This window comes from Rhinatrema bivittatum, chromosome 5 (assembly GCF_901001135.1).
Source record: "Rhinatrema bivittatum chromosome 5, aRhiBiv1.1, whole genome shotgun sequence".
NCBI classification, from domain to species: Eukaryota; Metazoa; Chordata; class Amphibia; order Gymnophiona; family Rhinatrematidae; genus Rhinatrema; species Rhinatrema bivittatum.
The window spans coordinates 308,356,939-308,423,901 of record NC_042619.1 but is presented as its reverse complement, the minus strand read 5'-3'; the positions used below and the strand labels follow the sequence as shown (position 1 = coordinate 308,423,901).

The window sequence follows — 66,963 nt, the reverse complement described above, 5'->3', positions numbered from 1 at the left end:
TAGGGATATGCGTGGCCCTGGCCTCTGCTTGTCTTTGACGGATGTATATGTCTGTTTCTCTCAATGGGCCCAGACAGCCCATGTTTGCAAAGCGAACTTCAGGGCGATGGAAGTGGGGAGCTACCTGTAAGCTCTGGGTAACGCGTGTGCTTGCGCACCCACAGGTCGAGCAACAAGCACACGCAGGAAAACATGGCATGCACAAGACAAGGAAAACAAAACCGTGCTTCAAAGAACAGTGCGCACGAATTTGTATACCATAAAGGTGGAATTTAAAACCCGCACGGGGGCGTCCATGTGCGAGCGGTTCCCGGCGCACGCACATGGATGTGCCGATTTTATATCGGCACGCGCATGTGCACACGGGTGCCGGATCCTGCGCGTGGGGGGAGGGGGCGGAGGGGAATTTCAGTAGATGCGTGCAGTGACTACAATAAAGGAGCAGGCTGGGAGGGAACTTCCTAAAGCCCCTAGCTAACCTGCTTCCCATTTCCCCTATCCACCCCAACCCCTAAAACCCCGCTAACTACCCTTTCTTTTGTCGTCCAACGTACCTGTGCTCCGGCGCAGCAGCCACTTGTGCGGGCCGGTCGGTCCTTTTTCCTCGAGCTGTTCTTCGGCGCGTACCAGGAGATAAGCATGTGGCTGTGGGAATTTGAGAAGCCCTCCCGCTTTTCACACAGACCAGGTTTTTTAAAATCTGGCCTTATGCTGCTCACGGGAACATTTTTTTGCATGGACAGCTCACAAAAAAAAGGTTTGAGGGCATATTGGTAGGGAGTCCAGCCCGAGCTATATGAGATGAGATTTAAGGACCTAAATGTGTACACCTGAGAGGATGGGAGAGACGGGAGCAACCTGATAACGGTACTTAAATACCTTTCAGGTATAAATGAGGCAGAAGAAGCAAACCTTTTTCAGAGGAAAGAATGCTTGAGAACAAGAAGTAAACCAATGAGAAGCACCAGAAAATATTTATTTACTGAAAGGGTGGTGGATGGATGCATGGAAGGGAGGTGACGGAGTCCAAAATGGTAACAGAATTTTAAAATAGATAATCCCTAGTGGCGAAGAAGTGAGAGGAAAGCCAGGGATCAGCTGGGCCCAGGGATGAGGTTAAGCAGTCTAGCTGAGACTAGTGCTCCTTATCTACCATCTTTCTTTTTTTTTAACTTAACATTTTTATTGAAGTAAAGCATAGCACTTACAGTAGTTATTCTTTATCCCTTTGTCAAAAGGGATAAAGAATAACTACTTTATAAATAAATAAATAAATAAAAAAAAAAAATAAATAAAATAAAGTTTTATTGTAACTGCATCTACAGTATGTTTAGTACATATTATCTCGTTCTCTGTTCCGGTTATCACCCCATTGTTTATTGTAAACCGGCTTGATGTGATATTTTCACGAATGCCGGTATAGAAAAAATCTAAATAAATAAATAAATAAATAAAAGCAGCCGTCTCATAGTTAGTTCTAAATAGCAGCGAATAAAAGATTCTATGATGGTGGTGAAGGAGTTCAATTTCGTGAATCTCTGAAGACTGAGCAACTGAAAAGCCTCTCGTCTAACCCTGCCAGCAGTGAAACGCACAGCCATTTTTAATGTACTAATATTTGCAACGCAAACAGCACATAATGCGTAGTGACGCAGTTACGCACTAACATTTAGTGTAACGTGACTCCATTTTGGAATAATAATTTGTATTGTATTAATACGAACGCCGCTGTAAAATGTCTAACACGTCAATTAAATGACGAAACAATAGTCTGATCATAAGCTACACCTACTAGAGGACCACGCTAGCTAATGCTTGTTCAGCAGTTTGTAAATTGTTTGTTCAGCAAAAACCAGAACGCATGTGTGAAAGATAAGAGTTGTAAAGTGCATAAAAGTTTGCTCCTAAGGGGGCGTGGCATGCAGTTGTACTGAGCCTTTGTCTTAGCTGCATCTTGCTGGCAATAAAAGTCTATCTTTACGGATCAGTTGTCTGGGCCTCCTTACTGACTAAAAAGAGACGGTTACATTTGGCGAGCCAGCCAGGAGGTACCGGGGACGCTATTTTAGCCCCCCAGTGGGTCCGGTAGTTTGGTGGCGGAGCGATCCCCCAGACGTACCTGGTGAGTGGCCACCGCTGAGTTCAGTGATCAGGTTTCTGAGGGGACCGTTCCACAGAAATTCTTCTGAGACCTCTGGGCTGGTGATCCGGGAAGAAGGCTTTCCTGACGATCGGAAGACCCCTGCAGGCGAGTATTATTGGAACAGTGGAAGGAGATAAGAGTAGATAGGAAATAACCGGTCCATCCCCGAGCGGACCGAGGGGGCTTTGATCACACCCCGCGCAGTGTTTTAGTAGGAATTCTGTTCCGAAGACCACGCGCATAAGAGAAAAATTATAAGTGAAGTATATAATAGCGGGAATAGGTTTCTTGTTGTGTGAAAGAGAGTGAATGGCCTCGCAGTTCTAGACCGGGCGACCGCGTTCTAGTCGGGGCAATTGTGACCCTTTTGTGTCTGACAGATACGGACCCCTTACCTATCCGTCTTCCCTTCCCTCCTTTGTCTGTGATTCTATCCTAATGGGAGGGGGCTATTCAACTCCACTAAAAGTCATGACGAAGCACTATAGTGAAGTGTTCGACAGACGAAAATGTACGAAACCCGGAATGATTCAGCGATGTACCCATAGGTGGCCCAGTTTGTGTGTAAATTGGCCTCCGGCAGGAACTTTCAATTTCCAAACAGCCACAAGGGTCCTGAATATAGCTCTGAAAGAAGGGAATCCGGGTTGCCCTGAGGATATACCGTATATAACTGCTTGGCTTGCAGTCATTGAGAATCCTCCGTCATGGGCAAAGAAGTTAGTGGAGGGAGCCGCCCTCGTAATGGTAGCTCAGGTGCACAAAATGGGTGACCGGAAGTCCCCAAACCGGAAGAGAAAGGGACAGGCGGCCATATTGGGAATCAAAGATCAGGCGTCATCTGCGGCGGCCATATTTGTAGTGCAAGGGAATTCACAGACTCAAGAAAAAAAAGTTAAACCCCTGCCGCCCGCAGTACTGTCCGATGTGGAACATCTCTTGCCGCCACCATATGCCCCTAGTTGTCCTCAATTGTATCCTGCGCCACCTGGTCCCTCAGCCCCCGCCAATGCACAAGCTGATCCTAGAATAGCACCGATTCCCGAAGTGCGGCTTGAAGCGGCGGCAGCAAAAGCTGAAGACGGCGGCGAGTCGTCCGTGTCAGACGGCACTCGCAGTAAAACCCAAGCCGCAAGTTTGCAACTACCAATCAGGGAAACATCCACTGTAGTTCCCGTGGTTCCGACTGAAGAAAATGAATATCGCACTACGCAAACAATAAAGTTATTTACCTACATACCTTTTACATCCAGTGATCTCTTTAACTGGAAACAACTTGGCCCTTCTTACGCTGATAAACCAGATCAGATGATAGATTTTTTACGAGGAATTTTTGCGGCCCATAACCCCAACTGGGCAGATATTCGGCATCTAGCCTCCATTCTTTTCACCACTGAAGAACGTCGGCAAATACAATTAAATCTGGAAGAGGCAGCTCGATTAGGAGCTGGGGCAGATGGTAATCCTGATGAAGCAGTGAAAGCACAAGCCCCAGTTGCCGATCCCAACTGGGATTTCCAGACCGCAGCAGGGCGTGAGCGCATCGCTGCTTATCAAACCGCGTTTCTTGAAGCTTTAAAGAAAGGGAAGAAGAAAGTTGTGAACATGGGAAAAATCCAAGACGTGGTGCAAAGGAGAGACAAGACCCCCGGAAACTTTCTGGAGCGGTTGATGGACGCATACCGGCAATACAGTCCATTTGATCCAGAGGACTCCAAAAATCAATCCATCATAGTGATGAGCTTCGTCGGACAATCCTGTCCAGACATTCGCCGGAAGTTACAAAAATCGGAAGGATTTGAGGGAATGTCTATCAGCCAATTAAAAGCCATGGCCGATAAAGTATATGTAAACCGAGAACCGGACGGAGACAAGAAGGAAAAGAAGGAAAGTAGAAAGTTAAGAGAAAGTGTCAGTCTGTTAGCCGCAGCGTTGGAAGAAACTAATTTCGGGAATTCATCCAGGCACTATACTGGACCCCGAGGAAAAGGCAGGGCGCCCTCTAGAGGGCCGCCAAGAGGACGAGCAAATAGAGGAGGATCGTTTAGAGGTGGAAGAATGCCGTTAGGAACCAATCAATGTGCATTTTGTAGACAAGAAGGACACTGGAAGTCTGAGTGCCCGGAGGCCCTGCAAGCGAAACAGGAAGGATATACTCCGTCCAAAACTAAGGAAGTGGAATGGCAAATGGCCGTAGGTGAAACTTCCGGCGAGGACAGTGAAGCATGACTAGACAAGGGAAACCTTCCCCTTGATCCTTTGGTGGAAATAAAAGTAGGGAGTGAAACATTCAAAGGATTGCTAGACACGGGGGCGCAAAGATCTGTAATGACCACCGCTATCACCACGCCCACTTCAAAGAACATCTCTATAGTTGGGGCCTCTGGAAAGCCACTAATTGCTCCCTTTCTCCAGAAACGGCAGGTTCGAGTAGGAGGACAATTAGTGTCCCACCAATTCCTTTATGTCCCGGGATGCCCAGTACCACTCATAGGGAGAGACCTTCTTTGTAAATTAAGAGCTAATTTACAGTTCGAGTCCACTGGTGAAATCAAGGCATCTTTCGCTGATAATCCAGTCTCTCTCATTTGTCCACTCCAGGAGGAATGGAGACTACATCTTCCTATAGTTGAGCAAATTACTGAACATCGATATGAAGACAACACCCTTCTCAATGAAAAACGAAGACAGCTAATGGATAGCGTGCCTAAAGTGTGGTCCGAACAGAACCCGGGGGGAATAGCCGTCAATGCTACCCCTATTTGGATCGAGATGAAACAGAATGCACAGGTGATTAATCAACCTCAATACCCCATTCCATATATGGCCAGGCAAGGAATCCAGATACACTTGCAGAGACTGTATGATTTGGGCATTCTCCGGCGAATCCGATCTGCTTGGAACACCCCTTTGTTGCCCGTAAAGAAACCTGGTTCTACTGATTACCGACCGGTACAGGATTTACGGAAGGTGAATAATCAAGTAGCAGATCTAGTAGCCCTCGTACCAAATCCATATTCAATCTTGGCTCAAGTTTCCCCTGCATCAAAGTGGTACAGTGTCATTGATCTCAAGGATGCTTTCTTCTCCGTCCCAGTAGGAATGTCAGAAGATTTTTGCCTTCACATGGGAAAATGCACACACTGGAATAAAGCAGCAGTACACATGGACTCGCTTGCCTCAAGGGTTCAAGCACTCACCTACGTTGTTTGGTGAGCAACTGGCAAAAGACTTGAAGATGTACCAAGTCATGTATGGGCCAGTGATACAGTATGTGGATGACCTTCTGTTGTTTCGAGAAACGTACCTTGAATGTGCAGTAGCCACCCTCCACTTGCTAAAGACGTTGTACTCCAAAGGATACCGTGCAAGTAAAAAGAAGGCGCAAATTTGTGAATTGGAAGTGGAATATTTGGGCTTCCAAATCCGTGAAGGCACTCGTTGTCTTGGAATCTCTCGTACTAGTTCAATACGAGGTCAACCTGTACCCACTTGCAAGAAAGAGCTCCGAGCGTTCCTTGGAGCTGCAGGATACTGTAGACTGTGGATTGCTAACTATGCAGTTATTGCCCAACCCCTGTACGACAAGTTGCGGGGTAAAGAATCAGAGTCTCAAACTTTTCAATGGGAAGGACACGAGCTAGCAAGCTTACATCAACTGAAAGACGCCTTGATTGAACCCCCTGCTCTAGGGTTGCCTGATGTAATGAAACCATTTCATCTATTCGTCGATGAAAAGAAAGGAATGGCCATAGGGGTATTGACTCAAACTCTAGGCTCGTGGGAACAACCTGTTGCATATCTGTCAAAAGGAATGGACAATGTTGCAAAAGGATGGCCAGGTAGTCTTCGAAGCATTGCAGCCGCATGCTTACTAATTCCAGAGGCAGTCAAATTAACTTTTGGTCAAACTCTGAATGTAACAACTCCCCACACCATTCAAGGACTGCTAGAAACCCATGGACCAAAATCTTTTCTGGTATCGTTTTGATAATAATACCCAGACGGGCATAAAGCTGAAACATCAGTATCAGTAAAGCAAGTTTCAGAAATACCCAACAAATCCAAGTTACTAGCCATCACCACATCGAAAATAGTCGATGTTTTCTTTTTAGGTAGAATATACGTTCATCAGTAACCGCTTTAAAACCAAAGACGGATTTTCGGGATTACAAAAACCAACCTTCTACAAAAGAACCACCACCAAGTTCTCACTCCTCCCCACATAACTATTTTGCAACTCTCTAACAGCTTTAACCCTTTTATTCCTTCTCCTAGCTATCACAGTAGGAATAGCCTGGACAGCCCCAACATTCAGCCCCCTCAACCACCCCTTTCCTATAAAATCACTCCCACCCATTTCTGAAAATAATACTAATTCTCAAACTTAGCAAACCAAACTAGCAATGACAACAACTATAATCCTATTTTCTTCTGACACTCTCATGGGACACTCAAAGGAGCACTCCCTTTTGGTATGCCCCTTCGGGACGACCTGCTGCTGGCAGGCTTCGTGTACCTCAGGATAAAGGCAGCAAAACCGGAAGTGATGTCACAGGGTAGGCCCAACAGCCTGGCAGCAGCAAGGTGAAATTACTGCATAGTCCTGACCAATTTCACAGTCGATAAGGCGAGCCCACACTCCCCTCAATCTCCCAGCCACATAGCTTGATTAACTGAAAAAGCTGGCGACGTGTCCCTCAGGATAACAGCAGTGAAATCAGAAGTTATGTAACAGCGCAGCCCCAACGGCCCAATAGCAGTAAAGTGAAATTATTACACTGTCCCAACAAATTTCACAGTTGGTAGGGTGAATTTTTCTCCACCCTTCCACCCCCCACCAGTCTCTCTCTTCCCTCCCTCTTTCTCCCCATCAGTCCTGCAGTCCTCCCCTCCCTATCGTCCACATTCCATCCCCACCAGTCTCTCTCTCACTCTCTCTCGGGTGTGCATATTGAGCCAGATATTTATAGAAACATAGAAACATAGAAATGACGGCAGAAGAAGACCAAACGGCCCATCCAGTCTGCCCAGCAAGCTACACAGTTTATCCATTTTTTTTTATCTCCCCCCCCCCTTTTTTTTCTCCCCCTCCCCCGTCACTATTGGCTTCCTGCACCCTCCGGCCCCAATTCCCTTCCACCCCACCACCAATGCAGAGAGCAGCGCCGTATCCGCATCCCAATGAACATCCAGCTCAATCAGGGGTAGCAACTGCTGCAACAAACGGCCACACCCCTGCCCCATACTCTTACCCACCTCTGTTTTGTTTGTTTGTTTTTTTGTTTTTGTTTTTTTGTTTTTTGTTTTTTGTTTTTTTTTGGAGATGGCAGCCCTCCAACCTTCCGCTCCGTGAATAATAATAATAATAATAATAATAATAATCACTGAACTTCAGTTAACTGGATAAGCACAGACTTATCTGGTGCCTGCTGAATATATGGCTGTGTTTAGCGGCCTGCACTTATCTGAATAATAAGTGGCTTATCCGGCTAAGTAGTTAGCCAAGTAAGCTGTGGTAGGCTATGGACGGATCAGGCGCAGCGTTCGTTATCCAGCTAATTTAGCCTAAGTAGTGATATTCGGACTTTTCCAGTTAAGTTAATTGGATACCGGATACTGAGCAGCATAGCCATGCTACTGAATATCCCAGGTAAATTAGCCAGATTAGCTTACCCTGCCATCTTACACAGACTGCTTTCAATATTGACCTCTGTATTATTTGTTTTACATCAGTAACTTTTCCATACATGACATACAGCTATATGTCAAAGTTAAAGAGAAGAATGTGGGAAACCATTAAACCTTTGGAGGCTGAAGAGGGATCCATGCTTCCAAAAAGGTTGGGAACCCCTGTTCTAGATGATAGCAACAGTGTGGATGGATGGGACATAAAAATACCCCATGACACAAACTGTTATGTAATTTCCCGAGCCCCATTGAGGGTTAACAGTTCTGTACAGTGCTGCAACTTTAAGCCAAGCAACGAGCTGATCTGACGTGTGTGACCCGCGAGTTTAGTGATTCGAGATTCGGTTTCATTCGCACACTCTGAGCCGCCGATCCCAATTTACATCAAATATCTTCATTCGGACTTTGCAAGGGGGAAGAGCGACGTTTTTTTGATCCTAGCAAAGGGTTTAGACAGACAGCTAGAACTAAAAACTTACTCCTCGTACAAGAGACATGCAAAAGTGAAAAAAAAATTGGATCTAGCCACCCTTTGCAAGAGCCACAGGCTGGGACAGTAGCACAGAAACAACTTAAAAATGTTTGATACTTTCAAATGAACCGCTGGACTCTCAGCAGCAGCTCCCCAGCCCCCGTGCAGGAAGGGACAGGAGGAGAAAAGCTCAGTTAGCAGAAATGCATCAGTTCAGCAGAAACATACACGTTTCCAAACCATTATCTCTGCCATGCATACAGCCTGCAAGGTCACACAGAGAAGCATGATGAAATATCCATTTTACTTGGTGCTGGGGAAAGCTACACCAGCATCTCGTTGGACAGGAGGGCTGGTTGGGTGGTGGTGGGAAGGGGGAGCAGAGGAGGGGATAGCTCCCCTGCTGGGATGTGGGTCTCAGCCCCGCCTGAGCTGTTCAAGTGGCGAGACTGAGGTCACACAAGGCAAAGTCACCTTTCTTAACCTTTCCAAGGCAAAGGGAAACTACTAACGCCTTCTGGAAATGTAAGGGGATATTTCTCACACGGTTGCATAGCCCATTAAAATCCTTCACTCTTTCCCTTGTTGGTACAGGACCCTTGCCAGTGAGAAGCAACGGACTGACATTTGGACAGTGTTCATGGAGGAAGGTTAGGAAATTCTCTGTTCCATGTGCCCACCTTAAAATGGGTGAGCAGCTCGTGGCTTTTAGGGGGCACCATCCCTCTAAAAAGCAAAGCTGGTGTTTGGTCTGGACTGGTAGAGCTTAAGCTTCTCAGGAGTGGCATCAGACAAGTCTGGCCATGGCACCCAAAAAAAAGAGATTTGGCTACTGTTACTCATCACCTCCAGGGCATAGAAACCAGTGCAGGCCTCACACACATGCCGACTCAGTACGGTGCACTCAGGCCGAGCGCACCGTTAGCCCCCGTTTGGACACAAGTTTTCGATGTGCTATTTTTACCCCTTATACAGTAAGGGGTAATAGCACATAGAAAATGCGCGTCCAACCTCCCCCGAAACTAATAGCGCCCACAACATGCAAATGCATGTTGATGATCCTAGTAGTTAGTCCCGCGCAATTCAGAAAGTAAAATGTGCAGCCAAGCCGCACATTTTACTCTCAGAAATTAACGCCTACCCAAAGGCAGGCGTTAATTTCGGCTGGAACTAGGAAAGTGTACAGAAAAGCAGAAAAAACTGCTTTTCTGTACATCCTCCGACTTAATATAGCAATATTAAGTCGGAGGCCCCAAAAATAAAAAAAAATAAAAAAATCTAAAAAATAAAAAATAAAAAAAATCTGCCCACGGGTTGGAAAACGGACGCTCAATTTTGCCTGAGTCCGTTTTCCGAAGTGTTGGCTGTCAGCAGGTTCGACAACCGACGCCGGTAAAATTGAGCGTCGGCTGACAAACCCACTGACAGCCGCCGCTTCTGCCAATAAGGAGGCGCTAGGGTCGTGCTGGTGTCCCTAGCGCCTCCTTATTAGCGCGGGCCCTCATTTGCATACAGAATCATGCGCCCAGGAGAGTGGCCTGGGCGCGCGTTGGGAGAGCGGGCGCTCGCCTCGGAATCCCGTTTCAGAAATAGTCCTCTGCCTTGCTTAAGCTACAGCACGATGCAGAGCTTCATTTATTTACTTATCAGCAGTTAGTGTGGGGTAAACGGGAGTCACACCGGATAGTACATGCAAAAACAAAAAGGTGTGTAACCAGAACGTTATGCTGCTCCACATAATCATAAGTACATATAATTAAATCTTTGAAAAGCAATGTTTACGTTAAGCACCAATATTTCAAGAAAATGCAGTCCCCCGCCATGGCCTTGTTTCGCCATAGGGGCTGCCTCGGGAGAAACCAAAGGGAGTTAATTCCCACACAAGTGTTGAAATCAAAGGTGCAAAGAGTGTTTTAATTCAAGATACATTTTGTACTCCTGGGGGAATTCTGCGCACAAAAACTTAAAATTCTCAAAATTCTGCAAACTTTATATTGGTCAAAATAACACAATTTACATGACGGTTCTTAAATAATTACATTTTACTTTAATACAGAAAAAAGTTATTGCTTAGAGATGCAGAATTTTAAATATTTTGAGCAGAAATTTCCCTAGAAATTCACTGTAAGAGTGTCCCTTCCATTCTCCCTACTCCCCTGGCCACTTTGCCCTCTCAGGCCCCAGCTCCTCCACCTCTAGGCTCAACCCCTTCCTCTCTATTGCCAGTCCCAGAGTTTGACCCCATTCTCAATACTGCCCCTCACACAGGCTCCCTCTGTCCCTCCCTCTCTCACACACATGCTCCCTCTCTCTAGTACACATACACACACCCTCATACAGGCTCCCTCACTCTCTCGCACACATCCCCTCATACAGGGCCCTTTCTCTTGCATACACACTCACATAAGCTTCCTTTCTCTTTCACACATACATCCTCACACAGGCTACCTATGTCTCTCTCTCATGCACCCCTTCACTCAGGCTCTCTCTCACACATACACAATCCCGTCACACAGGCTAGCACCCTCACATACACACAATCCCTTTTTCATATACACACGAGCTCCCAATCTCTCACACACATACACACTCCTTCACAATCTCCTCATATAGGTTCCCTCTCTGGCACCCACACTCAAGCATCTCCCCCCCCCCCCCCCCCCCAGTTCTCTCATCTCCCATGCTCTCTCTCACACCCTCCTGCTCACCCCCCTGCTCTCTCTTACCCCCCTGCTCTTTCACCCTCCCCTCTCCGCTCTCTTTCCATCCCCTCTCTTCCCCTACCCCTCCCCTCTCTCCCCTCCCCCTGCTCTCTCACTCTCCCCTCCCCTCTCTCACACACACATTCATTCTCACCGGGGGCCTTCATCTTTGCCGCGAGCGGAGCGCATCCCGCGGCAATGGGGGGCCTTCATCTTCTCCACGAATGGTGCACCGGGGCCTTCATTTCGCGCGCAGTTTGCGGCATGCTGGGGTCTCCTCTGCCATTTTCTGCGCACATTCTGTGCTCCGCAGTAGCGCAGAATTCCCCCAGGACTAAAGTTTTTGTAAGAACGTACAAGGCAGCAAGGCATCCGCAGTAGTAGCAGAATAAGAGGAGATATCTTGACAAAAATCGGGAAACAGTCACTTTAAACTATTTAAATATCCTGAAAATATACAGTCCCGCTGCCTTGTTTATGGTATATTTTCAGGATATTTAAATCGTTTAAAGTGACTGTATCCAGATCTGCCAACTACACAACTACTCTGACCAGCATAACCTAGCCTCTGTAATTCATGCACGGATCACCAGTCTGACTAACTACTGCAACTCCCTTCTGAATGGCATGAAACACCTCCAACTACTGCAAAATACTGCAGGGTAGAGGCCAAAGCAACAGACCTCATCAAGCCCATTCTATTCAATCCAGGATAAAATTCAAAACCCTCTGCTTTGTCTTTAAATGTGTGAAGAAACAGGCCCCAGAGTGTATGTCCCTTCTTCTTACCACCTACAGCCCCACAAGAAATCTTCATTCCTCCCAAAAGGCCCTTCTTCTCCTTGCCCCACCAGCCATCTAACATCTGCAAAACTGCTCTGCAGCAGACTGTGCGCTTTCAGCCGCTACACACCCAAAATCTGGAACGCGCTACCCATTGCACCTTCAGCGTGAGCCATCCTCACCTTCTGGAAGAAAGCAAAGCCATGGCTGTTCAATCAGGCCCTCCCCCCCAGCCTGCTCACACATAAGAGCCAACAGCCGCTATGTCTAGACATGGATCCTATGATGTTATTGCTATTGAACCTATCAACCTAGTCTAATTCAATTGTAATCTGCAATTTCGGGAAAAAAGCAGAATATCTAATGTTGGTAAATAAATATTGTAAAGAGAAATTGAACTAAATATAATCCGATGCACATGGGCAGATCTGGAATTTTAAAAGGCGGGAGGAGGGGATGCAGATTCATCGTCTTTCTTCCCCTTGCCCTGACGCCTTTCTCCTCGCACCTATTTTCCTTTCTGCTTCTCCCAGCTTCCTCCCCCCCCCATCCAGCCCCTGCCATTTCTGTCAGGCCCTGGTTCTTTTCAGGCTGCCCCTCCTCTTCCTCAGATACCTGTTCCATCTCCTCCTTCCATGTCTATAACCTCCTTTCCAGCCCCTCCTCCCCTACCAGGAATCCAAAGTTCATCTCCCCTATACTTTGGATTCCTCTTCCCATCTTCAGGCTCTCAGTTTCCTGGGGCATAGTACCACAGCCCTGGCCCCCTCGGCTGCTGTTCCTCTAGGGTGCAGCTTCCTCTGTAATCAGGACACAGAGGAAGGGGGGTGGGGGAGGAGGCATAGACTCGAGTGCACACTTACTGCATCCCCACGTAGCCGCCCTGCTCTCACCACCGCTCACCTGACAGCCGAGGACGAGGGCAGGCAGAAATGGTCAGCATTTTAAACACGGTAATGGTTTAATACTGCTTTTACCAAGGGGAGACCCTGTAATTTGGGAATGCACGACTGGCCACCCACCCAGAGCATCATCCAACTGCCACACTCTCTCCTTTGTGTCTCCACCATTCTCTCTCAATCTCTGCCCTCTCTACCAGACCTTTCCCCCCCCCCCTCCCCTTCTCTCACCCTGCCTTTCATCTATTGCCAATGGCACCGCATGGGACAGTGAGCTGCTCACAACCACCCAGACCCAAGCAGAGCTGCCACTGTGGGCAGTCCAGGCCAAAAGTAACGGCTGGGGCCTGGTACTCCCTGCCCGTCCAGAAACAAAAACGTCTGGAAGGGAAGGAGGCCGGCCACGAGGCTAGAGAGAGCAAGGCAACACCCTCCCCCTAAAACACACCAAAAGAGCAAAAAAAAGTCACAAAGAAAAACATCTATCCCCAGCTCCTAGAAGTTTTGGCTGGTATCCAAGGTTTCTCAATATTTTTGTTCACATTCTGGGCCCCTTTCACGTTTCTCCTTCACTGCCCTGCTTAGTGCAGAGACAGAGGATATTTCAGTGAACCTGGTGCCACAGCAGGCCACAACTCCCCAGCCAACCCCTGGCTCAGTGCCAGCTGGGGCCCGTCTGGCAAGGCCTGCGGATGTTCAGGAAGTGGCTCCACTGGTTTTGGTGGCTACCTGAACTGTTTTGGGCCGATGCATGTGGAAACATACACTCAAATGCTTGGAATGATGGAGAACTAAAGAGGAAGAGGGGCAATGAAGCCAGACACGGAGAAGGAGCCATATCCTACCAGCAATCAAGCTAGGATAGCTCTTCAGCAACGTGGACCAGCATAAACCGGGCAGGCTGGATGGGCCACTGGCCTTTTTCCTTTGTTATAATTTATATTTTTTTTATTGAACCGTGATAGCAGCAAGTGTACATCAAATGCATATGTAAAACAAAAAAAACAAACCAAAAACCCAGTAGTACAGACAATAAAGAGGTATATAAAACACAGCATCTGTCCGTTCTCTTTTAACAAGCTAACACCAAAGCACCTCCCCCATCAGCATACAGCAGGGATACCCATAAGACGAAGAATATTGCAAGAGAAAGCGCACAGAGTTAGAAGTCTCTTGCAATAGACCAAGCAAGGACTGGTGACCCGAGCACATTAAATTTCTCAGTTCCTTCATTCTTAGCAGCAGTCAGCTTGTTCATATAATCCCCTCTCCAAATCCCTTGCGGAAGGATGTTAAGAGGTGGTAAATGAAGTAGTTTTCCAGTGACATGCGATTTCACAACCAGCAGCCACAACCAGTGGCTGAATCAACGTCAGTTTAGCAGGCACTCCCGGGCGAGGGCTACCGGGCCAGCGTTCCTTTGGACCCCCACATATGATAAAATGGGCCCTCCACATTACCACCTCACCAGCATTTTGCTAGGCACTCATGGGTATATCTTATGTAATTTAAGAGGTGTGAAGTACCAGTGGAAAAGAACTTTATAACCATTCTCTACGAAATGCACCAAAAGAGATGATTTCGTAACAAGAAAGCAGTTTTCCCACTGTACATCCAAGCTCCTCCGCTGGCCTTTTTCTGCCTTCACCTACCTTGCTCAGGAATAGCAGAGCACGCTGTTATTGGTTCCCTTTTTGCCCTCTTACTCATCCACACTGACAAAGTTCACCAGAAAACCTCGTTCCCTCTCACCTGCACTTCTGCCTCTGTATCTGCAGCGAGATTAGAAAGCTTCAGAAGCTCACGGGTAGTTTTAGGTTGGAGGCATAGTGCACTCGTAAACTCCGCACAACCTTACGCCAACAAGGTCCAGCACTCCAGGGAAGGTGGGTTTACTGGTCTCAGGTGTGAAGAATAAATCCCTTCTGTTATTTAAGTGTTGCACCAAAGATCAGCATGGGGCAGGGCAAGCACATGGCGTGTGAGCTCTAGAGCAGATCCCTGTGGAAGTCTCAAGGTTGTGGGCGATGGAGCTCCTAGTTCAGCATTGCCCTTTTCTCTCTCTCTCTCTTTCATTCAAGTGCTCCTGCAGGAAGCCCTGGGGTGGAGGGGCTCCAGGCCAGGATCAGGCATTTCTGTCAGACGGCGGCACGAACTCCAGACCCAGGTGGGCAAAGATGTCTTCCTCACGCGAAGCAACCAGAAACGTTTGCTGAGAACACAGAACGGCAGAGAAAATAAGTGCCCTGCCCTGGACAGCTTTTCCCCCTGTTTCTGAAGAATCTGAAGAGGACAAAATGAATGAAGAAACTTGGCAGAACATTTCCATGGGACCCGAGGAATTACACCGCATGCAATCTGCAGACTAGCAAGGGCTTACACTGCTCGCCCTCCCTGTTAGATCAGGCTGTAGTGCCTGCACCAAACCACAAATTAACAACTTTCCCACAGAGCAGGACTGAGCCTTGGGTCCCTGCCCCCCCCCCCCCCCCCCCAAGACGGGAATCCTCCAGGTAGCCACACTGCTAGCCAGGGACTCAAAGCCTTAAAAAATTGCTGAAAAGGGTAAGCAAACACACATGGGCAGAGAGGGGAAGACACCCCACACACCCAGAGAGAAAAACACAGCTAGAGGCAGAGAGCAAGGGTAAGAACTGGATGATTAAAAAAAAAAAGAATCCACACTATGTGCTAGGCCAAAAAAACCATCGCACCTTGCCCAACTTTTTATTTTTAATACTAATTTTTCATGTCTCCTTCCTCTACTTTTGTATTTCTTAAGTTTGTCTGTCCTTATTTTCTCATGATTTGGTTTATTTATTTTCTTTCGTATATACGCACTTTTTACCTTTTGTTCTCTCTTCCCCCACCTCCTCATTCTCTCTGGCCTCTTTACCCCTTCCCCTCCCTCACTACTTTTCCCCTGGGCAGGCAACAGCTGTGATCCCTCTCCCTGGGTAGGGACCCGGTGACAGCAGCAACTCCTCCCGGGCTGAGGGCTAAGAGTGGCAGCTCCTCCCGGGTTGTGCAACAGCACGGTGGCTCCTCCCATGTCCACTTTTGCCGCAGTTCTCTCCACCCAGCCTGCCTCAGGAGAAGCAGCTCCTCTCCCCAGTCCAATCGAAAAAAAAAAAAAAAAAAGAGATGGATGGCTAATCCGTGGCCTGCTCACAGTCAGGCTGATACAGTAAAGTCCGCGGGAGAGCGGGCGAACGCCCGCTCTCCTGTGCGCGCAATTCAGTATTCAAATTAGGGCCGGCGGTAAAAAGAGGCGCTAGGGACACTAGCGCGTCCCTAGCGCCTCTTTTTGGACAGGAGCGGTGGCTGTCAGCGGGTTTGACAGGGGACGCTCAATTTTGCCAGCGTCGGTTCTCAAACCTGCTGACAGCCACGGGTTCGGAAACCGGATGCCGGCAAAATTGAGCGTCCGGTTTTCAACCCGTGAGCCACGGGCCGACTTCAAATTTTTTTTTATTTTTTTTTAACTTTTTGTAACTTTCAAGACCTCCGACTTAATATCGCCATAATATTAAGTTGGAGGGTGCACAGAAAAGCAGTTTTTACTGCTTTTCTGTGCACTTTCCCGGTGCCCGGAGAAATTAGCGCCTACCTTTGGGTAGGCGCTAATTTCTGAAAGTAAAATGTGCGGCTTGGCTGCACATTTTCCTTTCTGAATCGCGTGGGAATACCTAATAGGGTCATCAACATGCATTTGCATGTTGCGGGCGCTATTAGTTTCGGGGGGGTTGGACGCGCGTTTTCGACCCCTTACTGAATAAGGGGTAATGCTAGCACATGTCGAAAACATGTGTCCAATCACGGGTTAACAGTGCGCTCTGCCGGAGCGCACTGTACTGTATCGGCCTGAATGTTATCACTACATTCTGGCAGCTCCCTTGCTCCTGAGCTTGCAGTGCCTCCATGACACCAAGACTTGACAGCATGACCATATTTTCTTCACCAACTGGGCAGCCAGCATGCTCCCTTTTTGGAGCTGTTCATGCCCCCCCAGTTTGATCCTTCCTGACAGAGAGAGAAGTAGCTCCTCTACAAACACTACGAGGTAAATTTTAAAAGCTCGGCGTGTGCCACAAAGCTGGGAGATACGCATGTCTCTTGGGCTGGCGCGCACCGTGTGGATTTTAAAAAGTGCACGAGTATGGGAGTACCTCCCGGTACGTGCACAAACATTTTTGGGGCAATAGCATTAAAACGCAAAACTATTGCATGCACAAACGCGCGCTGGGTTCCCTATCCGCGTATCTTTACTTCTGCTATGGATGGCATGTAACTAGTATAAAAAAAACACTAGGCTAGTTAGTGACGTTTGAAGGGTAGAGCTAAAAGGGTAAATGGGAGGCAGGTTAATTAGGAGGGTTAAGAAGTCCTAGCCTTTACCTGGGTGAACTGGAAATGGACTGGGGAAACTGGTAATTGCAGTGGCACACTATCCAATAAAATGCCCCCAACTTACATAGCAGAGCCAGCATTTGCGCGCACATGCCTACTTAAAACTGTGCATACATGTACCCGCGTTATATATTAGTAAGATGCTCTAAACCTGCTCTAATAATGCCCTTGTGTTGGGGCACAGTGCAAAGAGAAATGTCCTCACTGGTTGATCAGAACTGCTCCATTCCAGCAGAGTCTACAGGAGACAAGGAAGGGATGGAGACCCTACTTATGGTGAACTTACTCAGCTTCAGAACTAGTCCTACTATTTGTTTTCCAAATTCATCGCTCTTAAAACAAGATGCTTGACATTTATCTTTCATAGTTCAAGTATAAGACCCTCGCAGTGGGATTCTACCAGGGCGACTGCTGCAGGGGTAAGGACCGGACATCAGTGGTGTAGCCACAGGTGGGCCTGAGTGGGCAGTTGCCCACTCAATTTGGCTCCAGGCCCACCCAACCAGAAGAGATCTGTTAAGAGCAATGCCATCGTGGGATCCCATTCCCGCAATGGTGAAGAGGAGAGCCAGAGCTGCAAGGCCGTTGTGGGATCCCATCCCCGTAATGGCGAAGAGGAACGCCAGAACTGCAAGGCTATGGCAGGATCCCATTCCCACGACAGTGAAGAGGAGGGCCAGAGCTACAAGGCCAGGCCCAGCGTGACCAGGTGCGCATGGCATACCCGGGGAGGCGGCAGGTCATGTGTAGAGAGGCTGCGGGCTGCCAGCGAAGCCTAACCAGTCCGTGGCCTGTGGTCTTGCCTGCTGCCATACGACCCACCAGTCTTCCAGCTTGGGGGTGGGGAGGAAGCAGAAGCTGCTCACGCACAGCTTCCACCCCCTCCCGCCTGCCAAGCAGGAGGATCAGTGGGCCGTATGGCGTGAAGACAGCAGGAGACCTTCGGAGCTGTGGCAGAGCTCATCTCACCTTGGATGGATGATAACAAGAGGCTATTATGTGTGTCAGCTTGTATGTATGTGTGAACAAGTGAGAGCCTGTATGTGTGTGTGCGCATAAGTGTATGTGTGGGTGAGAATGGGAGCTTGAATTTGTGTATGTATGGGTGAGCTGGGTGCGAGAATGTGTGTATGTGTGGGTGAGATTGGGTGTGCATAAGAATGGGAGCCTGGGGGGGGGGGGTGATAGAGTGAGAGCTTTGTGTATGTAGAGAATGTAGCTTGTGTGTGTGGTTGGGGGAGAGCATATGAGAGTGGGAGCCTTTGTGTATGAGGGAGTCTGTGAGAGAAAGCGTGTATGTGTGTGTGTGGAAGGGAAGAAGACAATACAAGAAGAGAGACACTGAAAAGGAATTATGAAATGAGCAACAAGGGAAAAATAGGAAAAAGAGACTAGGACCAGCTGATTAGAAAAATACAAAGATCAGACAACAAAGGTAAAGAATATATATTTTGAGATTTTAGCAATTGGAATATGCCATCTTAGGAATGTGCATTTCTTATATTTTTTTATTTTGCTCTTTCTTCAGTATTCCACTGTTCAGAGACGTTAATTTCTCAGGCTTTCTATTTTGGTTTTATCTGCATGTTTCTGTTTCTAATTTGTGGTCTCTTATTTCTATATTAGATAAGGGTCGGTCTCTGTTTTGCCTGTGTGTGTGTGACTGAAGTGCAGTATTTCTGGTCGCGTGTAGTTTCTCTGTAGTAGTAGTCCAGCTTGTTCTGTTTTTCCAGTAGGTGATGTATTAATGTTCTAGGGCCTGATGAGGTATTTGCATTGCTGCTTTTTCATAAGGTTGCTGTTATTTGAGTCCTGAGAGTCAGTGCTGTGTCTGTATGGTATGGCAAGGTTCTAGATGCCTCTTTCTTGCAGGAGTTTGTGTTACTTCACATAATAGCAGTGGAGGGATATTTTTTGCTGAGGTGACACCAGAATTTGAATAGTTTTTTTCATGTTGATTGTAATGTGAATTGTCCTAGCTCTGCTCTGCACCTGTTCTGATTATTAATGATATTTTATCGTAGTTATGATGAATTCTGGTTTTCTGCAAAAAGGATTCATGGAAGAATACATTAATTTTTGTTTTATTACATGATTGGATACAATTGTTTTCTTTGCTTTTTACATGATATACTTGGGCATTTATAAACTGCAATAAATATAAAATAAATACATACAGATTAATAAGGAATTTTTAATGCTGGTAAGTGCTTGAAATCGAGGTAAAATGTTTTAAAGTTTCTTGCATGATGTATAATGGCTGTTGCAAACTACTTAGAAAGCCATTGTAGGGTGCAGTATATGGCATTATTTATCAATAAAAATACATCTAGTAGGTCTTAGACCTGCAAGCCTACAGCCCACACATGTTAACCTTATGCCCACCTAAAAAATCAGTTCTGGGTACGCCACTGCCGGACATGCCACTGCAAAAGCCAAAAACCCTGGATGAAAGACAGATTTGCAGTTTGTGTTTTTATTTACCTAATGACTACCATATTTTCTCATATATATCCCTCACCCATGTATACTCAAATAACAGTAGACCTAGTGGATGTAAATTGATGTATAACCTGCACCCATCCTTGTAAACCCCACATCTATACCGCATTCTAACAAAGCTGCATTTGCTTGATTTAGGCCACTTACATGTTATAACTGCTGTCTTAGGGAATTAGCGATGTGCATTTTTTTCTTCCGTTTTGGCAGAAAACACAGAATGAATGTATTTTTTTTTAGATGTGCATACTATCTGGTATTTCCACATGTACTACAGGGTCTGAGTAACACGTGTAATACCGAAATCAAAAACGAGTATAGCCCGCACCCTTGTTTACCCCACATCAGAGACTACTTGAATGCAAAAACGTTTATACCCCACTAGTTATATGCGTGAAAAAATGGTAAGTGATTACCCAAAAGCCTTCAGAGAAGCCTGGTGCTGAAAAACACACCGAAAAACTGTTTTGATTATTGGATTCCAAAAATTCATAGCACACCTCTACAAAAACCTAAACTAAGCCTTCACTGGCATACACACACACACAGCTGAGGACAGTCCCTGCAGAGACTGGGAAAGAGAGCTGGATATGAAATGGGGAGAGGAGTCCTAGGGTACTTGTGGATGAAGGCTTATGTGGCTGTAAGCCCAAAACAGGATGGTTCTGATTGAGCTAGAAGCCCACAAGAAATAGGAAAAAACTGCTGGGTCAAAAAACAAAAAAAAGATCAGATCCTTGAATCCTCAGGAAGAGATGCAGCAATCAAGTTCTCAAAGGCTGTCAAAAAAACCCCAGGACCAGTCACTGTAGACCCAATGACCAAAGCACAGTACCCATGAGAATCTGTACCTAGGAGACATGGGATTACCCAATACTGAAGCCATTTTGCTGGTTAATGCCTCACTGGCTATTACCCTTGGGCATAGCACTGATACACAAAGCCAGTGCAGTCACATTCTCCCCTTTATATCCTCTCACTGCCTTTCCTCCATTCTCCCACTTCGTCCCCTTGCCAGCAACCCTTCCTCCTCGTAGTAATCCGTGCCCATCGCCAGTAAGTCACTACCACAGGCCTGTTAATCAGTGGAACAGCAAACTTGTACCTGCACTGTGTCATACAGAGCATGGCTGTTCAGCACCATCTTCTTCTCATGAAAACTGAATCGCCGCAGCTCCCGTTCAAAGTGCTGCCAAGAGAGAGAGGGGGAGAAGTGAAGTGGAGAGACGGAGAGCAGGAAAGAGAACAAAAGTGTGCAGCAAAATGTCACAAAAGAATTTCTTCTGCATTGTCACCTTGTTTCATTTTTTTTTGTGTCTAAACACAGGCTCAAACATAGGCTACAAGCAATCAATTTACCTCAAGCAAAACCCCCTGCCCACATAAAACAATAACCATCTCCAATAAAGAGGCAAATGGCTGCAAATAGTAATCTGTACTATAGAAAACAGACATTTCTAATTAATATTAAAATATCATACATGGTACGCCATTGTCCGCATGAACAATAAATATAAATGTAATATCCTACGAAGCATCACAAATCCGCTTTCTCAAAGCTCAGTCTCTGGCGATCTGTCGGTGGTAACATTCTGAGAAAAGGATCCCAAATACCAAAGAGAGATTTTTTTATTGTTAGTTAGCAAAAGTAATAGTAGCAGTATGAAATTCTGTGCATAACATTTCCCATAACTGAATCCTCCATAGAGAGCAGAGTCAGCCATTTTATAAGACTGCAACGCTTCGCAGCATAAAAATATTGGTCAATAAATGGCCTAATATAAAAAAAAAAATCCGGTGATGGGTGAAGGATGCTATAAAGCAAACATTCAGGAAACAACTGAAGGCTCGCTTGTTTTAAGAGGATCACTACAAAATGTGACTGTTTTGTTTGCTTCGTACCAGGTAGTATTCTCATTATTTCATGTCTATTTATTCTTCACTACTGAATCCTAGTGAATGTCTGAATCTGCTTTGCATTGAGTTCACTTGTTGTTATTATGCATGTTTTTAGTGTATGCCACATAGGACTTTGGATATAGCGGGCTCTAGACTTAAAATAAATAAGACTTCTTTCTTAGTCACAGTCAACATTAACCTCCTATGACTAAATGCCAAAGCTGTCTGATCAGCAAACATTCCCATAAACAAATGCAGCAGGGTGGCATTATCTCAATGACATTTTAAACAAACATGGGAATTAGTTCAACCTACCTTATAGACCTGCAAAAATGTCATAATCCTATGAATAAAAAAAAGGGGCGGAGTATACGGCTCACACATATAGAGAAATTACAATAGGCAATAATGTGTGGCAAACAATATACTGATCAACATGTGTTAATGAAGAATTTTTATTTGTGAGTGCATAAACATAGAGTGGTAAGTAGTTTCAAATATAAACAACTGAGCCAAAGTGGCTGCGGCAGGGCCCCGGCATTTAATCTTTTAATCACCTCGGTCCCATCCCTATGATTATTATCTCTTTCAAGGATACTACAACTTATTTTATTACAACTTGTAGGTCTATAACTTGTCCCAGCCCGCAGTGGGATCCTCCGGAGCTCCTATAACTACGGCTCCACAGTAATCTTATGATAACATTATCTACACCTTATACACGCTGTTCCGGTGCTGTGTATAATACTTCAGGTACCCTGCTTTCATTCTCATTATTGTTTAATTTTCAAAATAAACACCACTTCGCCTGGATGCCTCTCTATCCACCGTAACACTTTGCCTGCCAGAGGCCAAGAGGGAAACACATAAAGCAGAACCTCCCAAGGCCAGGCTAGCACCAGAGCATCAACCCCCTAAGTCCTGTGCTCTCTTCTCTGACTGAAAAACTTCTCTGACTGAAAAACGTAGGACACAGCTGTGTCCTACGTTGCTGAGCCACCTTTGCATTGAGTTGATTAACTATTAGATCCACATGGGCACAGTCTCACCTCTAATGGATCAGCTGCATCGCTATCTTGGACAGCTCCCACTCCCCTGGATCTAATAATCTGCAACTTAGAAAATCCGCTTGGACATTTTCGACCTCTGTGATGTGTGACATCGCTATCCGCTCCAATTGTTGCTCCACCCAAAGAATTAGCTCCTGAGCCTCTTGAGTCACTGCTTGACTCTTGGCTCCTCCTTGCCGATTGATTTAGGCTATGGCTGTTGCATTATTACCAACAGGACCCTCTCCGATCAACCTCATCTCAACGGCAGAAATGCAAGTAAAGCCAACCGCACTGCTGTGGTCTCTAACAGACCAAGAAGCTTCCTTCGCAGACCAACTGCCCTGAGCAGACTGCTGCTGATGTACTGATCCCCATCCAGAGAAACGGGCATCGGTGGTAAGAATTACCCAATCCAGAACCTCAAGATCAACACCACAAACCAGATTGGAAGTCCGCAGTCACCAAGACAGACTGTCTCATGCAGTAACCTCAAGCAGTAAGAGAAGATGGAATTCCTCCGAGAGTGGGTTCCACCGAGCCAACAGAGCTCTCTGCAGTGGTCTCATATGCGCAAAGGCACATGGCACTAACTCCAGAATTGAAGTTATCGAACCCAGAACCTGCAAATAATTCTAGACTCTGGGCATCGGTAACCCCAACAAGTGCTGAATTTGACCCTGCAACTTCAAAACACGCTCCTCCATAAGAAACACCTTGCCCTTCTGAGTGTTGGACCTAGCACCCAGATATTCAAAGGTCTGTGATGGTACCAGGTGACTCTTTGCTAAATTCTCCACCCAGCCAAGAGATTCCAGAGTACTGACCACCTTCTGCACTGACTGGCAACAAACATCCTCAGATTTTGTCCTGATAAGCCAGTCGTCCAGGTAAGGATGCACCAGCACTCTTGTGACATAACGTCGCTGCTTCAACCACCATAACCTTGCTGAATGTGTGAGGTGCCATGGCCAACCCAAAGGGAAAAGCCTGAAATTGAAATTGTTTACCCAGCACCATGAACCACAGAAACCATTGATGATCCAGCCAAATGGGAAAACACAGGTACGCCTCCATCAAATCCAGAAACCTTTCCTTGTGCACTGCTGCTACTACCGACCTCAGGCTCTCCATCCAGAACATTGGGACCTTTAGTGTTACATTTGCCTGCTTCAAGTCCAGAATTGGGCAGAAAGTGCCTTCCTTCTTTGGAACGATGAAGTAAATGGAATACCTTCCCTCGCCTCATTTGTCCTGAGGGACTGGAATCACTGCCCCTGACATCCGCATCCAGTCTAGCGTCTCTCACATTACTTGTCTAACCACTTGCTGGGGGAGACTAGAAACAAATTCTGGATGGGCCATGCAAATTCTAATGCATAACCCATTGATCTTGAGTAATTTTGGCCCATTCCCCATAAAACCATGCTGTGACCCCCTATAAAGGGAATGGCGGAGTGGACCAGCCTCACCTCATTGCAAGCCCCCGTAGCTCCACCCCCTGTGGAAACTCTGAAGGGCCTCAGCAAAAGCGATGACCCCAGGACTGACCTAGGGAGAGAACTGTTTCTGCGAACCTGGGGCTCCTCTCGCTGGGCGAGAACTCCTACTGTCTCGAAAACAAGACAGAGTCTGAAAAAACCACTTGCTCTTAGGCTTATCCACTGGCAACCTATGTACCTTATTCTCACCCAGATCTTTCATCAACTGCTCCGGGTCCTCTCCAAACAAAAGGCACCCCCTTGAAGGGCAGAGAACCCAACTGGGACTTAGACAACACATCCGCCGAACAGTTACGCAGCCATAACAACCACCCAGCTGTCACAGCAGACCCCATAATACGAGATGAAATTCTCACCATGTCATACAAAGCATCTGCAATGTACGCCACCGTCGCCTCTAAGTGCTCAGCTTTAACTGCCTCATCACCAGACCTCACCTGCCTGTCCTGAAGCTGCTGCACCCAATGCAGACAAGCTCTCTGCATAAAATTGGAACAGATGGCCGCCCACAAGTTCAGGGCCACACCTGAAATATTCTTTTGAGGCACACCTCCAGTTTTTGGTCCTGCACATCCTTCAAAGCCGCAGAACCCACAACCGGGATAGTAGTCTGTTGCTGCCAACACCGCAGCATCCACCTTTGGAAAGGAAAACAGCTCCAATGTCTGCTCAGGCAAAGGATAAAACTTCACCATCGCCCTCCCCACTCTCAAGCCAACATCAGGAGCACCCCACTCCCGATCCACCAACTTCTTCACTGACTTATGATATGGGAAGACCCTCATGGGACCCCTAAGCCCATCCAGGACCGGGTCCGCCTCTTCTATGTCAGAGTCTTCTTGTGGAACCTTCAGCCCAAGCTCCTCCAGCACCTGAGGAATCAAAGGCCCCAATTCCTCTTTACGAAACAAACGGACCACCTTAGGGTCAACCCCCTCGGAAACTGGGTTCTCCTCCGAATCATCTCCTGGAACCGTGCCGGCCTCATCTGGATCAACTCCCTGATCCTGCGACAGTAATGATCCCATATCCCTGGGATCACCCTCTGACTCAGTCTCATCGCCGGATGGATTAGGACCGAGCAAACGCTGAACCAGCAAAGGCCACTTATTCCGGGACTGTCCTGGTCTGGAACCTAACTCCAACCCTTGGAAGGTCAGGACCTGGTCCCCTAGCTTGCCTGCCGAGCTAAATAAACCTCATGTAGCAGTAAAACAAAATCTTCAAAAAAAGGCCAAGAAGCAGCAGACAACTGAGAGGACCTAGCTACAGCCACAGGCAGATTGGAAGCCTCTACCCCATCTGCCCTCCCCTGGTCCTCTACAAGGCTCGAGCGGACTGGGGAAAGCCGCGAGGGAAAAATCCCTCCTCTCCTCTGTTGGTGCAGCTAGCGCTGCATGATCATCTAAAATGGCCACCGTTCCTGTGCGAACGGAGACAGAGGCCCCATCCCACTCCGAACCCCAGTGCAAAGGGGCAGTCGCCACGGGAGACCTCCTACTCCTCTTTGCGGCCATCAGGCCATCGGATGGCCCTTCTCCACCGGAAATGTAAGCCGCAGACAAACCAACATGGCTCAGATGCGCTGGAGCCACACCGAACGTGCAGCACACCATAACCTACTCAGCAAGAAAACCCCTAACTGAGCCCACCGACGCACCAACACCACGGGAGAGGTAGGAAAAGCACCCCTTCTCAAAGGCAGACAGCTGTACCTCAACTTACCAAGGTCTTCTGTGCCTTACCTTTGTCTCGCTAGACCTTCTTCTTGTATTTTCCTTTTTTTTTTTAAACTTTAACAAAAACCTCCCTCAGCATGGAACACAGAGCTGTCCAGCACCACAGCATGGAACACAGAGCTATCCAGCCCCACCTCTGCCAAATTAAAAAAAAACGGGCAGACTGAGCAAATCAGTTGCCCTGAGTCCACAGCCATCTTAGCAGCCTCGTGAAGGGGCGTGATCTGGACCACCAGATTTACACCCCACGGGTGTAAATCTGGTGGCAAGGATGCAAAACAAAGGAGTCTAGACTGATCTGGGTATGTACAGGGAATACCACTCATCATTCGGGGGGGGGGGGGGGGGGGGGCGCAATATAGCATTATATCTGAATTACCATGAGGCCTTTTGGATTTATACATTGAACTCAGTGGCTCCTTTGGGAATGAATGAAGAATTCAATTGGACATCTTTGTTATAAAAATGTTTTTAGTTATTTCATGTGTGTTAATGTAATTGCACCAGCTTATTACTGCTTCGGTGATTGGATGTTTCTGCTTCTATTCATTATGATTGGATCATGAAGTATTTTAAATTTTATTGGCTTATTCCAGGTCATATGAGTGATACATAAGAACTGGACACCATTTAAAGCTTATCCAGTGCACGATTTTCTCATGCAGTGGAGACAAGTTATTCATCGGCATAGCTGGAGAAGAGAAACATTGTCTGAAACGTGGCCTCATTGGGAGTGCATTAAGATTTTGTGTTATTATCATTTGATGCTGTGGATTTATAAAGATCCTTGGTCTTGGAGATCCCACTTAAAAGCCTGGATGCTTAAATATACCATACATATGGACTTATTTTAGTAGTGAGTTTAATATGCACGCATTTTTAAGTTCTTAACATTTTTTCCAATAAAATGTTTTTTCTAAAGAAGATTATATGTTAGAAGGGGATTGGCGGTTAATGATTAGAGATTATTATTCTTAATAATATCTCCAACCCTTTTTAATATCTCCAACCCTTTTTAATATTTACCTCCTCCCCCTCTGCCAATTGCTAACTGATCTTAATTTAATCCATGATCTGTACGCAGACGACGTGCAGATTCTAATCCCTATTACAGAATCTATCTCAAAAGCGCTCACCCACTGGAATAACTGCCTTCTATCTATCACCAGCCTCCTCAATAGATTAAACTTAGTCCTTAATGCCTCGAAGACGGAGCTCCTCCTCATCTCGTCAAACGAAGAAAATATTCCCCCATCATCCCCACACAACTCCTACATCACCCATAAGCATGTGAGAGACCTTGGGGTACTTCTAGATAATCGACTAAACCTAAAGAAAATGGTCAACACCACATCCAAAGACTGCTTCTATAGACTTCAGGTTCTAAAATGACTCAAACCACTATTATTTTTCCAAGACTTCAGGACAGTCCTCCAAGCGTTGCTATTTGCCAAGATAGACTACTGCAGTGCCCTTCTCCTTGGCCTCCCGAAATCGACCACCAAACCACTGCAGATGATACAAAATGCCGCAGCGAGATTACTGACCAACACCAGCCGCGGAGATCACATTTCACCCATCCTCAGAAACCTACATTGGTTACCAGTGAATTTTAGAATCCTTTACAAATCAATCACCCTAATACACAAATCCATCCATCATCAACTCCAACTCGACCTCGAAATCCCCTTCAAACTACACTCCTCCAACAGACCAATAAGAGATATTCACAAAGGTACTCTGAATTTCCCCCCAACTAAAGCCACACGCCTTTCCTCGACCAAAGTCCGAGCTTTTTCAATAGCAGGACCATCTATTTGGAATAACATCCCTTCAAGCCTCAGATTAGAACCCTGCTTCATAACGTTCAGGAAAAAACTCAAGACGTGGCTCTTTCACCAAGCCTTCGATGATCCTCCAGACAATCACTAATCGTCATTATTCTCACCTGGACGCATGGTCATCTTTCCTCTCGAACGATGGACTCTGGCACTTCTAGGTTAAAGCACCTTAAGCTTTAACCCATATTCTTTATTGTATTATGTTATAATTACCTCCTGCCTTTACCTTTCTTCCAGCTATTTAAGCTTCCAAGTTTTTACTCCTTGTTAAATGTAACTTTGCCTTATTCACCTCTATTGTTAATTACTTTATTTATTGCTTCAGTTATACCCTTGTTCTATGTAAACCGATCCGATATGGTTATTACTATGAAGGTCGGTATAAAAAAGTGTTAAATAAATAAATAAATAAATGAATAAATAAATAAATATTATGGTACTGATTGTCAGGTGGCAATAGTGTTAACTTTGTATGAAACCACCAATCCTTCCCATAAATTAAAAAAAAAAATAAAAATTTTTCCTGTTAAGAAAAATCTTTAAAAAAAAAAAAACATACACAGGGCTTTGTCCATTTCTAGTACTAGGTAGGAGGGAGTGATTTTTGTATTGTTAAAAAGTTTATAATCAGTTTGAGCTCAGAGAGGATAAACACCATACCCAATATCACACTGAGTGTTGGACAAAGGATCTTAACCAGGATCTTTAACTATCACTATTCTGTGCTCTAACTCCTACACCATCTCAGTTGACTCCATTGTTAATATCTATTGGTTTAATCAAGGCTTTGCATTTAGTAAAAAATAAGACTTCTCTTGAATGTAGTGGCAGGGAGAGCCAAATCACCTGCAGACGCAGACCCACTACAGCCACTGTGCGACCTCTCCCTGTCTCACTGCACCCTTTGGTTCACTTTCACCCTGCAACCCTGCTCTCCCCTCTTGTGATATACACGACCTTTTTCTATAACCTTCAAGGCCTATCTGAAGATACACATCTCTAGAGAAGCATCCAAGTAGCCCAGGGTCTCCTTCATAAGATACCAAATCTCTTATCCTGCAACTGCCCCTTGCCCATATCCTTCACATCTTCCTTCCTTTCTGCCCATTATGATGAAGATCCCTGAGTCCCTGTGCAACCCTATGTCAGTATTAATTGGTGCTCAAGGAGCACCAACAGTGATTTCCATAGAGATACCAAGTCTTAAAATATCCCAGGTAACCCACCTTGGACCCCGTCCATCCCAACAAGGCATATGGATACTGGCTCATGGGAGCGACGATCAGGTCCACCCTGACAGCTTTCCAGTCCCTGAAAGCTCCAGGGTCTCTGGCCAAGTCAGTGCTGTGGGTTCCTGCTCCTCCATCCCCCTTGCTCCAGCTTTGACCTTTCAATCTGAAGATGGAGAAGCACCTCTCAAAGTGATCCATGGCGCTGGTGCTCACACTCCTTTGTGAGGGGTGGTCTTGGTAAGAATTCTTCTTCAAGTCATGATACAGAATCAGACCCTGTGCAGAAAGACAACATCCGCGTGTTGGAAAATGTGCAGAGCTGAGACCTAGCAAAAATCTACCAAGAAAAGCTAGTGCTAGAGACGAACCACAGAGCATGGAGGGAATAGACATTAACAAGTATTCAGACTTGATTCAATGCTGTCTTGCTAGTCAGGCATAATCCCTAGATACTAGGGATGTGAATCGTTTATCTGACTATTGAAAATATCGGACAATATTTCAATCTTGTCAGATATCGGGAGGTCCCCGATAGCGATAGAAAACCCAATGATTAATTTAGTGGGTTCTCTTATCATTATGGGGGGGGGGGGCGGGAAGAAAGGCCACTTACAAAAGCACAGCCCGACCCTTTAAAATTAGTTCTTTAGTATCCCCCAACCCTCCCCCCAAAAATGTTTAAGTACCTGGTGGTCCAGTGGGGGTCCCGGGAGCGTTCTCCCGCTCTCGGGCCGTCGGCTGCCAGTAAACAAAATGGCGCCGATGGCCCTTTGCCCTTAGTATGTGACAGAGTATCCATGCCATTGGCCGGCCCCTGTCACTTGGTAGGAGCAATGGATGGCTGGAGCCAGGCCCAGCACAGCTGATAAAAAAAAACAAAAAACGATTGGACCGTGGGAAAAATAATTTCCCGACAGTCCTCGAATCCGTTCCGATTCACATCTCTACTAGATACTAGAAGAACTGAGACCATCTATTGGTCTGCCATAACTAGATCAGCAAATTGGCAGAGGGATACAGAGCCTGTTCCCTCTGGGACTGGATGGTTCAGAGAACTGCACCAAGGATATACAGCCTGTCACCTCAGGAACTGGATGGCTCAGGGGATGATCACAGGGATACACAGCCCGTCACCTTGAGAACTCGATGGCTCAGGGGACAGCTCTTCCTTACCTGGCTTTGCAACCAGCTGATGAGTTTAATGAGCAGGCCCTCCTCACTTCCTTCCTGGGGATGGGTAATAAGGATGTCCACGTCGTGGCCAAAAGGCTTCCCTCTGCAGGTGGAACGCAGTCTCGTTATTATCCAAAGGAGATCCTCAGACAGGCACAGTTTGTAAGCCTTACACACAATCCCAAAATCCTTCCATTGACAAGCAACATTTCTTCCCCCATGAAAGAGACACCCCAAATTAATAAGGAGAACCAAAGAGAGGGCTTCCCCTTCAAAACAATTACATGTAGATGTAAAAAGAAAAGGAAAACTCAGTCATATTTCCTGCAGCAGCATTACAAGGGAAGGGATCCTGAAATACAAGGAAGGCAGCAGAGCTTTGGTACATTCTTAGATATAATCAGGAGAAGGTAGCAAGTTTCCTAGTATGGATTTTACTCCCCCTCCCCACCTCCCCCCAAGGGTAAAAAGGAACAAATCCTTCAGGCAGTCAAGTCTGTATAGCTAACAGCTGGGATATATCCGTAGTCCTGTGGCAGGAACCAACGAGAGAGGGAGCTATTTTAGATCCAATTCTTAGTGGAAGGCAGAATTTGGTGCGAGAGGTAACGGTGGTGGGGCTGCTTGACAACAGTGATCATAACATGATCAAATTTGAACTGACTTGAAGGGGGGGCAATAAATAAATCTACAGCTCTAACACTAAACTTTCAAAAGGGAAACTTTGATAAAATGAGGAAAATAGGAAAAAACTGAAAGGTACAGCTGAAAGGGTTAAGAGTGTACAAAAGGTATAGACATTGTTTAAAAATCTGAACTTAATATAATGGCACAACAAGGCGACCCACACTACCAATGAAAAAAAGAAAAAAATCGCCTTGAACAACAGTTTAAGCACTTCATATATTTATACTGTATTTAGAAAATACCTTTATTAAGTTCGCTCAACAGGGTTCGTAACTGGGTCAGTTTTGATCTCGTTTTCGGTGTCAGGATGACCTTGTCTTTTTTGGTGTCGAACCGGACTCTCAAGTATTCTAGAGAATGGGAGGGCTGCAGACAGCTCTTGTTTGTATTGACCACCCACCCGAGGCTCTCTAGTAGAGTTTTTGACTCTGTTGGTTGCCTGGTGGCTTTCCTCTGGGGATTTCGCCCTGATCAGCCAATCGTCTAGATAAGGGTGCATGCGGATTCCTTCCTTCCTTAGTGTTGCTGCCACCACCACTATGATCTTGGTGAATGTCCGGGGTGCAGTGGCTAACCCGAAAGGTAGTGCCCGGAACTGGTAGTGACAGTCCAGGATCGAGAAGCGTAGAAAATGCTGATGCTCTTGATGGATCGGAATGTGTAGATAGGCTTCCGACAGATTCAGGGATGTAAGGAACGCTCCCGGTTGTATTGCCCTTATTACCGAACGTAGGGTTTCCATGTGGAAGCAAGGAATTTCAGGTGACTGTTGACCGCCTTGAGGTCCAGGATGGGTCCGAACGTTCCTTCTTTCTTGGGGACGATAAAATAGATGGAATAATGCCAGTATTTATTTGTTGTGCAGGCACTGGTGTTATAGCCTCTAAGTCTAGCAATCTGGTCAGTGTAGCTTCCACTGCCATCCTCTTGGAGGGGTCGTGGCAGGGAGATTCCACAAACTTGTCTGGAGGGAAGTGGTGGAAATCCAGGTAATATCCCTCTCGAATGATGGATAGGACCCACTTGTCCGAAGTTATCTCGACCCATCTTTGGTAGAATAGGGCAAGTCTGCCCACTATGGCTTCTTCCTTTGGACGGGTCAGCTGATTTTCATTGTGGGGTGCGGCAGGGGCCTGAGCCCGAGCTGGCTCCCCTTTTGTTGTGCTTGTTCCGAAAAGACTGGCTTCGGCCTGCGGGGCGGGCCACTTGATATGTATTTCTATATGGGTTGAGGCGCTGTGATTCTCTGCCCCTGGAGGTTCGGGGGAAGAATCGCTGGTTTCTCTTATTCCTGTCTTCTGGTAGCCGCAGCAGTGGGGACTCGCCCCATTTCTTGGCTAGCTTCTCTAGTTTGCTTCCGAACAGAAGTGTTCCCTTGAAAGGCATCCTTGAGTCTCGTTTTGGAGGATGCGTCAGCCGACCAGTTTCGGAGCCAGATTTGTCTTCTGGCTGCCACTGCAGATGACACTCCTCTAGCTGCGGTGCATACCAGATCAGAAGCGGCGTCCGCAAGGAATGATACTGCTGGTTCCAGGGCCTCCCCAGGAATGTTGTTCCTGGTCTGTGATAAGCAGGCGCATGTCACCACGGCACAGCAGGCCGCGATCTGTAAAGACAATAGCAGAGATGTCAAAGGACTGTTTGAGGATAGATTCCAGACATCTGTCATGAGCATCCTTGAGTGCTACTCCTCCCTCCACCGGGATAGTAGGGCGCTTCGAGACCGCGCAGACCATGGCATCCACTTTCGGACATGCCAGGAGATCTTTGGCGGCTGGGTCCAGAGGGTACATGGCTGCCAGAGCATGACCCCATTTGAACGTAGTTTCTGGGGCATCCCATTCCAGGTCAATTAGTTGCTGGACGGCTTGTAATAGTGGGAAATGGCGGGAGGTCTGACAGAGTCCCTCTAGTAGGGGGTTCGTCTTAGGTTCCCCCGAGGCACTTGTGCCCGGGATAGCAAGCTCGTTTAAGCTGTGCGTGACCAGGTCTGGAAGCTCGTCCTTGGTGAATAAGCATCTCATGGTTCGGTGGGGCTCTGTCCCCAGAGGAGTTCCCCTTCCTCCAGGGGTTCTGAATCCTCATCCGAGTTGTCCATGTCCCCGAAGGTGGAGCTTCTGGGCAGTGGGATCACTTCCCTGGGCATAGAGGGTCCCGGGATGTTGAGGTCCTCTGGTGGAGCCTGTGGCCGTATTATAGTAGGCCCCAGTTGCATGTGGACGAAGGTATCAGACCTTTGAAGAATTCCACCCAGGAGATAGATACTGGGTCTAGACTAAGGGGCGCCATGTCCCTAGGGAGACCCGTTTGAGGGGGGGTCCCGCTGTGCAATGCTAGGTCCTGTGTACTGCTCAAGAGGCTGGAACCCGGTACCAGCTGGGGAGGGCCATAAGTTGGATCTCCTAGGGCCTCATCGCACTGTATACACAGGGCAGTGGCCTCCTCATGCTGTGCAGCTCTAATGTGGCATGCTGGGCAAAGGCCCCTCGCCTTGAGTTTCATTTCCGGTGGTGCCATGGCTTGTGCACATAAAAGACAGTTGTGCGCTCTGGTGTGTCGAAGTTATGCAATCCAGGTGGTGGCCTGGATTGCAAACTGGTTGAAGGACAGAAAACAATGTGTGTTGGTAAATGGAACTCTCTCCGAAGAGAGAGCAGTCTTAAGCGGGGTACCACAAGGATCGGTATTGGGACTAGTCCTGTTCAATATCTTTGTGAGCGACATTGCGGACGGGATAGAAGGTAAGGTTTGTCTTTTTGCAGATGACACTAAGATCTGCAACAGAGTGGACACGCCGGAAGGAGTGGAGAGAATGAGACGGGATTTAAGGAAGCTGGAAGAGTGGTCGAAGATATGGCAGCTGAGATTCAATGCCAAGACATGCAGAGTGATGCATATGGGGAGTGGAAATCCAAATGAACTGTATTCGATGGGGGGGAGAAAGGCTGATGTGCACGGAGCAGGAGAGAGACCTTGGGGGTGATAATGTCTAACGATCTGAAGTCGGCAAAACAATGTGACAAGGTGATAGCTAAAGCCAGAAGAATGCTGGGCTGCATAGAGAGAGGAATATCGAGTAGGAAAAGGGAAGTGATTATCCCCTTCTACAGGTCCTTGGTGAGGCCTCATCTGGAGTACTGTGTTCAGTTCTGGAGACCGTATCTCCGAAAAGACAGAGACAAGATGGAGGCGGTCCAGAGAAGGGTGACCAAAAAGGTAGAAGGTCTTCATCGAATGACTTATGAGGAGAGATTGAAGAATCTAAATATGTACACCCTGGAGGAAAGGAGGAGCAGAGGCGATAGGATACAGACTTTCAGATACTTGAAAGGTTTTAATGATCCAAAGACAACGACAAACCTTTTCTGTTGGAAAAAAATCAGCAGAACCAGGGGTCACTATTTGAAGCTCCAGGGAGGAAGACTCAGAACCAATGTCAGGAAGTATTTCTTCACAGAGAGGGTGGTGGATGCTTGGAATGCCCTTCCAGAGGAAGTGGTGAAGACCAGAACTGTGAAGGACTTCAAAGGGATGCGGGATAAACACTGTGGATCCATAAAGTCTAGAGGACGTGAATGAATGTGGAAAAAAGGATTTGCATTCACAAAAAAGCAGGGAGTTGCTTGCTTGTTACAGCGGTTACTACCCCAAACCAAATAAGCCTGATACTTCACTTTCAATGCATATCCAGCATAGCTCTCTGCTTCAACGGCAAGGGAGAAAGACTGATACTTTACTCATAACCAGCATGGCTCTCTGCTTCAACGGCAGGGGAGAAAGTCTGATGCTTCACTTTCAATGCATGTACAGCATAACTGCTTCAACCGCAGGGGGAATGAAGAAAAGAGGATCTATATACAGACAACAACCAAAAAAGACTGAATTATATAGTCTGGGAAAACAAATAAGCATGGGTGTAGCTTGCTTATTGCGGCGCTTACTACCCCTAACTAATTAAGCTAAATATTTCACATAGATGCAGTTCCAACACTGCTCTCTGCATTAATGGTGGGGGTGGAAGGGAAAAAGAACCAAAAGGTTACTAAGAGCCAAGAGTAACAGATAAGTACGAGAAAAAATGTGCATAGCTTGCTGGGCAGACTGGATGGGCCGTTTGGTCTTCGTCTGCCGTCATTTCTATGTTTCTATGTGCGCGTAGGTTTGGTGCGAGCTCAGGGAGATGTGTGCGCTGTTATGCGCACAGATCGAAGTTATGCGCCCGGCACAGTAAGCGTGTCGCGCCCAAGTGCGAATGGCACTTGGGTGCGACATTGTGCGCACAAGGTATTTGTGCGCACAGCTCGCCTCTGTGTGCACGGATCGGAACAGCGGACAGGGCGGCGAACAGATCAAAATGATGACGGCGACCATGCGGACAATATGGCGACCACCTCGGAGGGTCACATGGGAGGACCCTCTGATCTGACCGGGGTCTAGCCCTGCTAGGGCAGATCAACCCGGTGGCACTGGTGCCAGCTGGCGACCTGTGCGACTCCTCGAGCTTCGAAGGCCGGAAACTTTTAAATAGATTTCTACCTTACCTTGTCTCGTCGCTTCCCAGTCTCGTTCCAGGTGGTCTCCGGCTGCGGGGGGAGGGGAAAAATACCTTCACCGCCGTGCTCGAAGTTGCACCCGCTGCCTCTCAGCCTCACCCGATGTCGGGGGCTAGGTCCCCGCCGAGGGTCGGCCGCCGGACCGAGGCTTATCTCTGAGGGATCGCGGAAATCACCTCGGGAATTCTCAACTGGGGGAGGGACCCAATGGGTGTCACCGCAGGAGAGTGGGGCTCGTCTGTAGAGGTAAGATTTTCTTCTTATTTTGGTTTTCTTTGGTAAAATTACTCTTAACGCTGTGTGAGCGTGCATAGAGTCCCTAACTACTAAGGAGATGGAAAATACTGAAGAGCTGCACTTCCTGCAGGGGTATATGTACTAGGACTGACGTCAGATTGAAATCTGATCCGTCTCCAACTGCTATCAGGAGTACACTATACCCATTGGTCCTGAGTCCATCTGCTACACGTTAGGAAATAAAATTTAAAATACTATCTTTAATACATACCTTATTAAATAATCAGGACAATATCTGGCTGTGCACATCTTTACGGCTTTATAAACCCACAAGACAATTAAGATCCACCAATATGAATCTTTTAGAAATTCCTTCAGTTCGGTTAGCCAGACTTCATACAACAAGACAGAGGGCTTTTTCAGTAGCGGGTCCCATTATGTGGAACTCACTGCCAAATGCCTTATTAATATCAAATCATAATTTTAAAAATCATTAAACACATACCTCTTTATAGAGGCATTTGGATCGACAGGCCAATAGGTATTTGCGAATCAGATTGGAGTAGGCCTCTTTGCTTTGTTTCTTTTTTAGAATTTTTTTTTCAGCTCCTCTTGTAGTCTTCATTTTATTTTTTATTCCTTCACTTGAGTTAAGTAAAGAGTGTTAGGTTTTTAGTCTATAAAGAAAGCAAATAAAACTAGAATAGGGATTTGAAATGAATTGTATTTTTCTCTAACTTTTACTATCTTTTGTTTTATCTTTTACTTTATTTTAACTACTTGATTTTTTACTATTTAATTTATGTTTAAACAAAGATGGAAAATAATTAGCGCATTTCTTATGTGCAACTATTTGATTTTTATTTATTTTTATTTTTATTTTTATTTGATTATGTAAACCGCTTCGATCAATTATGTAATTGCTAAAACGGTATAGAAATAATTTAAATAAATAAACAATACGTTAAATGATCAGAATGGTTCAGTTATCCGTTGACTAAACTCTCTCAGAATGCTCCATGCACGTTCCGGTTTGCTTTCAAGGAAGAACAACCCCTGAGGCAAAAAGAAGTCTGAAACGTGGCCTCGTTGGAAGAATTTTTCTTCACATTTTTTTATTTGCAGATTTAGAGATTGGACATCTTGTTAACAAAGACATTTTCTAAATACATTATAATTATATGAAGTGCTTAAACTGTTGTTCAAGGAGATTTTTTTCTTTTTTTCAGTGGCATTGTTTAAAAATACCATTTTAGAAGCACAGTCCAGATGTATTCCACACATTAAGAAAGGTGAAAGTAAGGCCAAACAATTACCAGCATGGTTAAAAGGTAAGGTGAAAGAGGCTATTTTAGCCAAAAAACACTTCCTTTAAAATATAGAAGAATCCAATTGGAGAAGATAGGAAAAAGCATAAGCATTGTCAAATTAAATGTAAAAGGTTAAGAGATAATTTGAAATGAAGTTAGCCACAGAGGCAAAAACTCATAATAAAAACTTTTTAAATATATCCGAAGCAGGAAACCTGCAAGGGAGTCAGTTGGACCATTAGATGATCAAGGAGTTAAAGGGGCATTTAGGGAACATAAGGCCATTGCAGAAAGACTAAATGAATTCTTTGCTTCGGTGTTTACTAATGAGGATGTTGGGGAGATACCTGTTCCGGAGACAGTTTTCAAAAGTGATGATTCGGATGAACTGAACCAAATCACAGTGCACCTGGAAGATGTAGTAGGCCAGACTGACAAACAGAAAAGTAGCAAATCCCCTGGACCGGATGATATGCACCCCAGGGTTCTGAAAGAACTAAAAAATGAAATTTCAGATATATTTCAATTAATTTGTAACCTATCATTAAAATCATCCATTAAACCTGGAGAGTGGTCAATGTAACTCCGATATTTAAAAAGGGTTCCAGCGATGATTCAGAAAGCTATATACCAGTGATCCTGACTTTAGTGTAGAGAAAAATAATGGAAATTATTCTAAAAACCAAAATCATAGAACGTATAGATAGACATGGTTTAATGGGACACAGCCAGGATGGATTTACCAAAGGGAAGTTTTGCCTCACAAATCTGCACATTTTTTTTGAAGGGGTCAATAAACGTATGGATAAAGGTGAACTGGTAGATGGTGTGAATTTTGATTTTCAGAAGTTGTTTGATTTTCAGAAGTTCTAAGAAAACTAAAAAGTCATAGGACAGGAGGCGATGTCCTTTCGTGGATTACAAACTGGTTAAAAGACAGGAAACAGAAAGTAGGATTAAATGGTCAATTTTCTCAGTGGAAAAGGGTCAATAGTGGAGTGCCTCAGGGATCTGTACTTGGACTGGTGCTTTTCAATATATTTATAAATTATCTAGAAAGAGATGTGATGAGTTAGGTGATCAAATTTGCAAATGACAAAATTATTCAGAGCAGTTAAATCATATGTGAATTATGATAAATTGCAGGAGGACTTTTTGAGACTGGAAGATTGGGTGACCAAATGGCAGATGAAATTTAATGTGCAAGGTGATGCATATAGAGAAAAATAACCTATTCTGTAGTTACACGATGTTAGGGTCATATTAGGAGTTACCACCTTGGAAAAAGATCTGGGCGTCATAGTGAATACTGCAGTGGTCAAAAAAGCAAACAGAAATTATTAAGAACGATATGAGACCTGCAAATCCAAATAATGGACATTTAGTGCGGACAGATGACATACCACTCAGAATACCGTTCAGTTGATGGTAATCTTGTTCAAGTTATATTGTTTTTCTATTTGTGTTCCAGTATTGTTGGAATTGTTCAATTGCAGTCCATTTAATAAAATATAAATAAAAAAAACCCAAAAGAAATTATTAAGAACGGAATGGTGAATAAAACGGAAAATGTCATAATGCCTCTGTATCGCTCCATGGTGAGACCGCATCTTGAATACTGTGTACAATTCTGGTCGCCGCATCTCAAAAAAAAGATATAATTGCACAGGAGAAAGTACAGAGAAAGGCAACCAAAGTGATAAAGGGGATGGAATGGCTCCCCTATGAGGAAAGGCTAAAGAGGTTAGGGCTGTTCAGCTTGGAGAAGAGACTGTAGAGAGGATATAATAGATGTGCATAAAATAATGAGAGGATTGAATGGGTAAATGTGAATTGGTTATTTACTCTTTCAGATAATAGAAGTGCTAAGGGGCACACTATGAAGTTAGCAAGTAGTACATTTAAAAAAAAAAAAATCGTAGAAAATTATCTTTTACTCAACACACAAGCTCTGAAATTCTTTGCCAGAGGATGTGGTTAGGGCAGTTAGTGTAGCTGATGCTGTGTGGGGCCATGGTGTTACGGGTTCAGACCGTGCACACTGGTATCCTGCCCAGGGGCTCTGACCTGGGGGGCTAATCTCATATAAAACACACACAATTACTGGGATTATACCTGGGGGCTGGAACCCAGGAGCTTATCCTCAATACAAAGAGTCACACACAAACTTTGATGCAGTACATCATGGTTCCAGGTAAGAAAGTAAGTTTATTTGAGTGATAGGAGGATAGAACACCTAAAATCAGATCATATAGAAAACGTAATGGTAGATAATAACAATTGCTACATAGATATAAAAACCTTACATTTCCAAAGGATCAGCCATACCATCACGTTCAGGGCTCTCTCTCTCCTCTCTCTCTCGCTGTCTCTCCTTATACACCACAAACGCTTGTGAAAGCAACAGTTCTTATCAAGTTTCAGACCCAGCCGTGCAGCCTTGATACTTTCTCTCAGGCTTTAGTATAAGTTAACTGCTCGCTATCTCATCATAGCCTTAATGGAATAACTAAATGAACAGACTCTTGCCTGTTGATAAACATTTCACAGTGCAAGACAGTAAACAGGAGTTCACTCAGAGGTTAGGACTGTGGCCTTCAAACTAGTTTGTGTCCGGGTGAAAACACCGAAACCATTCGGCCTATCCTCTATATACATCCTCAGCAAAAGTAACAAAACATGACTCCGAGGCATGGTCGGACTGTGGTTCAGTGGCCCACCCAGTTTGCCACCTCCGATTGTATTACATAACAATTAATGTGTGTTGGGACACTGGATCAGTACTGGCTCACAAGGAAGAGTTTCCCTTACTAAGTCCTGGGGGGGGGGGGCACTTGATCAGTCCTGGCTCAAAAGGTACAGTTCTGACACAGCAGCACCCACCCAAGGATTGGCCAGATCTGATTCTGCTTAGCCTCAGATCTCACAGGATCAGGCTAATGCTGGGGGTGGGGGGGGGGGGGGGGGGGGAGTGCTATACAAGGGATATCTATGAACAGCCAGGGATGGCTGGGTCAGACACAGATCATGTGGGGACAGAGCTTTCAAGTGTGCTGCCAATTTCTAACATGAAGCTGATGGATGTAAGATGGAAATATAACCCCCAGAAGAGCAGGGGCACCCCAAGGAGAGACTGGGGTTACTGGTGGATAAGCACATAAGGAGCAGGCAAGGATGACTGAACAAAGACTGAAACCCACTCGGTGTAGGACAGGCTGGTAGTAGAGACTTAAGATAGTTGAGTGTGTCTATATCTGGTACAGCGAGATAGCCCAGCCCCTCCACTGGTAGAGGCACAGTAATACTTCACCTGAGAAAAATCAGTTACAGAGAAAATGTTTACCTTCGAAACCCACCGGTCAGTTTTACAACGGTTTCAGGGAGAAACCTACATGTTGCCTCCTCAATCATCTTTGCAATAACATCTGCTTCCCTGCGACTTACAGGTGTGTTCAGATCCTCATAGTGCTGCAGCCCTGTGGAAACACGAGGCCCCAAAATTAGAACCCTTCACACTATTTAACAAATAAATAGAGCAGATCCACCAGCTTCTCAGAGCCCCCATCAACTCACTCAGAGAGGAGCTCTACCCAAGTGTCCAAGAGCTGGGGTGTGCTACTCCAGTCATTGGCGGCACAAGCCGATCGGGTTTTCAGTACATCCCTAAAGAATATACATGGGAAAGATCTGCATAGAATTGAGACATTGTGCATGAAAATCTCAGCAATGCATATTCATTAGCAATATCCTGAGGACCAGAGTTGCCCATTCCCGTCCTACAGCCCCCACCCCCCCTCATGTTCACCAGCGAGGAAAGCGCCAACCAGTACCCTAGACCTGTACTCACCAGAGAAGAGATCCATCCAATGACCTAGAGCCCTCCTCATTTCACTCACCAGAGAGGAGCTCCACTCTATATAGGAACATTGGTTATTACCTGCTAATTTTCATTCCTGTAGTATCACAGATCAGTCCAGACTCCTGGGTTTTGCATCCCTTCCAGCAGATGGAGACAGAAAAAGTTTTGCAGGCACTGCCTCTTAACCCGGTGTGCCGCCTGTATCTCCTCAAATCAATGCCCAAGCATAAAACTCTAACTCTACTATATCCCCTGGAACGAGCAAGGAAATCGCTAGTAAATTTATAACACTTCGTAAAAGGACTAATGGGAAACCTGTGCCATTCTTCAGAATTAATCAAAAATATTAAAGTAGACAGATCAAGCAGACTCTCTAAAATCTCCTCTACACCACCATGTGGGACTCTGGACTGATCTGTGGTACCACAGGAACAAAATTTAGCAGGTAAGAACCAATTTTTCTTTCCCTGTACGTACCCAGATCAGTACAGAATCCTGGGATGTACCAAAGCTTCCCTAACTGGGGTGGGACTGCAAGGGTCCCGCTTGAAGAACACTTTCATCAAAACTGCCGATGTCCAGGGCCTGGACATCCAATCAGTAGTGTCAGTGAAAGATATGAAAAGACTTCCAAGTAGCTGCCCTGCAAATCTCTTGCGGCGAAACCAGCTGGCATACTGCTTGCGAACAGGTAGAATGAGCCCTTAACCCCTCCAGGATGGTCGACCCTGACAGATATGTGTGGAACCAATAGCATCCTTCAACCAATGTGCTATCATGGCCTTTGATGCCTTTTGACCCCTTTTTTTGCACCACTCCAAAGCACAAAAAGGTGATCCGACAATCTGAAACAGTTAATGACCTCCAGATAACACAACAAAGCCCTTCTGACATCCGTCTTAATTCTTTTGCAAGAGGCATACCAAACTCTAGATTTGTAAAAGCTGGAAGCTCCACTGACTGACTTAAGTGGAACACTGAAGCTACCTTTGGCAGAAAAGACAGAACTGTTCTCAGAGAGACACCGGAATCCGAAATCCGCAAAAAGGGTTCTCCACATGACAGGGCTTGAAGTTCAGACACCCTTCTGGCTGAACAAATTGCCACCAAGAAAACCACCTTCAGAGTCAGGTCTTTTATGGTGGCTCTCTTAAGAGGCTCAAATGGTGCTTCGCACAAGACCTTGAGGACCAAGTTAAGGCTCCAGGAAGGATACACCATACGAATGAGGGGTGCAAATGCTTCGCTCTGCGGAAAAAATGCACCACATCCGGATGTGCAGCCAGAGTTGTTCCATGAACCATGCCCCGCAAGCAGCCCAAGGCCGACACCTGCACTCTCAGGAAACTAAAGGACATACCTTTCTTTAGGCCTCTCTGTAAAAAAGCCAGAATCTGTGCCACTGTAGTTCGCCGAGGATCAACCCCCTGATCTGTACACCAAAACTCGAAGACTCTCCAAACCAGGACATATGCCAAGGAAGTTGAGGCTTTATGTATTGGGACCACGGGACCAGCTCCAAGGTCGAGGTGATGTAACCGAGAACCTCCAAGTAATCCCAGACCATGGGTACCCGGGTCTCCAACAGGTTATGAACTTGCGCTTGTATCTTCAGAATCCGTTTCTCCATGAGGAAGACCTTGGCCACACGGGTATCGAAAAGCTTGCCCAAGAAGTCCAGAACCTGTGAAGGAGAAAGATGGCTCTTTGCCAGGTTCACAATCCAAACCAAGGATATCAAGTGGTGCAAAATCACTTCCACCGCCTGTCTGCAAAGGTCCTCCGACTTCGCTAGGATAGATATGGATAAACCAAAACCACCTCTTTTCTATGGGCTGCTGCTATCACCACCATTACCTTGGTGAATGTTCTCGGAGTTGTGGCTAGACCAAACGGGAGAGCGTAAAACTGAAAATGATTCCGAAGAATCATGAATCTGAAGTATCGATCCCGGCATATTCCAATGTGCAAATATGCCTCCATTAGATCCAGGGAAGCCAAAAATTCCCCGCTTCGCACTGCCACTTTGATAGACCTGAGAGTCTCCATCCTGAAATGGGGACCTTGAGAGTCACGTTCACCTTCAAGTCTAGAACTGGACGAAATGTCCCTTCCTTCTTCGGCACCACAAAATAAATGGAATAACGTCCCGTCCCCCTTTTCTCCTGGGGTCAGGATTGATGGACCCCAGCATTCTTAGTCTTTGGATGGTCTGTTGAACAATAAGCTTCTTCACTGGTGAAACACAGGGAGACACCATGAATAAGTTTCTTAGCAGCCAAATAAATTCTAAAGCGTAGCCTTGTTCTATCACGCTTAGAACCACTGGTCCAATGTGATCTTGACCCACTCCTTGTAAAAAAAAAAAAGCCGACCAACTCCCAATGGCTGGGACTGAAGAGTGGGTTGGCCTCATTTCATTGTGCGGATTTGGCTCCGCTAGGCCATTGGCCGGAGCCTTCTCGGTTCGCGCTGTGTCCATGAAAGGACTGGGGCCAGGACTGAAATCTTCCCGAGGTTTGCCTCTGGCCTGCGCCTGGAGCCCTGCTCTGACGGAAACACCTTTGGCCTCAAAGTGAGACTGGACCAGCTGAAAACCTTTTGGCCCTTTAGACTCGTGTTCCGGTAACTTGTGCACCTTATTATCTCCAAGCTGCTTTATCAACTGCTCCAAGTCCTCACCAAAGAGAAGCCTGCCTTTAAAAGGGAGCGCCCCAAGCTGCACCTTCAACGAAACATCCGCCAACCAGTTTCGCAGCCACAAGAGCCTCCCAGTCGAGACCGCAGAGACCGTTGTCCTAGAAGACGTGTGAATAAGATCTTATAAAGCATCGGCCCCGTAAGCTACCGCTGCTTCCGTCTGCTCGGATTCCTGGGGTGAGAGATCCCTCGTACTCTAACTGCTGCACCCATCTCAGGCTTGCCCAAAGCATAAAACAGCTGCACACAGAGCAGAGACTTCAAAAATATTTCTGAGGTGCACCTCAAGCTTCCTGTCCTGCAGATCTTTCAGATGTACTGTGCCAGCTACTGGAATGGTAGCTCTCTTAGTCACCACCAACACGGAAGCATCCACCTTCGGCACTCTCAAGAGCTCCAGGGTCTCCTCAAGCAAAGGATAAAGCTTATCCATACCCTACCAACCTTAAGACCAGTTTCCAGAATTTCCCACTCCCTGACCATCAATTGCTTGAGCATCTTATGGAAAGGAAAAGTTCTGGCCAGGCCCCTCAAACCAGCCATGATCAGATCCACTGTGTCCTGGCCCAGCTCCTCCTGTGGAACCGCTATTCCCAACTCCGCCAGGACATGCAATAGGACCCAGCTCTTCCCTCTGAAATAGGTGAACGACCTTAGGATCACCCCCCTTCCATGGCCGGAATCTTCCCAGGCTCTGCCTTCTGATCAGGACCACTGTTGGGAAGAGAGACACCAAGGGGACCATCTCCCAAGGGCATCCCCTGGTTGAACTGATCCAAGGAAAAATCATCCACGGTCCCCTGCATTGCCAGACCTCTAACCTTATGGATCCTTGTGGCCTCCGGCGTCTCAGATAACCTGGGCACCTTTCTGGGCGGGACCTCAGAGGGCCTGTGCCTGGAGGAGCAACTCGGTTTGGCCTACCTAGCCAGATATGCTCTGTGCAATAAAAGGATAAAATCCGGGGAAAATTGAGAAGGACCACAAAAATCCCCTTCCAGGGGGATCAGAATCCACCCCCATCTGCCCCCCAGGCCTCATCAGGGCTAGAATCGGCCTGCAACAGTGGAGATGGGAGATCCCCTCCCCCTGCTATTCTCTCCTCCACAGCCACAAAAGTCTTCAAGATGGCCACTGTTCCCACTGTTCCCACGCTTAGCAGGAACAGGTCGGTTGTTTCCTCTATAGCAGCCGGTGACCTGCCAGGGCCACACTGCTTAGATGCTGCTGCTGCAGATCCCCCGCCTGAGAGGCAGTGGGAGCATTTGCCGCCCGTGGGGAGCCGCAAGCAGAGCTCCCCGCACCCGGAGCAGCGGCTTCAACGTGGCATGGTCCAGCGCTCGCATGACCACGCGGCAGACTCCGAAAACAGACAACGGGATCAGGAGCTGCAGGACTGACTCTGAGTGCCCTGCCTCCTCCTGCCCCAGGCAATGGGGCGAGCACAGGAACAAACAACCACCACTTCCCTCCCTTCTTTTACTTTTTTTTTCTTTAACAAAAAGAAAAAAAAAGTTTACTTCCCTGAAGAAGGGTGGCAGAGGCTTCCTACGATCCTCGCTGAAGGGGAGGGAGCTGGACCACCGACTATCACCCCCAGCGTTTCGAAAAGAGCAAATCTGCAGTCCCCAACCCCTGCTCGTCCTTAACCTACAACCAGGAGGGATAGTCCCAGCAGGACCTGCCGACCTCCTGGGAGGAAGTCTGAACCGCAGGTTTTGCACCACCTCCATCTGCTGGAGACAGAGAAATATTGAGGAGATGCAGGTGGCACACCGGGTTAAGAGGCGGTGCCTGCGAAACTTTCTCTGGCTCCATCTGCTGGAAGGGAGGCAAAACCCAGGAGCCTGGACAGGGAACTTAGGATGCCGCTCACTGTGCTCAGAGAAAGGAGCACCAAGTGGCCTTCCCAGTGCAGAGACAGAACCTATTGCAGATCTCTTTAAGGGACTTGCTCAAGGTCAAACAACGGGAATTGGGAGAGGAATCAAACTGCAGTCTCCTGGCTCTTAGCTCTGTGCATTGCTGGACCATGGTACTGACAGAAGATGCACAGCAAAGTAGCTGCATGCAGTATTAATTTATAGCAAGTGCATTGCTACCTAAACAAGATCACAGTGACTGGTTCAGAGGCAGAGATCTCCATTCCAGTTCCAGTTTCAGCAAATATGGCGGAGAGCTTGTCTTACACACAGACACACACATTACACGCTTCTGAGGTATGTAACATGCATATAACATGTATGGCTTTCTCTAGGGGCAGAATTGACCCTCCAATGCTTTTACCTGCTTCCTGTTCCTGGGTCAGCTTCTTCTGGTGTTTTCGGAGGTCACCGAGGCTTCGCAACCCTTCCTGATACCAATTATCTGCCGTCTTCACCCCGACCCCAAAGATGTTGGTGAACAGCTGTGGAAGGGGATGGGGGGAGAAAAGAGGTAAACGTTCAAGTCAGGCGCTGCCAACAGGTACAGAACATGCTAGCAAGCCTCCCTGTCACAGAGCCAGTCAGTGGCCTTTCAATCTTTTGTGGCAAGGAGACAGGGCCCTTCTCCTGATCTTTAAAGTGAGAAATGAGCAGTAAACCCACACACACACCCCCAGGCCTGCCTTGACCTGCATGTGGGGGGAAACGTACAACCATGACTTTGCAGCCTTTCAGTTCAGGTCCAAGGGCAGGATCTGAGCTATGAGCTGAGGACTGGTATTCTGGCTGAGACTGACCTCAGCACCCTACCCTCCCTCCCATCCTCTCGGGGCATACAATTTTAGGACCACGGCCAAAGCTGGAGAATTAAACCCCCTGCTTTTAAAACAAAGCAACAGAACAAAAGTCACTGTTGCAGAGGTGAAAACCGTGACATCGTGGCAGAAGCATGGGGGTTTGGCACGGTCCTGCTCGTGTTCCTTCAGGCTTCCAGTTCAACTGGAACTGGACTTCTGGAGCAAGGCACCTGGATCCCGGGCTCTGAGACTTCCCCCATGGCACAGCCACATGGAGTCAGAGTTTCACACTGCGGCTACGCCCGGCTGCTGTGAACGTAGGTGCTCCTGGGGGGGTGTTTGGGTTGGTTAAGAAAAAAAAAGATTGCGCATGGAAACTTGAATTTTCAATTCTATGCATATAGTTTCTCCCCTCCGAGACACCAACCACAGAAATATCTGGGACAAAGTCCACAGGTACTTTTGTACCCACATACTTTTAGACAATTTTCAACAAGTAATTATCTGCATACTTTGCCGCTATGTGACTTAGTAAAATTTCTCCTCCTCCCACCACCCATAAGCCTTCATTCAATTTATTCAACCCCCTCTCCCACCATGTTTATATTCCCTCTTAACTTACTTAGCCATCACTGTCACAACCTTTGGCCAGAGGCCACAAACGGCAACTCCCCCCAGAATGTAACATGGAACCCCAAGTCTGCCCACCAGGTATCACCATTGAGTGATGGGTCAGACTCGCCCTCCTCAGAGGTGCGAATGCTGTCTCCGCAGCATCTCCCGCCAGCCGGGTGAGCAGAATCCTGGTCTGGAGACTAAGACCAGGTCCTCTGCACAGCAGTGTGCAGCAATGCCCCCAAAACAGCAAACTGGCCTGGAAGTCTGAGATATGGAGATCCAGAAAAGGTGCACCATCTGGAGGTGTTTCCACCACCTTGGAGCTAGCACCGATCTGAGATTTGTCATATATGCCTTGGGGAACAGGGGATGGGGAGGGTAGAGGAGAAAGAATACTGCAAGAAACTATAAACAGTACCTTCATGGTCTGATACCGCTCCTTCTGCATTACCCTTTCTACTTCTGTAGAGGTGCCATCTTCCAGGATCTCCTGTCAGAGTGGGGATATAGAAAAGGCAACAAAACATTTCAAAACCTATTCATACAGCGTCCAGGCAACCCAGCCACGCTAAGAGCACCTGCTTGCTCAGTCACTGAAAAGTGCATGAATAGCGCCACCTTGTGGCAAAAGCCTCATATAGGTGAGTGACCATTATTCACATTATCACCAGCTGTGCAACAAACAATGCATATCCCTCCCCTAGGCACAAGAAATCAAAGAGACAAATAAATAAATGGGTTGATTAAGGTAACACTAACAGGCCAATGCAAGAAGCATTGAAATTCAGCCCACAGTTTTATAACCCACAAGCTACTTTTTGTTAAATTCCTAATGCAATAAGCTAATGTATAACTTCATCGGGAGTTAAAATGTGCAGATACTCTGTAAAAAGTGAGAGTGTGAGAGAGAGACAGAGACAGACTGCCTCTGGATAGGCCTTCATAGTATTCAACTATTTATATCACTGTAGGAGGGCCAGCTAATAGCTCGAAGTGAGGCGTTAGTGGTGGTTTAGGATTTAGGGGCCAGTTTTACATCCAGCATGAGACATAAGAACAGCACAGTACACCTTGGTGAAGATTTGACGTCATTTGGAGTGAGGAAAGTCTCACAAAGGTGAGATTTCTACTATGCTCTCGCCCTAGCTTGATAGTACCCTGTTATAGAGTCCATCAAGCTAGGGCGAGAGAACATTGTAGAAATCTCATCTTTGTGAGACTTTCCTCACTCCAAATGACATCAAATCTTCACCAAGGTGTACAGTGGTGTTCTTATGTCTCACTCTGGATGTAAAACTTGCCCCTAAACCATAATCCACCACCAACACCTCACCTCGAGCTATTAGGTGGCCCTCCTATAGAGATATAAATAGTTGAGTACTATGAAGGCCTTATAAATAGTCTGTCTCTCTCTTTCTCCCCCCCCCCCCCTCCAATAGCTACCTGTCTGGGCACTTCGTGAGCCGCGAAATTGAAGTATTATGGGGTGCGAAAAGTTTATCACACCCTGCAACACTACCTATGCAAAGTATTGTTAGCGCACGATGCACTAATTCTAAATTATCATAAACACGCCCCTTTTTCTTCCCACGGATGCTATCCATGCATTATTATAGCATTTTGATGAATCTAGGGGTAAGTTTGTACATGAGGCAACAGACGAGAAAGTGACTTGCCCAAGGTCGCAAGAAGTGGCAGTGGGATTTGAGCCCTGATTTCTCTGGTTAGTAGACCGCTGCTATAACCACTAGGCTACTCCTCTAGTAGGAAGATGGGAAGGGGCGTCGATTTTAATCTGAAGTCATTGGTGGAAATCTTTACTCCATCTTTGACAAGAGTAAAAATTTACAGTGCTACAAAATGTCAGCCAAGCCTGCACACCTCTCTGCATCGAGGGAGGAGGGAATAATGTTTAATGCCTTCATTTGCATGGGGAAGGCTCTAAGCTGGATGCACATTTGTGCACGTAAAACTCCTTCCTGCATTGGCAATAAGTTTTATGTGCGCAAAGTGTACAGTGACGTGCAGGTAAAACCATGCGCTCTGCTTAGCTCACCTTATTGCATTGGCCTATTAGTGAGCCGTGGTTAGAGGACAAGAGCACCACATTAACAGCCAGTACTCCACGATTGCTTCATTTACGTAACTAATTACACAGCATCACAAATTTCAAGTAACAAAATCAAGTCTCCATGTAAGCAACAAACAATTTTTGTTGGAAACAGGACTTTAATTTGCTTTTTGTCTCAGGGCTCAATTTCCTGCAAGTCTCTTTCTGAAAAGGGCCAGACTGGGTTACTTTCTCTTACAGCATCAAGCCTGTGAAGTTAATAACATCATTTCATGGTTTCCTCTTCTACAGGGCATATGGATCATTTTTTTTCTTTTTTTGTAGTTCTGTTTGTGGGATCTGTGTCCAGGATGAATCTAGTTGAGGTTATTAATAGCTCTGGATCAGCCCCGCTGTGTGGCCTCTCATCCTCCAAGTGCTGATCCTGATATACTGTTGCACTTTGGCTGCAGAGTATAAAGTGCTTTGGGATGTATGGACAAAAACCAAGAAAAAGTAGCACATGGCCCCCTGGTACATCCCACTTGCTAGCACGCTACCATTCACTCTCTCCCAAGTCCATGAACACTTCCTCCATAATACACCCAGGCCCCTGCCAACCCAAGAACCCGGAGCAGTTTCTGGGATGTAGACCAGGGGCCTCCTATATGGAGGCGCTCACTGATCCACTGGGCCGGCCCATCCTCTATTTCAGTGGTCCCCAACCTTTTTTGCACCAGGGACCGGCTTCAAGCAAGACCACTTTTCCATGGCCCGGCAGGGCGGGGTGGGGGTGGGGTAGGGGCGGGGCTTTGGTCATATGGGGCGGGGTTATGGAGGGGGTTGGATTTTAGTGCACACTTATCATTTAATTATGACATTTATAATGTGAATGTGACTCAACTCACCATAGGTTCTCACATGCATGGCACACTGACCCATGATCATCACGGGGCTAGATATAAAAGCCACGGGAACCCCCCCTGACCCACAATAATGGATGTAAAGCAGAATTATGACATTCCCCATACAACTCACCCTACAAAAAAGATATTCTGGTTCTGGTGACATCTCAGTAACAGCAACTCAAACTCCTTCTACTTCCAGGCTCAATAGCCCTACTTATGAAAAGACAGCAGTTTACCACCAATGCATGTCCTCTTGAGAAAACACAACAAAGAAGACAGATACAAACGCTTACATGCTAGTAAAATATCTCATCTCGGTAACAGACACAGAACCGACCTAACATACTCCCAGGTTCTGTAGTAATGCACATAAACTAATCCGCACACAGTTACACCTGTATTATGGAATACACTCAAACAGGAGCAACCCTATCTATGAAAAGGCAACACTACAAATATTAAATCAGGTCCTAAAAACCAATACACCTCTTATTAGGAAAACAGAACTAGCAAGCAGCTATAGATCCCCACACAGAAATAATTGTAAAACTATACTAATAAGCAGAATAAATGTTTCAAAACAGCTATGAACAGAATAACATCCAACAATTAAAAACTCATAAAAACTATTAAACATTCTCCAAACACCAATAAAATATTTCAAAAAAGCAGACATCATACAATTAAAATGGCAGTCAAGAAAAATAAACTTAAAAAGCCACCTTTACTTACCCCCTCCAGCAGCTCTCCTACTCCCCCTTCCCTGCAGGCCGTGGCACTCACCAGAAGCAGCAGTAGAAGCTAAGCTCTATACTTATGGTCCTCTTCCTTAGTGCCCATGTCTCTCACACACACACCATACCAGTCATGCTCCCATGACCAGTTTCTGTCTCTCACACACCAATCATCTCCCAAAGAGTCTTTGGTACACACACACCAGTCACCTTCCTGAACAGTTTCTCTCATGCCATACACACACACACACACAGGCTTCCCACTCCCGTGTTCTACTTACATTTATGAGCTTCTCACTCTCATCACTTTCTCTGTCTCTCTCTCTCTCTCACACACACACACCCCCCCACACACACACTCACTCACTCACCAGTCTCTCACTCCCATGCTTGTTCTCTCCACATGCACAGGCTTCTCATTCCCATAATCACTTTCTTTCTCTCTCTCACACACACACACACTCACCAGTCTCTCACTCCCATGTTCTCTTTCAGATATACAGGCTTCTCCCTCCCATGCTGAGTCACACACACACCCAAGTTTCTCACTTCCATGCTCACTCTCTTCACATGCACAGGCTTCTCATTCCCTGAATCACATTCTCTCACATTCACACACACCAGTCTTTTTCTCTCACACACACCGTCACCTTACCAAGCAGTCTCTCTCTCTCATGCATGCACACTCACCCAGGTTTCTCACTCCCATGCTTTTTTTCACCCCCACAACACCAGGCTTCTTACGCCCAGGCTTTCCCACATACCCAGACTTCTCACTTCCATGCTTTTTCTCTCTCACACACACAAACACACACATCAGTCACCTCCCTGACTAATGTCTCACACTCTCACATACACATCAGTCATCTCCCTGAGCAATCACTTTCATTGTCTCTCACATACACACACACATCAGCTCTCTGACCAGTCAATCACACACAGGCTGGCTGGCTGCTTTTCTCTCTTTCTCTCACTCACTTCCTCTTCTCCCCCCCCCCCCCCCCCCGAGCACAAAATGGGAGCTGCAGCAGCCCCCGCAGGCCAAGAAAGAAGAATCCCATCGGCCGCGGGAGGCTCATGCTGCTGTCTCCTTTCTCGATTACCGGCTGCTTCTATTGCTCGGGGACCGACGCTGCAGCCGCCGCTACTTTGTCACGCGGCACGGCTCTTTCTCCTTCCTGCGCACCGCTCCGTGTATCACTTCCTGTTCCGGGTCACGGGAGGGGGGGGCCGCGCGGGAAGAAGAAAAGGCCAGCCACGGGTGCCACAGCTTCCTCTAACACCGCTGCCGTTCTCACTGGGCTTGAACGTGCTGACAGCCCGGCGGCAACAGCAGCGGGAGAGACCGGGAGCGCGCGACACACCTGCCGGTGCTTGGCGGCGGCGCCGCGGACCGGCAAAAAACTCCCACGGCCCGGTCCCGGTGGTTGGGGACCCCTGCTCTATTTGATACATTTTGGAAGTTTGCACAATTACAGTGCTGATCTGACTGGCTCACTGGAGGCCCAGAGCTTCTCCTTCCACATGCCTCAGGGTCTTCCATAAAAACAAGCTCGAAAGCCAGACATGATTCATGCTCTGCAGCATCTTGATACAGAGCTGGTGGGGACAAAAAATGATCCTGACTTTTTCATCTTAAGCTATTGCTTGATCCACTCCGGTCTGGTTTTCACCCTCTACATTCCACAGAAACAGCCCTTGCCAAAGTCTCCAATGGCTAAAACCAAAGGCCTTTACTCAGTCCTTATCCTCCTTGAATTATCTTCTGCTTTTGACGCTGTTGATCACCACCTACTCCTTGATACTCTGTCCTCGCTTGGATTTCAGGACTCTGTCCTGTCTTGGTTCTCTTCTTGTCTCTACCAACAAACCTTTAGTGTTTCCTCTGGCGATTCCTCCTCTACTGCTATCCCACTATCAATTGGTATGCTTCAGGGCTCTTACCTGGGCCCTCTTCTCTTCTCACTATATACTAATTCTGTTGGTGCTCTGTTTTCCTCTCATGGCTTTCAATACCATTTTTATGCTGATGACTCCCAGACCTACCTATATACACCAGAAATTGCACCAGAAATCCAATCCCGAATCTTGGCCTACTTGTCTGACATTGTTGCCAGGATATTCAACCACACCTTAAACTCAGCATGGCCAACACAGAACTCCTCATCTCCCCCTGCCCGGAACCCACTTCCTTTTTCCATGTCTGTGGATAAAACTGTAATCCTCTCAGTCCCCTCGACCCAGGGCCTTGGAGTCATCTCCTTCTCTACAAATGTGGAAAACTCTGCTAAGTGTGCCTTTTCTTTCTCTATATCACCACCAAAACCCATCCTTTCCCTTCTGCATGTATTACCAGAACCCTTATCCACTCTCTCATCACCTCCTGCTTAGACTACTGCAATTTGCTCCTCACAAGTCTCCCAGTGAGCCTTCTCTCTACATCCAAAATTCAGCTGCATAACTCATCTTTCACCAGAGTCGCTACACTCACCTAACCTCTCTTAAGTCACTAAATTGGCTCCCTATCTGTTCCCACACACAGTTCAAACTCCTCTTACCTACAAGAGCCTTCACTCTGTAGCTCCTTATTACCTCTCCTCTCTTATCCCTCTACACCCATTTCTGTGCACATCTCTCATTAGGCAAGTCACTCCCATCTATGTCCTCTCCCCTCTACCACCCATTCCCAACTCTGGCTGCTCTGTGTGCTTGGGACAGCCTTCCTGAGCTGGTGCGTTTTGCTCCCTTCTCTTGCTTTATTTAAATCTCATCTAAAAACCCACCATTTTGAGGCTGCTTTTAAAATTTTAACCTGATTGTTCCACTTACAGCTTCATTAAATGTAACCATTGTCGCTTTTTCCCCCTTGGTTTGTCTTGATTAGATTGTAAGCTGTACTGAGTAGGGGGACTCTCTCATATGTTTTTTTCACAGCGCTGCATACATCGATTTGTGCCATAGAAGGTGTTAAGTAGCAGTAGAGGTAGTACCCTTAGTGGAGTGTGTGTGAAGCAAGGATGGGAGGGAAAAGCCCAAGATCAGGTAGCGCCTACAGTATTGGAGGGAACATGGGCAGATGGGATGGGGCCGGAGGTCAGGGTCAGATTCCTTTATCCCTTACCCAGTCAAGAACAGGCATGATGATGGCAGTGAGAGATAAGGGGAGGTTATAAAAGCTTGTCTCCTGGGACAATTGGATACCCTCTCCTCCACTCGAGGCATTTTAGGGTGAGAATTACCTGGATAACTCTTTTGGAGTGCTTCCCAAAGCCTGGCAGCCTGCTTAGCTCCTCTATGGTGGTGAGTGGGCTGGGCAGGGACTTCAGCACCGATGCAGCCTTTGTGAATGCCAGACTCCGCCCCTCACTGCCACTGAATGCCGCCTCCTCGGCCAGGGTCTCTAGCGCATCCTGAGCAAGAGGCAGAGAAAAGATTTCAGCTGGTGGTTGTGACAGCACATGTACCGGCTGAGCTATTTCTGCTTATCTGCCCAATACATTGAGAGACAGACAAGAAATAAGTTAATTCCTCTAAGTTGGAAAGTTTGAGAAATCCATGATGGGGGTGATTCTCCTCCCATCTATTCTCTGAGGCAAGCAATCTGGAGGCCTAGAAATATATCTTAAGAGTGGGCAGTGCCATACCCTCTTGCTCTTTAGCATGCCAGAGTTTAATTCTTGAGGACTTCATGACGCCCAATAAAGCTGGAAATACAACAATATAATGCTGGAAAACCTTGCACGGGGAGGACAGGCAACAGACTGAAACAAATAGAATGAAATATTTTCCCATGCATTAAGTAAATCAATTCAACCCACTCAACACTGTGGGAATCCATCTTTTGGGGAGTTTTACAGTGGTTTAGACCAAAATAAGATCTCCTCAGCAGGAAGATGGTGGGAGCCAACTGAGACTGCAACTCATTACTTCAGTGACTCATGTGACCCTCTTCATCCCTTCCCCCCTCCCATGTTTAACTCCTTATCATCTAGCCCAGCCACAAGAACGACAATCCTCCGACTGAAAGGCCCATATTGTGATTCCCTGTGGAATCTGTGGGTGCCACAGTTTCACGATGGCTGGGGGACCCTCCCCAGCCTTCGCCATTTCATAGAGCAGGAGTCTCCCCTCATGGTAGAACTTGGGATCATGGTGTGAAGAACCCCAGAGCAAGTGATGCAAGTCAAGCCCTTGCCCTCTGACAACCAGCGCTGCTGATTTGTTAATTCTGAAGTGAATGCTCCCATATTACACAGGAAGCAGTGAAACCAACGGGGGGGGGGGGGGCAGAAAGCAAAGGCTGGAAGCTGAGACTTCTGTGGGGGAAAGCTTTACTGTGGCGCTTCCAGAATACACACCGGGTCTCCCCTTACTACCTAACCTGCATTGCTGCCTCAAGTCTTTAGGTGGACCTCGCTAGCACAGAGAAAAAATGTCAAACTTGGATGCTAAGGTCATATTGAGTCATACTGTTCACAAATATTTTTTACATAATGCAGAATGTATGCCACACTGTACAGAGTAAATACAGATGTACCACTAAGGATACATATATGTGGTTTTGGAGGAAAAAAAACTGAAGGTCTACCTTTTTAGTGATGTTGTTTCTAAATACGAATCGCCTTAGTCCTATTTTATTGTTAACTGTTAGCTTTTTTGTTTTGATTTTTTTTGTGATTGTGTTTCCGTTCATGTAATGTTTGTTAGTCATTAATTGATGTTTTATGGATTTAATCTGCCTTGTACAAGGCTATTGAGCAAAGTGGAATAAAAGTGTTTGGAAATTCCGTCCCCCCAGACAGTTTATATCTGAACAGCAGGGGAACAGGTACAAGTGAAATAAGGATGGGGGTGGTGGGGGGAAGATGGAGCAGCAGCAGAGATAGTGAGGCAGAAGATCATGGGAAGAAAAGGGATTTCTGGGAGAAAAGGACTGAAACGAAGGGAGGGACAGAGACGAGAGACCGGTGGTTTGGGTGAAGGATGGAGGTAGAACAAGATGGCAGAACTGTAAAAAGGATCATGAAAGAGAAGCCTGAATAGACCAGAGAGAGAGAGAGAGAAGCTGGTGAAGGGCTTGGAGTAGGGAGGTGGACAGATTTCAGGAACGAGAAGGAGAGGAGTCTTGGACTGCACAGGGGAAAGGTGGTGGAAACAGGAAGGAAGGTTGGAGGGTTAGGGAAGATGACTATGGAGTGAGATAGGCTGTACACCCTTACTAAAATATGAGCAATACTGGGAAATACTTTTGGTTACAATCCTTCCGACATAAGCAGGCACAGAGTGCGAGGGGCTTCCAGCACTAACCTTCCACGCCAGGAAACCTCCGACCAGAGAGACTCATTTCTAGACGGATCCTCAGACCGTGGGGCTATTCTGGTGAGTAGATAAAGTTCGGACCACACACATCTATCACATTATTGTACACAGGAGAGCAGATGCCGTGTAGGTTACCATCTTACCGTGAAGATGCGATTCTTATTGGTCAGAGGGGTCCTGCGCTGGCAGGCGTATGATGCAACCAAAGGCACCACAGCCACATCAAGGTCTGGATGCAACTGCACCTGTGGACGCTGAGCAAAGTGACAGCTTTATTTATTTGTTAATTTTATATACCGCCTGTAAAATTGCGTTAACCAAGCGGAGATGCAATAAAACATAAAGGAAGTAAAAACCTGTGCTGTTAAAGGGAGGAAAAAAAACGACAATAAAGCATAATACCGTTCTAATTAAAATAAAATGCAATCATTCCTTAAAAAAATAACAAAACTAATACAAATAAAATAAGTTACATTATTATAAGGCGATGATAAATGGCTTTCTTAAACTTTACAAAATTAACTTCAACACAAAAATCAAATGGTAACATGTTCAATAGAAATGGAGCCCGATAGTTAAAAGAAGAGTCTCTAGTGGAGTCAAGATGAATCACAGATGGGAAAGGCAGAGCTAGCAAGCTTTTCTGGGAATAATGAAGAGAACATACAGTTAGATAAGGATATAGCAATTTAGCAAGATATAATGGAGAAACTGTATGTAGTGCACGAAACGTGGGACACAAAATGTTCTATTTGATACGATAAATGATTGCAAGCCAATGCAAGTCTGACAAAATAGGTCCTTTACCTCAAGGAACAAGGAGTCAATGATCACTTATCACTCCCAGCACCACTCCCTCCCCAAAATCATTGATATCATGCAGCTTCCAGCAACTGCCCATCTCACAGCTGATGCTCACACCCCTTCCCAGTACCTCCCACTCAGCTGGCACACATGCCGCTCCCACCCCCAACCCCACAGTGAATACTCACCATTCCTAGCGCCAGCCCTGCAATCTGGCTTCGTGCCACCCTCCCTCAGCTCTCCAATCTCAGCTTGTAAATCTCACACTGTTCCCAGCACCCTCCCCCCCACCCCCACACACACACACTACTCTCAAAACCTCCTCCAGTGCAGCCTGACACTGCTCCCAGTGTCACCAGTGCCCACCCCTAAACCAATGATATCGCACCACCACCCAAGCCTCCCTCTGCAGTTGGTATGCTCACACCTTTCTCACCGTATACCCCCATTCAACAGCCAGTACTTTCACACCACTCCCAATTCAGCATGTGCTCTCACACCCTTCTGAGCACCACCTCTCCAACTAAAGCCAGCAAATTCAGACCACTCCCAGCATCTCCCCTCCCTCCACCCCAGCTTATCCAACTTTCCCTCTCCTTAACCAGCCAGTGCTCTTATACTGATCCCAGCGCCTCCCCTTGCAACTTCCACAGCCAGCCAGGGTGCTCACACCAGTCCCAATACCCTACCCTGCAACCAGCAGTCCTGCAAAATTCAACAGCGCCTCCCACTGAAAGAGAGAGACTACACAGGTCTCTTCCTGCCTCTGTGGGAATTGATTCACCTCCAAGAGATGTCTGGGCTCAATCCTCACAGGCACTCCAGCTGCCATGCACTCTGTAAACCAGCCGACATGGAGTAGGGTAGGAGATATCCCTTCTTCTCGCCTTCCCGGCTGTTTCTCCAGCCACTGCATGACCTCTGCTCCAGAATTCTGTTCTGCTATCACATGAGTCACTGCATCACTGGGAGAGAAAACCCAGCAGAATGAAAGGGAGGTCTCAAGACAGGCTGAGAGAGGTCAGGCCCTGTGCTATGCAGAGTGCCTGACACCACAGCCCATAATAAACTGATCGTATCAGTTAGTAACCTTATATTTACATCTCTGCTGCCTTATTCTCAATAAAAACGGGAGGCAAAGCACTGGCAGCAAAAACAGACCTGTGAGGTGTACAGACCCTTGGGAAAGAAGACACAGCAGAAGTCAATACAACTACAAGATCAGGAGGGGATTCTTTCCTCGAAGAACTTACAAACAATGACACCGTGAGCTCCTTATCCTTTATTTTTAAGCCGAAGGAAATTCAGATCGAGAGGAAGCAAGAGACTGAAACTGCTCTGAAGGGAGTGAACAGGTTGGGGTAGGTGGTGCTCTCTTGAGCTGTCATGAGTTTTTAATTCATGCTATTTATTTTATGTAATGTAAAATATCTGCTTTTCTTTTATATGAGCATTTTAGTTTTGATTTTGAGTCTGTTGTACGTCTTTTTTATTATGTTTTAATGTTAATGTATTTCTGTGAACCACCCTGAGCAATTTTTGCAGAGTGTGGCATATAAAACATTCAAATAAATAAATAAGGTTGAGCCTAATGCAGGAACTCCAGCCACTATGTCATTAGTCATTCCCCTTGCCTAGGAGGACTGCATTATGCTCTGCAGGTTTTTAGTAAGGTTTATGATTTTAATTTGCAGCATATTAGTTTAAGAGGTCAGAGATACGGTTAGATAATTTATGACATTTCTTGTCTGAAATTAATGCCTCAGGAAGGAGAGTTGATTTCCTGTGGGGAACTGGAATTCGCAGACTCTCACCTGTATATTTCTTCCACCCGGAAACCCTTCCTCCGGGCCAGGGCGGTGAGGAAACCCCTACGGCTGGAGCCCATCTTCCGCTCCACCAGGAAGAGTCCAATGTCGGGGAACTTCAGAGCCCCCACAGCATCTCCGGTGGGTCCAGCCGCTGGCAAGGGCCGGACCCGCTTCCGAGTGGCCAGGGCCATGGTGCCGGGACCCACAGCAGATGCCACCTACCCTGCGGCAACCATCACCTTCAGCAGGAAGACTGTCACCTGCAGCCCACGCTTCAAATCGTCTGAGCGAGGCCCTGTCAAAGTCCCCCTGGGAAGAGGAATGTTTAAAGGAACAATCAATACAGTAGCAGGTTCAGGAGTAATGGAAACATGATGGCAGAAACAGCTCATATGGCCCATCTAGTCTGCCCATTCAACCAATTAATGTACCCCCTTCTCATCACTCTCTCAGAGATCCTCCGTGTTTATCCCATGCTTTCTTGAATCCGGATACTGTTTTTATCTCCACCACCTCCACTGGGAGGCCGTTCCATTTATCCACTACCTTCTCTGTACAGGAAAGAGACATTTAAATATCTCAAATGTAAAGAAATTTTTTTTGCAGAAAGAGTAGCAGGTGCATGGAGGTAGGGCAGATAAAGACATTATCGAAATTCAAAAAAGCATGGGAAGAGCAGAGGAGAACTTCAGAGATCTTGGTGTGAGAGAAAAGCCAGAGATCAAATGGGGCGAGTAGCACTGCAATAAAAAAAAAAGACAATGGATGAATGTGGTGATTCTCACTTATCGTTATACTTAATTGTCCTGATAAAGGGTCTTCAACTCTCAAAAGCTACTCACAAACGTATCGAGTTAGTCCAATAAAAAGGTCTGACCTAAAACTTTTGTTAACCTTTATTTCTATATATTCAACCTTTATTTCTATATATTCATTTCACACGGGCCAAATCCAGCACACGTAGGCCCAAAAAACAGAATGCAGTGCGCATCCAGCAGTCTAAAAGCACAATGCTCCTAAAAATCCTCCACAGGACTTGGGCAGCAAGGATCTCCCCTCCGAGGACTGGCTGCCACATGCACTAGCCCTTAGTGCTGGATCAGAGGATCTTCCTTTGGTCTCAGTGCTCCTATTACTACCTGCCGTGGTCCAAAAGGGCCCGTGCCATGCCCAGACAGTACCTTATGCTCTCAGCAGCCTGGTGGACCTTGTGCCCATGCCAGTGTCTTGTACTCTCTATCTTTCCAGCAGCTCATCCTCCTCACATTCTCAGTCTCATGCATACGTTAGCAGTACACACATCAAACACATGCAGATGTACTCCCATGCCTACCATTCACGTTCACACACACAACCATGCCTGCAAGAAATTACACCACAATGTATGTACCCTAAAAATCCAACCTCATGTATAAACTGCCCTCCTTGTATTAGCCACAGATTTCTGATGCCAAAATTCAGTCTTTAGATAAACCACCCATTTCAATAAACCTCAATCTGCTTAACCCTCGTTGCAACTGAGCGAGAGCTGCAGAGTCTTAGAATGAATCACCATCATAGTCTAAAACTTGGATTTCTTTAATCTTGGGATTAGAGGGGAAAAAAATCAATCCCAAAATCCCTGGACGGATAACTGTCTGGGTTTGGATACATGCATTACTCCTCACCAAACAACGAGCTGTACAGTGCAGCATGGCTTCACTTTAAGATCTGCAGGAAAAGTTCACTGGTAGGGGTCCAAGACTGAATATAGAAATACACAACAGATAAAATCATCCTGCATATCTCTGGAATCCAGCTCAGCATGCACCATTTACTCAAGCTGCAGGGACAGTCTCAGTGCGTCTGCTGCCTCCCTCACTGGGTCTGACAGACCCACCCTAATTCCACCCCTGACTCCACCCACAAAGCTGGCACAGCTTCCATGGTCTTCAAAATGGACCCTGAGGCTTGCAACTATCTCTGGGAATACTCAGATACTGGTCCTTTTTGTCATCTGATCCGGTTATGGGATCAACCTTATCTACTGCTTCTTCTATTCCTGTGATTCAGGGGAACGGCCACCATTTAATTTACTCCTCCTGTTAAGCTTAAGGGTGTTGAAACTGTTGCCATACCACTAATGTTATCCCCTGTGTTAAAGATTTTTCACTGATGAATTTGTATAAAAAATGTTTATCATTTGCTTACTTCTGTAAGACAGAAAGTTGCTATGCTTGCCTCTAATTGTTGATAATAGTCTAGACCTTTTGTTGCTCACAGAGAGCTGGCATTGGTGTTCTGACACTATATTACTAAATTATTTATGCCCTTTGAGCGACAAATATCACCAGGCCAGGAAAGGGACGCGGGAGGGGGAGGCTGTAATTATAAAGGCACTCTTGCACTGCAATTAGGCTGTGAAAATGTGATTCTCCGGTTACAGGAATGGACTTGCTTTAATAAATTAAGTGTTCTTTCCAGGGCTCCATGAATCCATTACAATTTCTCTGAAGGATTATTTTACATCCTTATTATTGAATGTATGTAAAGTTTTGATGATGGGGATCCCAACATTCATGTGGGTCGTGCACCTAAATAACTATTTATTGACCTTCAACTGTTTAGTGCTCTACAGCTTTCACAATGAATTTCTTTACCTACCCAAAAGGCTGAGCAGGTCTTAGATCAATTAATTATTCCTGAGAAATATAGTTAAGACTAAACAGATACAGGACCTGACTAATAAAGCAATCTTATGATCCGATCATCTAATTAATTTTCATTTGAATTTTCCTGGCTCTAACCCTGTACATTTAGGTTCTGTAGTTTGAAAAACATGACAAATGCCTTGAGAATATGATGAATTTTATAGTCAATGGGCCACTAAAGCCAAATCTATTATTCACAACTCAGTGGATACCTTGACCCTTTAACCTCCGCTTTTAGATATACAGTGGATAAGGTAGCACCCGTACCAAACAGAAGGCTTAAAAGGCTGAATGGCTAAGTACATTGGATTGATTCCTGTTTGATTAAGAAAAAACACAAATCATGCGTCGAGCCTTCCATAAATGTTGCAGAATGGAAAAATTACTTAACCTGATAATTTTGTTTTCCTTAGTGTAGACAGATGGACTCAGGACCAGTGGGTTTATGCTCTCCTGCCAGTAGATGGAGACGGAGCAAGCTGATGTCACAGTATTTATAACCCTACAGTGACCCCAGCCTGCCAGTATTCTCTTCAAAAGCAACTGGACAGACTAGCAAAAAATTTGATTAAAAACATTATTAAAAACAGATAACCAGAATTGTACTCAACCAACCATAAACACTGAACTCACATAAGATTCTAGGGACCCCAAGCTAGGGACCAGATGAACACTTACCAGTAATCCCTTGGGACTCAGAGCCTCACAGAAGGACTACTGACACATTCATACAGCAGCCAAGGGCAGAAAGCTGAGTCCATTTGTCTACACTAAGGAAAACGAAATTATCAGGCAAGTAATTTTTCCATTTCCTAGCGTGTAGCCAGATGGACTCAGGACCAATGGGCTGTACAAAAGCTACTCCCCAACAGGGTGGGAGGCTGCCCACAGTCCATTCACCGCACGTGCAAAGGCTGCATCCTCCCAGGCCTGCATATCCAGACGATAAAACCTGGAAAAAGTGTGTAAGGAGGGCCACAGCGCAGCTCGGCAGATGAGGGGAGACAACAAACTAACCTCCGCCCATGACACTGCCTCAGCCCTAGCGGAACGAGCCCTAACCTGAGTAGGCAACAGTTTTTCAGCATCCTTATATGAGGCCATGACTACCTCCTTAATCTAATGAGCTATGATAGCCCACGAAGACGGAGCACCCTGCTTCCTCCCACCATGGAGAGCAAACAGGTGATCCATCTTTTGAAAAGGTTCAGAAACCTCCAGATACCACACAAGTTGCTTGACATCCAAAAAGTGCAAGAGGCAATACTCCTCCACATCCCTGACCTTATCCATTGATGGCAAGGAGACGGACTGATTCAAATGAAAGTCAGCGACTACCTTGGGCAAGAAGGATGGAACAATATGCATCTATAGCACCCCCAGAATCACCCGAAGGAATGGCTCCCGGCAAGACAAGGCCTGCATCTCAGAAACTTGACACGCTGAACATACTTCAAGGTCAACAACCATAAGGAAAGGCTACACAGTGGTTGGAACATAGAACCCGCCAAAAAATCCAACATCAAGTTAAGACTCCATAATGGAACCAGTGACCTCAAGGGAGACTGACGATGCTTCACTCCCTTCAAAAAACAGGCCACATCAGGATGAGACGAGAAGGAAACACCATTCACCAGGCCTTTGAAACAGGCAAGAGCCACAACCTGCACCTTCAAGGAATTAAGGGTGAATCTTTTATTCAACCCATCCTGCAAAAAATCCAGAATGAGTGGGATGTTAACTGAATGAGGAAGAATATCTTGCTTCTCACACCAGGCCTCAAAAACTCTTCAAACCTGCACATAAGCCAAGGAAGTGGAGAACTTGCAAGTGCTGAGTAAGGTGGCAATCACAGCAGAGGAATAACCACGCTTTAACAGGTAAGCCCTCTCAAGGGCCAAACCATAACACAGAACCTAGTCGGATCTTCATGAAGAACTGATCCCTGCTGTAACAGATCCATGTACGGAAAGGCAAAGGGGGATCTCCACCAGGAGTCTTTGCAAATCTGCATACCACGGATGCCTATGCCAGTCTGGTGCCATCATGAGAACTAGCCCCCTGAGGCCTTTGATATTGCAAATTATCCTGCCCAGCAAGGGCCCTGGAGGAAAGGTGTAAAGCAATCTGTCTTCTGGCCAGACCTGTATGAGAGCGTCTATTCCCAGGGACCACAGACCTCTCCTGCGACTAAAGAAGAAAGGAATCCGCATTTCAAGAAGTCGCCAGCAGGTCTAGGAACAAAAGGCCCCAGCGATCCACAATCAGCTGGAACACCTCAGCTGACAACACCCACTCTCCTGAGTCCAGACTCTCACTGCTGAGAAAGTCCGCTCTTGCATCGTCTTGTCCTGCAATCTGAGGCCAAGATCATCTGCAGATGACCTTCCACCCATTCTATAAGCTGGTCTATTTCCTGCGACACTTGCTGGCTCTTGGTAGAGGCCACTGTCTTTGTGTTGTGTGACATCACATGAACCACTTGATCCCGCAGCATGTGGCTGAACTGCAAGCATCCCAGCCATACCGCCCGGGCTTCCAGGCAATTGATGTTCCAGTGGGACTCTTTGGCATTCCTTGGGCTGTTAACGCCAGACAGTGAGCCCCCCAACCATGGAGACTCACATCTGTCATGAGTACCATCTAGGCCGGAGAGAACAAAGGAACTCTCTTTCTCAGATGATCTTCCTGCAACCACCACAGGAGGTGGGATCAGATTTCCATCGGCAAATGGAACCGAACCACATACTCCTGAGACTACAGCTTCCAAAGAGACTGCAGTGAGCGCTGAAGAGAATGCATATACGCTCTTGCCCATGGCACTACTTCCAGGGTAGCTGCCATCAAGCCAAGTACCTGTCGGTAGGTGCACACTTTCTGGCATATGATGTTCACCATCTGACACATTTGAGATGTCAATTTCTGGATCTGAACTTCCAGTAGGAAATCTTTGTCCTGCTCCATGTCGAACCAGACCCCCAGATACTCCAACGACTGGGATGGCTGAAGATTAGTCTTGGTCACGTTCACCACCCAACCGAGCTCCTGCAATAAGGTGATCACTTTGAATGTCACCAGCCAGCTCTCTTCCTTAGACTTGGCATGATTCAGCCAGTTGTCCAAATACAGGTGTACCAGGACCCCTTCTTTTTGCAAGGCCACCACTATCACCATAATTTTGGAAAATGTTCTGGAAGCGGTGGCTAGACCAAAGGACAGCACCCAAAACTGATAATGGCGCCCCAACACCGCAAAGTGTAGAAAGCATTGGTGTTCCAATCGAATGGAAATATGAAGGTAAGTCTCTGACAGATCTAAGATCATCCGAAATTCCCTTGACTGCACCGCCATTATTACAGAGTGTAAGATTTCCATGTGAAAACGAGTCACTTTAAAATGACTGTTGACCCTCTTGAGATACAGGATGGGATGAAAGGAGCCCTTCTTCTTAGGCACAACAAAATAAATGGAATATCACCCCATACTTTGAAATGTGGGCAGAACCACAGCCCTCAGCCTGAGAAGCCTTTGAAGCATGAACTCCACTGTTTACCTCTTCTGCAGGGAATGGTAAGGGGACACCATAAACACATCCCGAGGAATACTGTGAAATTCCAGTGCATATCCTTCCCTTATCACCTCCAGGACCCACTGGTCCAACGTGATCTTGAACCACCTCCAATAAAAGAGAGAGTGACGTCCCCCTATCTTTTGTTCCAGTAGGTGGGTCAGCAAACCTTCATTGGGAAGCTCTGGAAGGTCTGCCACCCAAGCCCACTCCTCTTTTGGGCTGTCGGGGACAAAAGGACTGAGACCTACTGAAAGGCCAAGTACACTGAAAGGTCGACCTTCTGTAAGGACGAAACTAGCTGGAACCCTGGAGACTATCTCTCATACCATAGGGACACTATAACTGCTTCTTATCCTCCAGCAACCAAGAAACCGGAGACTCGCCCCACTTACTGGCCAGTTTCTCCAAGTCACTCCCAAACAAAAGCGAGCCTTTAAAGGGCATCTTGGTAAGATTAGCTTTAGAGACTGTCAGCTGACCAATTTCGCAACCGGAATTGACATCTGACTGCTATTCCCGAAGCCACTCCTCTGGCCGAGGTCTGGACCAAATCGCTGCTCACATCTGCTAAAAAGCGGCAGCAGGCTCCATAACCGCTCTAGAATTCTCCCCAGACTCAACCTCCTGCGAGAGAAACAGACAAGATCACGCCACTAGGGCGCAACAGGAAGCAATCTGTAAAGTCATCGCCACCGCTTCAAAGGTGGCGATGACTAAGAATAGCCTCAATCTTATCATGTACATCCTTCAAGGCCGCTCCTCCCTCGATGGGGATAGTCATTCACTTAGAGATGGCAAATACCAGAGCATCCACCTTGGGAAAATGCAAATGCTCTCTCACAGCTGGATCCAGGGGGTACAGGCCTTTCAATGTCCAACCTCCTTTAAAATTTGCCTCTGGGGCATCCTTCAGATCAATTCCAGAATGGAATCCATCACAGGGAAAAAAAAAAAAGAGGCTTTACATAAGGAAATCAAAATGGGATTCTTCCTCATCTCTGACATGGCATCCGAACCAGGGACACCCAGCTGTTTCAAGGTCTGGGAAATCAAGGCCGACAGTTCATCTCTATGAAAGAACCGCAACATAGTTCAATATGGTTCCAGCCCTGGAGGAATTTCCTTCTTCCATGGAATCAGGATCAACCTCATCATCAGTGCCATCCGGATTCCTGTCAGCAACATCCGCAGGGAGCAGAGGCAAGCTCCAGCGCTTAAGCATAGGACTGGAAGAGGGAGGAGCTACTGGCTGAGGGTCCAACCGGACAGGAATGGGGGAAGCAGAGGACTGTGCCTGAAGAAAAGCTTGAAAGCCTTGTAAAAAATTCCACCCAAGAAAAAGCATCTGGGTCCAGACTAAGCCCAGAAGGAACTGGAGCTGGTCCCATAGAACTGCCCTCGCCTTCAGAGGAGCCAGTCAAGGGAGAACCAAGATCTGGCATCCCCCTAGTCGTGACCAACCCATCATCAGAATGGGAGGAACCAGGATTAGCAAAATCCGAGGAAGACAACTCTCCCTGAGCATCTGAGCAGCGCTGACACAGGTTAGAAGCCAGGTCAGGCTGAGAAGCCCCAATATGACAGGCAACACAAATAAGAAGATGCTTAGGCTTCTTGCTTGCCGGCGCCATTGCGGTGGTAAACGTGCATCTGAACGGCTCGTGCTCAAAAGGGAAATGCGCAGAAAAAGTAAGCGCCTAGAAGAAAGTGAGGCAAGGCACACACACACACTTGTGCAACAAGCTAAGCATGTTTACAGTGTAAAATTTGTGCACGTAAAAAGCATGCCCAAATAACTAGCACACGTGCATACATAGAGCCAACACACTGTGCACACCGACAGCCTGTAGAGGGCAGCAGAGCACACACAGGAGCACATGAAAAGCACCACCACAGCCTACTACCAAGGAAAAAAAAACCTAAGTGCAGGGCCTAGCCCACCAGGGGTCGCTCAAACCGCCAAGCTACCTAGTTCCCCAACCCCAACGGGAGCAGGAACAAACAGCGGTACGATACGTCAAGCACAAAGATTGGAGGAAGTCCTGAAACCCCTCTGTCTCTGATTCAAAGGTAAAACTTTTTTTTTTAAACTTTACCTGAGCTCAGCGCTTGCTGGCTGATTACAGACACTATCTCTGGCTGCAGGGGAAGAGGGCATCTGCCGTCATCGCCACACTCGGCCTCCTGCACCCGCTGCCTTTCTGCTGAATTAGCAGCTAAGTCCACGCCTGGAAACCCAGCTACCGGACCAAGGCACACCTCTGAGGGACCACAGAAATCACTTCAGTGATTCTCAACTCGGGGAGGTAGGTATCACCACAGGAGAGCTGGGCTTTCTTTTCCTTAATTTAGAATT

General features: G+C 46.5%; 2 protein-coding genes across 2 annotated transcripts; one reads left to right on the top strand and one right to left on the bottom strand.

Annotated features, from left to right (window-relative positions):
* Positions 1 to 3,748: 3,748 nt before the first annotated feature.
* Positions 3,749 to 5,387, top strand: LOC115092444 (the record flags this gene model as incomplete). The annotated part of the gene is given in 3 exon segments (XM_029603277.1): positions 3,749 to 3,985; positions 4,745 to 5,241; positions 5,243 to 5,387. Coding segments are annotated over 3 exon segments (879 nt in total), but the record flags the coding sequence as incomplete, so codon positions are not given.
* Positions 5,388 to 12,932: 7,545 nt separating this feature from the next.
* POLM (DNA polymerase mu) lies at positions 12,933 to 58,568 on the bottom strand. The gene is made up of 11 exons (XM_029604287.1): positions 58,350 to 58,568; positions 57,320 to 57,500; positions 55,875 to 55,985; positions 53,652 to 53,822; positions 47,139 to 47,210; positions 45,667 to 45,787; positions 40,165 to 40,297; positions 30,035 to 30,137; positions 28,856 to 29,137; positions 20,705 to 20,788; positions 12,933 to 14,902 (listed from the first exon to the last, which is right to left on the bottom strand). The coding sequence occupies exons 1-11, from the start codon at positions 58,535 to 58,537 to the stop codon at positions 14,816 to 14,818; spliced, it is 1,533 nt and encodes a 510-aa protein (XP_029460147.1). The 5' UTR covers positions 58,538 to 58,568; the 3' UTR covers positions 12,933 to 14,815.
* Positions 58,569 to 66,963: the final 8,395 nt, after the last annotated feature.

Excerpts from the sequence above, each read along its gene's own strand:
- POLM (XM_029604287.1), bottom strand. The coding sequence starts at position 58,537 with ATGGCCCTGGCCACTCGGAAGCGGGTCCGGCCCTTGCCAGCGGCTGGA. Across the intron at positions 55,986-57,319 it reads AGCCCAGACATCTCTTGGAG|CGTCCACAGGTGCAGTTGCA; the intron begins GTGAATCAATTC and ends CACTTTGCTCAG. Across the intron at positions 47,211-53,651 it reads ACTCCAAAAGAGTTATCCAG|GAGATCCTGGAAGATGGCAC; the intron begins GTAATTCTCACC and ends CCACTCTGACAG.